Below are 72,089 nucleotides of genomic sequence, written 5' to 3'. Positions count from 1 at the left end.
TTTGCATAGATTTTGATTATTTTATGATATCTATGAAAAGATCTTATTTTATTTTAGTATTTTAGTGATTAAGGAAAGGAATATATTATAATCCTATGAAAGACGACAAAAACAAAAATTAAGCATTCTTTATACATTAATTTAGAAGATTAGGGAGAGAGGTTGTACTGGGGAAGAATTCATGCGAATATGAAATTCTTATTCAAGTAACCAAAACCACGCCATTCAATTATTGTGATTTCTGTGTGCGTCAACCCCCTTCGTTTTGCCCTCCGTTTTTACCAAAGAGATCAAGATTCTCAAAACCCCCCAATTTCCCCAAAATTGGCATGCCAAAAATCCCTTCATTTTTCCCAATCTTTCTCTTTGAATGTTTACTTTTTGGAAATTGAAGACCTGTCATGTTGTGATCCCGTTTTCAGCTAATTATGATCATGCTTTAATGTTTGAAGATCTCGAAGGCGGTTCCTACGCGGTTAATTCGTTCTAGGGTTTCTTTCTCTTTGCTTCATCTCCTTTCTTAATCTGAATTTTTAGGGAAGATGAGTGTTTCCAGATCTCAGGTTTGGCAACCTTGTAAGAAGAAGAGACTTTGATTTGATTGAAAAAGTTCTTCGGGGGGAAATGGATGGTATATGCATATCTTAACTTGATATTTCTTTCGATTTCGAATAAAGAAGATGGAATAATACAATTTTTGGAAAGATCGTCAAAGATTCATAGGAATATACTTGTATATTTCTGTATAGATAGATAACAGACGGGGGTTTCATTTGGTATACTTTACATAGAGGGTTAGAAGGAGGGGGTAAACAGATGTCGTCGTCGCGACCTTCGAGGACAAGAGTCGGTAGGTATGAGCTCGGAAGGACGCTTGGGGAAGGGACGTTTGCGAAGGTGAAGTTCGCTAGAAATACTGAAACAAACGAGAATGTTGCCATCAAGATTCTCGATAAGGAGAAAGTTCTCAAGCATAAGATGATCACTCAGGTATGGAGTCTCTGTTCATAAACGTTGATTTCGTAAATCCTTCATTCAAGTGCCTGATCTCAATCAGCTTTCGCGATTCGTTCTTTCATGATTCAAGTGCAGAGGGATCATATTGAAAATCTGTAATATGATCTAATAATCATCGAGTTATCTAGTTTTCTTTCTTCACTCTATAGCTTGATTCCTTATAATTGCATTGGGATTGTTTTTTGAACACAAAAGTCCATCTGTTGCCATGTTCGATAATCAGTGATTTAGTTCCTCTGTGTTTTCTTTTGTTTGCAGTTGTTTTTGTAACATTTCTTTTGGGAAATTGCAGATCAAACGAGAGATATCAACAATGAAACTTATCAGACACCCAAATGTCATTCGAATGCATGAGGTTAGTATGTCAATCAGTACATTTCCACTATTAAGTCACATATAGAAATTAGAATCTTAGCATTAATTACACACGTGTATCTTCTATAAAAACTTAGTTTACCCTTTCAAGTTTCAATTCATATTAATGAAAAACATTCCTTTTTACATTTATTTTTAAGCTTTTTGCAGTAACATAATCAAGGGATTGTTGTTTTGTATTAGGTTATGGCAAGCAAGACAAAAATATACATTGTTTTGGAATTTGTCACAGGTGGTGAACTATTCGACAAAATTGTAAGTTTTCATTGTAGCTTTAAATTTTCCATATATATCATGTGATAATTCACAATTTGCATAATAATAATAAAAATTGTCCTTATATTTTTCAGGCAACTAGAGGTAGACTTAAAGAAGATGAAGCAAGAAAGTACTTTCAGCAGCTCATTAATGCTGTAGATTATTGCCATAGTCGTGGTGTTTTTCATAGAGATCTCAAGGTCATTTTTCTTACTTAAAAGATTTTTATACATCTTCTTTTCTCTTATATAAACACCACTATTTCTTTCTTTATTTTTTTCAGCCTGAAAATTTACTATTGGATGCAACTGGTTGTCTCAAAGTTTCTGATTTTGGATTAAGTGCACTTCCACAACAAGTTCGTGTAAGTGTCATATTTTCCTTATTATTTTCCCATTAAGTTTTGTGTGAATAAATGATGTTTAAAAGATATTCTAGAAAATCACATCACACATACGGAAACGAAAGGAGAAAGTAAACGAGGGCAAATTAGTAAAAAGTTAGGGCTTAATCGGGAAAGCCTCCTTTTTTCCTAACTTTCTCTATTAAGTCGTTCATTCTGCATTAAGTCAAAAAGAAACACCCGTTGGGTGTTTCCTTTTGACTTTCTTTGACTTAATGCAGAAAGAACAACTTAAAAGAGAAAAGTTAGGAAAAAGGAGACTTTCCCGATTAAGTCCTAACTTTTTACTAATTTGCCCTCGTTTACTTTCTCCTTCCATTTCCCTAAGTGTGATGTGATTTTCTAAAATATTTTGTAAGCATCATTACCATAAAAATATAAAATAGGGGAGATTGAACTAAGTTTGTTTACAGGAAGATGGATTATTACACACAACATGTGGGACCCCAAACTATGTTGCCCCTGAGGTAAGTTGTATTTTGGTCCTAAATATTTTTTTTACAGATCTTGATTAAGCTAATTTTGTCAGGGTTTGGTTTTATGTATTTGATTAGGTGATCAACAACAAGGGTTATGATGGAGCTAAGGCTGATTTATGGTCATGTGGTGTAATTCTTTTTGTTCTTATGGCTGGATACCTTCCTTTTGAAGAATCAAATCTTATGGCTTTATACAAGAAGGTATTTGAATTTCTATTTCTAGCATCCTTTACATTTACATTAGGGTTAATATCGGAATATTTTGTAAGATAATTGAAGTGATTGCAGATATTCAAGGCTGACTTTTCTTGTCCTCCATGGTTCTCTTCAAGTGCAAAGAAGCTAATCAAAAGGATTCTGGATCCTAATCCTTTAACAGTATGTTAATAAGTCATTTTTTTTTCTGTATCAAGTCAAAATAAAAAGTCAAAATCCAATATTGTAATTTTTTTTTTGTTTTATGACAGAGAATTACAACAGCTGAAGTGGTGGAGAATGAATGGTTTAAGAAAGGATATGTGCCACCTAGATTTGAACAAGAGGATGTTAGTCTTGCTGATGTGGATGCTATTTTCAATGAAGCTGGGGTGATGATGCTCTCTCTAAGATATGATGATGTGTCATTTTACGGTTATACCCTTGTGTTGATGGTGTTTTGTTTTATGAAATATAGGATTCTCCTATCCTTGTAGTGGAAAGGCGGGATGAACGCCCTGCTCAACCTGTCACCATGAATGCTTTTGAGCTAATTTCTAAATCTCAAGGCCTCAATCTCAGTTCTCTTTTTGAAAAACAAATGGTAATTTTTTTATTCCCCAATAATTTATGTTAAAAAAAAAAAAATAAAGTACGAATTTTAAAAAAGTTAGGACTAGATGGGAAAAAAAAAACTCATTTTCCTGACTTTCTTTATTAAGTTGTTCTTTATTATGTCAAAAAGAGATTAAATGACTATTTTACCCTTACTTTTTAAAATATGTGAAAAGGAGATTAAATGACTATTGTACCCTTACATTCGGGAAAAAAAAACAATTTGATAGGGGCTTGTGAAGCGTGAAACAAGATTTACATCCAAATGTCCAGCCAATGAGATTATATCAAAAATAGAAGAAGCTGCTACTCCACTTGGATTTGATGTCAAGAAAAATAACTACAAGGTGATAAGATAATAAAGCATGTTCCTTTTTTATATTTTTGAATTAGAAAAAAAAATGGTCCATTATATAATCTTTTTTTTTTTCACAACAGTTGAAACTTCAAGGCGAAAAGACTGGACGCAAGGGTCATTTATCTGTTGCAACAGAGGTATATTTAAAAAAAAAATTAACTGGGAACTATTTGTTATTTTTTTGGTTATAAAAATCTTTATTAAAATATTACTTTTTTTTCAGATTTTTGAAGTGGCACCTTCATTGCACATGGTTGAGGTTCGAAAAGCAGGAGGAGATACATTAGAATTTCACAAGGTATACAAAATCAAAATAAAAATGTCATGAATTCTTTGCATTCAGATCTTTTTCAGGAGAAAATGTTGTTAATGTATACATTTTATTTGTTGTTGAGTATGCAGTTTTACAAGAACCTTTCTACTGGATTGAAGGATATTGTGTGGAGAAATGGAGATGAAGCAAATGGAGATCTGAATGGTATCTTTTTTGTCTATTTCGATTAAGTGCTTCAATGAAAATTTTAATAAATATTTCTTTCTTTTTTCATTTTTTTTTTCAGGTACTACCACTACACTACCTCCTTGATAATGGATTTTTGGATGTTTTGGTTATTATTTTTAATTTCTTGTTTTCGTTTGATCTATATATAATTATATATTTATATATTGTCATGACTAAAACACTAAACTATGTAATGTAATGGTTTTCATACGATTTTATGATGAATGATGTTTAATAGAAGACTTGCATTGTCAGCCTTGTCTTTGATATGTCTATTAGAAGTCCTTAAAAATAAAAAATGATGTTAAAAAACATAAATGATCCACAAATAAGACTTGTAGTTTTTTTCCATAGAGGATTAAATGTGACAAAATAGCTACCTATTTCCATTGATTTGTTTACTTTCACTTTTTTTGTTATAAAGTCATCTAAAAAAAGAAAAATTCACTATAAAATAATATAAATAGATAAATAAATAAAAGTAGGTAGCTATTTATTCTCAATACTTACAAAGAGAAGAACGAATGAATTTACAAATATCTTGATTTGTTGTTATCCCCCTGCTTTAACAAATCTGCAAACTCTTCATCAGTGGTTTTAAGTAAAAGTGGTAATGGAATCTTAATCCCACATTCCAAAGCCTCCAAATGCCTAGGCTTAATCCTCTTCTCCAAACTAAAAGCAAAATACTGTGGGAAATCCTTCAATTCACTCAAATCCCTCATCATTTCCTTCTCAAAATACTCGAATTTCGGCTTAAAATTATTCTCAAGACTGAAAGTAAACAACCCAGGACACCTCAAAACCATCTCAATCGCTTCCCTTTTCGAAAACCCAAGTCCAATCAAGTAATCCAGCTTCGGAATCAACGTGTTCTCCACATTCGACACCAACAATACACAATCCTGATAAGCCAACGCCCCCAAATCCCGAAACCCAAGTCTTTGAAGGTAAAACAGAGCAGGTTTCAGTTGGTTTTCAACGCTCGAAACTAGCAATCGAGGGCATTTATTGATGACTCTTCGGAAATTGTGATCTGGGATTTTGAGATCGTGTGAAAGGAAATTGAAAATCGGAATGAGATCGTTGGTGATGGTGGATGTGAGGATTTGAGGGCACATACCGATGATTCTTGGAAGGTCTTTCTGTTGGATGCCTTTGGATCGGAGGAATGTGATGATGGAGTGAATGGAATCGAGGGAGGTGGAATGGATTGAAGGGTTTAAGGAAAGGGCTTTCCCTGAATCGATTCCCATGACTTCGAGACAGAGGATTTTTTCTTTGAATTGGAGGGAGAGTTTTGAGTGGGTTGGAGTGTAGAGAGGGTGTTTATGGAGGAGGGTTTTGGGTTTTTTTGAAAGTTGAGGGGTGTCTGTTGATTCTTGTGCTTGTTCTTGAGGTGAGTATGAGTTGAATGTTGTCATTGCTGTTGTTGCAGCCATGGTGTTTTTGTGTGTGAAGGAAGAGAGGGAGGTGGGGTGCATATATCTATATATATCTTATATATCCGGTGCAAAAAGAGAGGGGTGGGGTGGGGTGGGGTGGGGTAGGTTAGGTGAGGTGAGGTGAGGTGGGCAATTTTGCTAGAAACCCATTGGCTGTTGGATGATTTTATGGATGAGGTAAGAGGTTACTCTCAATCTTTTGTACAAAGAACCACTCATGAAATTATCTTTTAGGCCCTTTGACTTTTCAAAATTTACATTGATAGTCCTCGTATAGAGTTTTTATAACATAGTAGATATTAGAATAGTAGAGTGTAGACCTAGTTGCTTAGTTGGTTTTGATGTGATATGTTGCGGTTTTCGAGAATAACACCTTGATTCGAGTTCAGCAATGGGAGTGTTGAGTATTTGATTTATTAGTTATATTTTATTCATTGCAGATGAGTCAATATGATTGTTTAAAGTTGTTGGAAATCAAAATTTAGGGTTTGGGATTCAAACATGAAACTTACTTTATTTTAGAGCTTTTAAATCTCAAAGTTGAAGCTTATGTGATTCAAAATTGAAACTAATTTTATTGTGTATCCAAAATGAATGTGTTATGATGCCATTTTCAAAAACTTCATACATTTAGACTATTTGACTTCTTAATTTTACATCGATAGTGACTTTAGAAATTTTAAATTAGGCATTTGAATTATAATTTTGAGGGTTATTGTTACTGTAGCCCAACAATGTTTAGTATATTGGTTTAAATGGTTCATCGTGATTTCTTTGCCTTTAAAGGGTACGAACTTGTGTTTTATCGATTAATTTGGTACATTTACTCATATTTACTCATTTTTTAAGGTTACATTCTCTTGTCAACTGTCAACCAGGTAGGTAAGTCAAAAATAACTAAGTGGTGAGTTGAATCATCGTCGCCACGTAAGCCAAAATCTTTTCCTCTGGCAACTATACATTTTATGGATCTGATACGATACGATCTTCTTAAATCGTTACATTCAAACGCAAAAATCAATAAATGAAACTCATAACAGGTGAATCTAATTCCTTTTTTTTGTCGCTAAAGTTGTTACATATGTGTTTAGTTGTTGAATGAAGCTTTAGAATTGTTGTGTTTGAAATATTTCCGAAGTAGGTCTCTAGCAAATTCAGATGGGAAAGACCAAGAAGCAGTGATCAGTGATGGTGGTTGATTTTGATTTTGTTTAATTTGTGACTTTATAGATCTGTAATGGTTTTGATTTTTCCTTTCTTGATTAGTGGTGGTTTCAATATTTATTTCTCCATATATGGTCATTTTAATTCTTTTCATCCTGGTGCTTATTTTGCGATTGACCAGAACGATTGTGTGACTTTTTGTGTGTTCAAATGCAAGGGATCAAGAATGGATATGAGCTTGATTCATCACACATCTAGTTCATTTTATGAAGTTTAAGATAATAGATTCAACCAAACAAACAAAGCCTTATTTTTTCAGCATCTTTTGGATCCAAATTCCCTTTCTTGAGAGAGGAAGCAATGAATGAATGAAGCCTTTTGATACTTGAATCTAGAGCGAGGGCTCGTTGCCTTAGTGAAGCTTCCTGCCACCATCACACCGGAAAATCCAGTCACCACCGCCACCCCCTTCTCTTTGTTTACACCCACCACCACATCAGAAAATACCTACACTTTCCAAGATTCTGGTTTTGGAATTACAATGTAGGAGAAGTATACTCTGGTCGGCGAACACCCCCATTCCTCTACATTATTCCCACCTCCACCGACTCCCTCATTTCGTCTGTATATTGCTCAGGTTGGCGAACACCATGCCTAATTTCCAAATCGAGACTCTTCTAAATCTCATCAATAGAATCTTCTCAACGTTTCTCACTTGCATCTTCACTTTAGGTTTGTTTTTTCATTCTTCATTCTTCCCTAATCCAATTTCACGATCCGATTCAGAAATTTCCCTAATGAAATTGAGTCTAATCGGGATAATCACTGGCGCAATCAAAGGGCAAACGACGAAAACGAAGCTAGTTCGTGGAGCTAGTGTGGTGGCAGTCATTGGTGCAATCACAAGTATTGGTCATAGCTCTCACACCAACATGACAAATAAAGTGGATTAGTTGGCAACTAGGTGACATATGCAAACTGGTGATTAGGATGGTGATGATCGGGTAACCATATGAAAGGCATAAGTTCATATAAACTAATCATAAGCTCATAAGTTCATATGAAAAAAAAAAAAAAAAAAAAAAAAAAAAAAAAAAAAAAAAAAAAAAAAAAAAAAAAACATGAGAGACCATTTAAACCAATATACTAAACATTGTTGGGCTACAGTAACAATAACCATAATTTTAAAACACGTTTGTTGAATGGACCATGTATATGAGGCATCTAGAAGAACAATTTATTTTAGGCCAATTCTCATTCTTGATATTGTATTATTGTACAATAATAACATATTTTAAATTTTATTTATTTCCGGATAGAAATAGCTTACATAATTTATGTTTTACAACATTTTTGCATATTATAAATGAAATAATATTGATTAAAAAAAGCACTTTGTCTAAAGCAAAAATCGGCCTAGACTAGATTTCTGATTTTAAACCAACCATATATATTCCTAGTACAAGTTTATTTCAGACTCCAATTAGATAATTGTTGACCAACATTGTGCAATATTGGTTGTTTTTTAAGAGGAGTTTGGGATTGGTTATTTAAAGTGCTTTTGTTTATATTGGTAAGTTAATTTTTAGTATTTCGACTAATTATTACGGTTTTGTAGCGCTAATAAACAGTTTTGAATGCGTTATATAAATAATCCATATTTTTTTTCTTAAACTACATTTTGATGTTGTACAAGTTTAAACACTTTTAAAAGATAACATAAGACACCATTAACTTTGAAAGAATAAAATTGTGTTGACAATAGTGTTTGGCATGCAATTTAACTAGAGTTGTAATAAAAAGCACTGTTATGGCACAACTAAAAAAAATAAAAAATATATATTTGTTTGTTGTCTAGAAATGAGCAGAGTATTAACCTTTGTGACTCAAATAACAGTGTTATATAACAACAATCAAAAAGCACCAACTATGTTTGTTTTTATACAACAAACACGTAACAATTTCACACACTCATTAATTCAGATTACTAATCTCAAGTTTAAATTAAAAAAGAAAAACCACAAAATTTATAACCAACATGTCAGAATATCGTTACTTGATGACACAAACAAACACTATCTTAATATCTTCTATATCTCTTCAAAACACACCACTCCTGCAAATTCTTCTGCAGTCATCTTCTCAAATCATGCTTTTCCATTTTTATCATTACACAACCCATCACAACTTCCCTTTACATATATATATATATATACATACATACATATGTGTTTGTGTGTGTGTTTTTTATGTGTATGTATGTGTGTGTGTGTGTGTGTCTAAACATGTTCACACAGATTCTTGCATCCACTTTCATGTTACAGATGAACGAACATCTTCTGATATAAAAGTAGCCCATGCATCCTAACCAAAAACATCATCAACAAACTCATCACTAACCATATTTCAAAACCCATCCTCATTGTGTGTGTGTGTGTGTGTGTGTGAGAGAGAGAGAGAGAGAGAGAGAGAGAGAGAGAGAGAGATTTACCTGTAGGATTGGAAATGCTTTCTCTGCAACATATTTTTGTGGGATGGTGGCACCTCGTTGCTGGAGTTTATCAGGGTGCAGACATAATCGTGCTTTCTGATAAGCTTTCTTCACATTTGAGCTTTCTTTGAGGTTTGATAAAGGTATCATGATCCAGCCACTACTAGGCCATAGAATCTGAATTCATCCAAGATTAACAATGAATCGATGAGGGCAAATTTGTAAAAAGATAAGGACTTAATGGATTAAGTCATTAAGTAAAAAAGAAACAACATCCACATCCACTTACATGATGTAATGTTGATAAAAGTAATCGGATGTTTGGTTCTTTTCCATCAGACCACAATTTTATATCCTCATCCAACAATTCTAGTTCCATCTTGTATAAATAATCCAAGAACACAAGTGTTAAAAGAAAATTCATGGATTCATGCATGTATATCTACCAAGGTTTTCATTATAACATGGCAAAATTTTACCTGTTTACATGGGCTCGCATCTTTTTCCAGTGATTCTTCTGTAGTCCATTCCTTTTGTTTATCCAACTGCATGTGAAGATTAAGAGACACAGTCAGTATAAGAAGTTAAGAACATATGAACTGAAAACTAGTGCTAAAATGTTCACCAATGGTGATTCTCTTGATGAATGTCCGGTGATCTGCACTTCAGGAACCTGTTTTACACCAGCTGGGTTTGTGTTTGTGTCTGAAAAGAAACATAACATACAAATCGAAAATTAGTAATGTAAATGCTACTTCAAAGTTGAAATAATTTGGAATTGTTAGTTGCATCACCTTCTACGCCACCACATTCGTCTTCCTCAGCTTCTTCTTTACTCCATACTTTCTCCAAATTACGCGTTTCACACTTTTGTTTAGCCCAAGCAATCGCTTCATCTATACCGATCCCTTCGCCTATTCTTTCCCGATTCCTAGGGTTTATTTCAATTACGTAAGAGCTCATAACTTCGTCTTCGTCTTCTTCTTCGTCTTCTGGATCGATGTCTTTTCCTTCATCTTGCTCCTGATAAAACGAAGACACTGCGGATGATGCCGGGGAGTTGACTTGCAGATCCTCTATGGACTCCTTGAGAGTACTGGTGTATGAATCGAGTCCAAAACTGATAATTTCTGGAGATGAAACCCTTTGTGAGAATCCGGAATAGCAACCTTTGAATTTCTGGATATAATCACTCTCGACGCTTTGGGTTTTAGCGAAAGAATTACAACTCCAAGGAGGATCCGGTTGTTCCTCCGCCGTTTGCATCTTCTCCGATGTGTTCCATTTCGATGAGACATTTATTGGCCTTCACAAAATCATAAACTTCTATGAGCTTTCCATTTTTATACGAAATTTTTTTTTTTTTTGAAGGAATGTAGCTTGTCAAACTAATTGGAATTGGAATCGGAATACGATGGAATTATAATATCAAAGAATAGTAAGTGTTATATAATTCTAGCAGTTTATCATTTATATAGTTCTAAAATTTTCAGTTATGCTTAATAAAATCATATTTAGTTATTTATTTCAATTTCAATATATTGAAGGTGTTTTAATCTTTTAATATAAAGGAAAGGAATGGAATTGGATTCCATTCAATCCTAAGACGGAATCTGAAGTAATTTTGGAATTTTAGGGACTCAAGTACACTGACCTGAGCTTGGAAGCAAAGGAAGAGAAAGAGACGTCGTCGTCGTCCACCACCGCCGGCCGAAACGGACTCACTTCCTCCGAACTCAAGATTGAAGACGAATTCGACTTTGATTTCGAATTTGAGTTGGTATGCGACTTAGATCTCGACCTCGATCTTCTGGAGTTACCAAATATATCACTGTAAAACTCTTCTTCAGTCCTCCGCCTTTCTCCTCCTCCTGTTCGACTCTCCGGAATTCTAAACTCCGGCAACGTCCGATCACTCCTCCCTCCCAAATCCATATACCCTTTCGGTTTCCTAAAAATATCTTCAAATACCAAATTCCTTGACCTCGCGAAGTCGGCATCAACGGAGTATTGACGAGAAAGCACACTGCGAGGTGGACCACCGAACACATCATCAAAGTCCTCAGGATCTAGGGATTCGTAGCCACAGTCACCATTCGGGCGATCTGCTTCATCCGCCGAGCGTCGCGGAGGGAGGTTACTGGGTTGGTGTTTGGTTGCCGTTGCCGTTGATCCCATTCTCATCCTCCATGATTCGTCCATTTTTGGTTGGGCGGCGCCCGGTGGTGGTGGTGATTGTTGTTGTATGGGTGTAATGGGGTTTTGCAGAGTGGGTAAAACTCCATGGTTTAGGTATATGGTTATCTGGAAAGTTTGATGTGAGGGGCCATGAGAAATGATTGATGTTTTTCATGCCTGGGGACAGTGGAAGACGATAAAGATTGCTTTCTGATAATTGTGACACTTTCCTCAGGGATTAGGACATGGGTAATCGACATTTTCGCTATTCCTTTTTGATGAAAGTGGGTTCTTTTAGCTTCAACCTCCATGTGGTAGAAAATAATCAAAATATAAAGTAGAAAGATAGAAGGATACTAAACAAATGGAAATAACAGGTCATGGGTGACAACTGACAAGAGAATGTTTGATATGGAACATAGTTGATAATAATAGAAAAAATAAAGAAAAACAAAACAAAAACGACACTTCTTTTTAAGTATTTTAAGAAAAATAACAAAAAAAATGAATTTTTTAATAATCATTAATTTTGTAGGGTCCATTGAAAAATAAGATAAGACCCTTTTAAATAGTTATAAGGTTATTCGTAGAAAATGGGCGTCATAGACGTGTTGTGTGCATGATAGGCACGAACACCACTCCTGGGTGTCGTCATTGGTGTGGTGGTGATGGGTATGTAGTCTGGTTTAGGCTTTTTGACGTCTTCTCTCTCTATCTATATCTTCTTTGGTTCTCCCCTCTATATCTCTATATCTTTATTCTCCTCTCTTCTTCCTTATGTCAAGAGTAGCCTATTGGTAGTGGTGGAGGGACATGGTTGACCTAGCGGTGAGGTGGAAGGTGACAACGTCCAATGATGCCCTTCCCACTTCGAACAACCTAACGACATCGTTTTTTTTCGTTTTCACAGTGGTTTTGCAAAATAGTTTTTTATGTTTAAAGTATTTGTCTAGAGAAAAAAAAAAGTATTATTTGATGGTAAGTATGTTGTGCCCTATAGACAAGGGCTACTTAAATGAAATTCAACATAAATCTCAAAAGCGAATATTAACTCTAACAATGATTATCTTAAAAAGCGAACAAGAAAACCCTAATACACATACAACTATCACCACTCATACAACTCACAATATGATGACCCTTTTACTCACATATTAATGTAATAACAAGCTAACCAAGATGATTAAGTAGAATTGTTGTAAGACTACGGGATGACCCATAGCATTCACTAGTTAGCCGGTAGTATAGAAGTGTTGTAAGACTGAGGTGTCGCTCGTAGCATTCACTAGTTGACAGATAGAGTAGAAATGTTGTAAGACTGCGGGAGTGACCCGTAGCATTCGTTCGTTAGTCGCTAGTATAGTGGTATAATAACTGTGGGGGTGGCCCGTAGCATTCACCAGTGGTCAGTTAGTATGGGAGTGTTGTATGACTGTGGGGTAGACCGTAGCATTCACAGGTCCCCATTCGATAGTGAGAATGTGACAGATTTGTGATTCACTAACGGATTCCTTCAGATTATTTAGGCCAAGGCGGGTCAGCCACATGAATGTGAGTAGGTCACGGTATGATCGGATTCAAGAAAGGGTAGGTCAAAAGAGACCAGGCATGATGTAATACTATATTTATTCTGGTAGCATTCACCTTTTTGCGTTAGATTCAGTGGCGACATGTTGTCGGCCTATCATGATCAGATGGATCAAGAGGATTGAAGTAGCCATGAGTGGTGGTATAGATAGGGCAGTTACTGTTAGACGAGGTATCCTCCGGAGGCCGCGTGGGGTGAATGCAAGGTTGCTTCTTGGCTCAGCAACCGGGCAGGAATCCGATATTTTGGATAGTGTCAGGCAAGATTGGGATCCAAGGAAGTCATGGTTGATATGGAAAGCAGCTAGATGGCGATATGGTATTCCGAGTAGCGACAGTGATTTGGGATCCTTATGTTGAGTAGTCGTTGACTGAGAGATTGTAAGCTACTTGCAGTAAGATTAAATAATCTCAGAGTAATCGATTTGACTCTGTTGCGTAGCTCTCGTCTGAGTCTAACCATTGCTGAGCTGGATCCTCTACTCGAAGGATTATTTGGACTATCTGTTAAGACGGATGTTCGGCATCCGAATATGGTAAGTGAATTCATTCGGTTGGTAGCACCGAGATAATCAGGACCGGAAGTGGTTGTTCGATCAGTTATTCGATAAGGAATTGGCACGGTAATGGTTCAGCGGGGGCGGTCTGTCGAGGAGTCAGACCAATGCATATTTCAGGTCTTGGAAGGGTAGATGTGGTCCTCTGTAAGGGATTAAGGATTCATTCTCTTTGGGTTTGGAGAATTCTATTAGGGTTGGTTACGGTTGCCTTGGGAAGGATATGATATTCACGGGATTATGGTTCTGTTGCTCATGTTACATGGTATGCCGGGGATGGTAGTGAATGATTTCGAGGACGAAATCTAATATAAGCGGGGGAGAGTTGTAACGCCCTGTTCCGAACCAATTCCTAATTCGAGGTTGTGGTCCGAAGAGCGGCCATCATAAGGATTAGGGCCTTTGAAAAGGTAAGATTTAGGCCCATTTGGATGTAGGTAATGTAAATATGTGACCCAATAGTTCGGTTTTCACTTTGGAGTCAAAGGGTAAATGTAACACTCATAAATTTTAAGCCAATTTAAAACATTTTAATCCATTCAAAAATCATTAAGTTATTACAACTTGTATTCAAAATAGTTTAAACATCAGAGTATCCCCAAAAACAAATCACAAAAATCATGAAATATGAGGAGCGGTACAATCACGCCTTTGCCTTGCCACGATCTCCTGATGTACCTGAAACAATAAACTGAAACTGTAAGCCCGAAAGCTTAGTGAGTTCCCCCAAAATACCAACCTCATAATACCATAACCATATCATATATCAAATATAGAACAACCATGCATATCGAGTTTACAGGGTGACTGGACCGCCCTTACTGGGCCTTCAGTCTATCTTGACCACTCTCCGAGCCTCGACACGTCTGGACCGCCCTCTCGGGCCTTCAGCCTATCCGGACCGCTCGTTGGCCTTCGGCCTGACTATGTACCCTTCTGGGTCTACAGTCTATATGTTGGCCTAAAACACGAAGCAGGACCCGCCTCAACCCAACCCCCATACCAACAATCATGTGCACATAAACAGATAATCACATAACAGTCCATATATAAACAAACTGATCTAGCAGATCATATAGCATAACGACATCCTAACCAGGATACTGACCTAACCAGGTCACTAAACATAGCATCATCCTATATACCAAGATATCGACCTAAACCATATCACTAAACATAACATCATCTTATATACCAGGATACCGACCTAAACCAGGTCACTAAACATATCAAGCCAATACCAGCATACGATATGAGAAACGGCCGGCCTTGGTGCCTTAGACCCTGTTGATATAGTGAGGATAACTCACCTAGCAACTGTCGAATTGTACCACGAAATTACGCTCCCGAAGCACTGCACGAGACTCCAACACCTATAACCTATTGGGTTTTGAGCATTCTAACACTCTTAAGTGTACATGCAACCCTAAATACCTTGGATCTATGTTTTCTCTATTATACATGCAAATATGAATTTTCCAAGGTATTCATCCTAACTAGCATAATAACATTGATTCAAATGAATATATCAAGTTAGAATTACATACCTCTTTGATGTAGATTGTCTTCATGAAGTTTGAGTGCCTAGTGCCCCAAGTGTGACACCTCAAATGGTTCACACAACACCAAATACACTTGGAATAGATTGAGAGAACATACACACCTCATGAAATCGGCTAGCCCTTCATTCTCTCGCATAGTGCCCATTTCTTGAGCCATGGGATTCTTTTATATGGTGGCTATTAGGGTTACACCATGTAACTCATAACTTTACCCATTCCTTATGCTCCATGAATTTTAACCTCCATGGAGTATCCATGGGTCACCCCATGGACTTAGTCCAACATAAGGAATCTTGGATCACAAGCCCACATATATAAGAATGAATGATTTACACAATCAACCCATATATTTAATTAGTCTCCTTTTGATCACTTAATTAATTCCAAATTAATTCTTGATCAATACTAATTAAATAAACTTATTAATATATTAGAACTTATAATATATTAACCAACCTTAAGTGTTATTTCTCTCATTATAGTCTATCCAAATGCATGATGCCATGCAACCCAAATGGACCATGTCGGGTCGGGTCAAGTCTTATCAATTATAGTTAAGGACTTAGACATTAATCCAACAGTCTCCCATTTGGATAAGTCTAAAACTATTATTGCGTATGACTTCAAGAACCGACTGGCAATCGTAGCTCTCAAAAGCTTCTGTGGAACTCTGACCTTGTAGATGAACTCTGACCTTTGTCAATGACTTGTCTATTACATAAGGGATCATATATTCCTCCATTCTAGATATCATATGGACTGAGACATGGATTATAATCATTCTCTCTGTCCATTTTTTGTTTCCCGATTTCCGATTTATGATGACTAACTAATTGAACAAATCAAATCAGTCCTGGCCTACAGATATCGCTTTTATCTCGAAGGTAAAAGGAATGGATAAACTTCGACTCATATGGCTTGTTCTACTGCTTGTTGAATCATACACAATGGCACATTTTATAACACCGAGTTACCGAATGCGTTTTCGTGAAATCAATGTACAACCAACTCATAGTAACAAATCATATCTCTAGGTTTGAAGAATATAAGATATTATCATCTCATGATCACTCATGATAAAATCCATGAACTGATTCCAATGAGCGCGGGTTGAATCCAATACTCAGAACTTATGAGCACTCATGAGTGTTGTAGCCCTTTGTCCAACATCTTAGACCTCTACAAGCCAACCCATGACAGTATTAATTCATATCTACTTCCAACATATGACCGACTGTGGATGGTTTGAATAACTTAGTCATCCAGAACAATGACCTAGTTATTCAGGAAGTTAAAACATGCAAAGTGAAACACAATAATAATTGAATCTAATATGGTATCAAAACCTATGAACATAAATAAAACACCTTTTATTCATCACCATATGATTACACATTATTCATTGTATATTATTTCAGCTATCAACTTTATTCTTGAATTTAAAACAATAGTTATCCCATGCTCCAAGCATATACACTATGTTTTCTAAACACTAGTCATGCCATACACCAAGTATGCATACTATGTTTGTCTATGATCTTTACTTTGTGACATAGATCAATTGAAAATAACTCCAATGATCCTCGATCTTTTCACAGTCCTAAATCCTTAAGGCAAATGAAAGAATTCCAAATTCATGCCATTTACTAAAATCTGTTAGATTCTAAACTTATATGCATTGATCCTCTTATAATGATTATGCACAAAGTCAGACAGACTTGACAACAACCATTACAGAGGATTCCAAAGGAGATCAACTCCTTGGAAACATCCTTCTTGCATTAAGTTTCCTAATCTTACACAGATTGAATAATTTCTAACTTTGAAACATTTTCATATTCCATTTTGACTATCACTTCTGAAAAAGAGTTGCCTCCTTACAGATTATGTCAATATGGTCCTTCCATAGTTAACACTACACTTCCAACTGTCCTTGAGCAACCAATCTTTGGTAAACCTTAGATTGTCCTCAACAATTGTTTAATCCTTTTAGTCATATCCAGTTCTAGACCTTTTCCCTTCTTAATTCCCCAAGCATTTGGAAAATTTTAGAAAGGATGAATATAGCACATGTAATCGATCCTATATCCGAAGCATATGGGACACGATTCATGATGCTCACATAAAGACTAAACTAGTCTTTTGCTATAATATTTCCATTTCAATTTGCCAAGTTCTCATAATTCAGATTATGAAAAGGGGTGTCGTAATCATAATCGAATTTTAGAACGCAAATAATGGACCCATATATAGAATTTTCATTATGTTGAGCCATTCCAACATAAAATTCATATATATATCCTTGACTAAATGCGATTAAAACCTCAATCTAAGCTTTTAGATTTGAGATGAAGTATAATTTCCTCTCCCTTAATTATAACAAAACAACTCTTTCCCAATTGAAACTTTTTGTTTTCTATAATTAACATTGCTAACTTGCAATACTTATCATAATTATCATGCTCCCACTAACATGATGATTATTAGCATAACACTTATGCTCCCACTAGCTTTGACATGTACTCAGAAATCAGCTGGACTTCTAGAAATCAATACTTTATTGACTTTCTTACCAAAGTTCAGATTTATGATACTAGATTGCTTTGATAAAACTTTATCATAATCATACACCTTATCTTAGATAGCTCACATGTGTGTCTAAATAATTTTAAGAACTATGAAAAAGGATGTCGTAATTATAGTCTTGATTGTTTAGACCTTTTCCACTTCTCACAACTCCATGTTAGTGTGCCGGTAAACCACACATGCTCCACTAATGACTTTGAGAATGCAAATATCACAATTGCTATCTAGCTAAAATCTACTCAGTGAAAGTGTTTCCTCACCATCATTTTCATGAATCGGAGAGAAACCTTATGACACTTAGATTTAATAGTGTATGTGTTCTTATCCATGTGAATTGTCAAAACCATAGTCACAAAACAAGGATAATGACAAATTCAAACTTATATGGACTGAACTCAATCTTAATTTCTTGCCATCTAGCAGCTCAAGGGCCTGTCATTGCTTCCAAGTTGTTGTGCAACCAATTGAGAACTCTAAGAACTCATATGCAAAGCCAACTTTAATTGGAATGGGCACAGAATATGTCAACACGATAGGTTATGAACCTCAAGTCGTGTGCTTGTGAAGAACTTCAGGTTTTATTCTTGATTAGTTTTTGAGACTTTCAAGACCTTTAAGACTCCCACTGTCCTCTTGACATATAAGACTTTCTTGTCAGATATTCAAGAGATAGTGTGGATTCTAATCAAGACAAACACTTCACACAATTGGCCTTAGTTGGTCTTTTTTTTATCCAAAACATCACAATTTACCAATTTCAAATGTACAAGAGTAGAAAAATTTTACTCATACATTTGAATAGTGTTAATAAACCTTCTTTAAGATTTGTCACTCAAGTTACATTCTTAGAGTATAACTCTAGGAATTGTTTTTGGAACGAAGTATGAGTCATCTTCTTGATTTAACCACTTCAACAATTCATAGCTCCTCTTCATAGTCATAAGAATGCACTAAGATTTCCTTAGAGAACTAATTGTGTTATGGTTTATTAATCATTAAGATGATCACAAAATTGATACTAAAGTACTCTCCAATCTTTTCAGATTTGAGAAACTTTTATCTTTCTGCCTAAGTTGATTCTTCTTATTCGCTCTGTCATACATTGGAACCTTTTCCAATGTCTCAGAATTACACTTAAGCTTGTAAGTATAACCATATTTACTAAGCTTTGACGAATAATCTTATCGATCTTTTGTGGTGGACTTGACCAGTGCACAAGAATGTGTAATCGATCCCTTAGTCCTTCAGTTGACTCACACATCCATGTGAACAAGTAGTTAGTCTTAATTTTTCCAATGCTTGAAAGTTTTCATTCATCATGCTATACAACTTGCATGATTCCAAGTTCCGTTCCGATTGAAACTTGGGTGATGAGAATCTTTCCTTCTTTGGTAAGTTTATACATTACCACAAATGAGAGAATCAAATTCATATTTCCACTCTTGCTCTTAATGGAATCTTTATAAGCAACAAAAATTTTCACAAATGTCATTGTAAGGATATTTTAAAATAAATAAAATCAAAAATTTTCCTTTTATTTTAAAAACTTTGCGGAAAAACTATCCTTACAGTGCAAAAGCACATGAAAACTTTATTGTTATCTATTCCTAAGCAATATATCATAACTCCTAAGAAGTAGCTCAAGAATCCGATCTTCAAATTATGCGATAGAAATCCATCTACGCGATCAGATTCAACATATTCTTTCTTTAAGTTTATTTACTTTTCTTTGATTCTTAAAACAGCAACATGTGACCCAGTTACATCATGTATCAAGAATCTCAGAATAGAAACTTAGCAGAGTTAAATAGTGGATTTTACCTGAAGTAGAGTCAATCTTATTGACTTTAACATCCTTAGGTAAAATTTGGCAGCTTCGCAACTAATGCCCCTTCCTTTGGCAATTTAACATATGGGCGCTTTGGTAATGGAACATGGGACTATCATAGACTTAGCCTTGCTCTTTACCATTTGATCAACCGAGTTGACTATGGCCGATCCTTTTCCATTGGGAAGAGAATGCTTTTTCTGGATTTCCAGTGTCTTCATTGTCAATGTCCATAAAGTTTTAGGAAGTTGATCTTAGCAAATAGATAAGATCATTAAGGGTCTTGTCATAGTCTGTTTCATAGGAGTCCCAAAGGAACTCACTATGTGACTCAGAAAGTAGTAGAGCCACCAACTTTCTCAAGACTTTGACACCCAACTCTCCCGGCTTGTCAATATGTGACTTCATCTCCAAGATGTGATCACACCTAGACCTTTCATTGCCAATAGGGCTTGAGTGACCTTGAACTTGTGGGTTAGGGAGAATAATTGGAGGAGGTGAAAGAAGTATGATTTCCATGGGACATTATCTTCATTTAGGAAAGCTTGTTTCAAGAGATTTGGGAAGATCATAAATGTCTAAACCAGACATCTTTTTGGGAGATATTCAAGATAGTTGATTTAAAGTCCTTAATATAACACCCAAAATGAAAATTAAGGCTAAGACCCAACACAATACTTTTACAACTTGGAAGAGGGATGCCGTAATCCAAGCTATAAAATATTTGAAGGTAGGTGAATGACGATTCACCAATTTCCACCAAGATAAACGAAATGTATTATTAGGTTTTAATTGGTTTTTGAAACTCCTAGATTCTTTTGAGATTCATTGAACTGTTCAATGGCATGTTTCAATCTCAAGTGTGCCCTTTAGGTTTTGTGATTGGGATGCCGAGGATCACAAAACAAGGTGTGAAGTAACCATGCAAATATACTTGGTACCCTTAATTATTTACCCCTTAATCGATGTGACGGTTAACCACACACGTTCCACCAATACTATGATAAATATTAAGTTACCCTTTGCCTATCTTGTTAAGTCCAGGTTAGTGTGCCGGTTAACCACACACGCTCCACTAACCGACTTAAACAAAGTGCGAAGTGTAATTTCATGGATTAGCACCTTATTCACTTTTTCCTAAGCAACTAAGATTGGGTATTTATAAAAGGTTTAGTTACTTAGTATTTATCATTAATACTTTTAATGAAGGGAGAATTGTAGTCCTTGTCTTACCTGTTCGGCTAACGACCCTCCACTGGTCAACGAAGCGGTGGGTGAGAGTGGACACCCATTAAACTGCCATTTTATATGCAGTAACCTTATACCCCCCTTATAGACCAGCTTCGTGAATGAGGCCTACTAACGGTAAGACTGACTTTACTCTTATACATATATATATATATATATATATATATATATATATATTATTAACTTATAATATTATAAAGTATTAGGGTTAGATTTTAACTTTTAAAATTCTAAGGGATAACTTGGAATTAAAGTATTCATAAATGAAAACTTTTCAAATTCCAAAACTTGAGGGCAAGTTTTGAAAACTATTCAAAACTAATTAATTCCATAACTTATGTGTTTAAAGTAGTTTTAATTAAAAGACTCTTCAAGTTCCATAACTTGAGAACAAGTTGTGGAAGACTTTAAACTAGTAAAAGAATGTACCTTTTCTTTATTTTGTAACTTATGGAATTAATTAAGGTTACACATTTTATTACTTAATGAAGTGACTCTTGAACCTCCATAACTTATGGACAAGACTCTTCATTTTTTGTAACCATTGCTAACTTTTATGAGTTTTTTGAAACTTAAATGTGACTTTTCATATAACTTGAGGACAAGTAACAAAAACACATTTTAGAATCAACTCTTAGATTAAAATGGATTGAAAACACATAATCAATTAACTTTTCTATTAATCTAAGCAGCTCATAAGAACAAGATAATTCAAATCAAACTTTTTCATGTAATTAGTCTAAACTTTAAACTAATACAAAACATGAATCTATTGACAATTATCTTTGAAATTGGATTAGCATGAACATTACCACATCAATACTTAGAAAACGATTTTAATTAAAACACTGTCTGATCCAACCATTTCATAACAGACATCATGTCTGAAAACCGAAACATGAAAACAATCAACTATCAGAGTACAAAATCCCAGAATGAGTCATGGTGCGGAAAACGAGATGCGTGTATGATGTGCTGCTACCGCGCCAACTCCTTCCCCCTTGAAGAAGAGGTACCTGAAAACAAAACTGCAAACCGTAAGCACGAAGCTTAGTGAGTTCCCCCATAATACCTCTTACCATACAAACATAAAATGAACATCTAGGAGATACGGGCCTCGCCCACACTCCGCTATCTGGGAGATACGGGCTCCACACTCCCTTATCTGAGAGATACGGGCCTCTCCCACACTCTTCTATTTGAGAGATACGGGCCTCGCCCACACTCCACTATCAGAGAGATACGGGCCTCGCCCACACTCAGCTGCTAAACCATAACGTACAAATATCACACAGACAACGAGTATAAACAATTCTATCATACTGGCATATATCATAATCAAACTCAACCATGAGATACGGGCTCTGCTTACACTCCGACACTAACATATCGTCTATACGGGCCGGCCTTGGTGCCTTAGAACCGTTACTACTGGAAGGAAACTCACCTCGAAAAGTAGCTACCGAAAGTCTGACTGCTAGACGTCTGGCTGCTGCACCGGTAATCCTCCGGCTACAAATCCATAAACATAGATTAGCCACTCATAAATACCCTTAGGTCAATTGACTGACCCATCCCTGGTCCAAGGTTAACTCCTTGGTCAAATTCAACTTCCAGTTGACTGGACTCGCCGAGTCGTGGCATAGACTCGCCGAGTCCTTCTCCTACCAACCTGGTCCTACTCGCCAAGTCCCTCTTCCCACTCACTGAGTCGCCCTTAACTCACTACTCGGGAATATAGAACCGACTCGTGATCCGACTCGCCGAGTCCCACGAGCAGATCTCCTACTCGCTTCCAAATCCTCACCAGAGCATCCCTTAAGAGGATTTGGGGTTCTGGGACTATTGCTACACGTTAAATTGCTAATTCTGCGTGCAGATACGAAGGGTTGGACCTTCAACACTTAAACCCCTCTTACTCGGTGAAAGTTCATATGACTCGCCGAGTTTGAAGAACAACTCGTCGAGTTCCAGGCAATCTTCATAGGACTCGCCGAGTTGTTCATCCAACTCGCCGAGTCTAGGACCATCTTCATAGAACTCGCCGAGTCCCTTCGACCCATTTCCCATACAGACCAAATCTGAGGCATGCAACACTTTTAAACCATATATCTATGTTTCTAGGGCATGCTTATCACGTAAAGTTGCAAACTTTACGTGCATGCATGGCCCTATAAGCTCAAGAAGGCAAATCCAATCTCTTTAAGAGGTCATACACTCAATAGGGACCTCAATAACTCCAACCAAAGAGACTTTATACTTCTAAGATGTCCATAAGATCCCAATCTGAAGTCCTTTCAGAACTTAGAGCATAAATACATGGAGTTTGAGGTTTTAGGGCTTGAAAACCACTAATTTGGGACAAAAAGGGGGATCGAATGAACTAGTGATCAAGGTAAGAACTTTTCTACCTGAATGGAAGCTTCTCACAGTGTAGATTCCGGATCTACCTCCCCTCCTTGCACACTTCAACCTCCTTTTCCTTCCTCTAAGCTCCAAACCTTCTCCACAAAGCCAAAATCACTCTCAAGAACAATATGGGGGCTAGGGTTTCTTTCTACAGCTCTCTAGAAGTGTTAGGGACAAAGGAGGCCAAGTTAGAGCGTTTAAATAGGGTGCAAACACCCGGATTAGGGTTTTTGTCCAAACAGGGTCTACTCGCCGAGTCCGGGGACCGACTCGCCGAGTCCAAAGTTTAAACCCCGCGCCTTATCCCGCTCCTACTTGGCGAGTTGGTCCTTCAACTCGCCGAGTCCAAGGCAAAACTGCACTAAATTAAAATATTAATCACAAGGAGTACGTACCAGGAACCAGGTGCTACAAATCTCCCCCACTTATTTTAGACTTCGTCCTCGAAGTCTGCTGCTCGATCCTGAAACAGCTCGGGGTAGTGCTCCATCATCTCTTCCACCGGCTCCCAACTCCACTCTGATCCCTTTCGGTGCTACCATTGCACCTTCACGAGTTCCACCCTCTTGTTCCTTAGATCCTTCGACTTCCTGTCGAGGATTGCCACAGGCCGCTTGACGTAATTCAGGCTGTCATCGACCTGAATATCCTCCAAGGGCACCACTGCCGAGTCGTCTACCAAACACTTCCGGAATTGAGAGACGTGGAAAGTGATGTGGATCTGGTTGAGTTCGGATGGCAGATCCAACCTATACGTCACCTTGCCCGCCCTGGCTACAACCCTGAATGGCCCGATGAACCTTGCGCCCAACTTGCCTCGCTTCCTGAATCGGATGACGCCTTTCCATGGCGACACCTTCAGGAGAACCATATCTCCGACCTGGAATTCCAAGTCTGAACTGCGCTTGTCGGCATAACTTTTCTGCCGACTCTGGGCAGTCTGAAACCTACTCCAGACCTGCTGGATCTTCTCTGTCGTCTGGAGCACCACTTCGGTGCTTCCCATGACTCTCTGGCCAACCTCTCCCCAACATATAGGGGTCCTGCACCTCCTTCCATACAACATCTCGAAGGGAGGATGGTCGATGCTCGCATGATAGCTATTATTATATGAGAACTCCGCCAACGGGAGGTAGGTATCCTAACTACCTCCGAAATCCAGAACACATGCCCGCAACATATCCTCTAACGTTTGGATGGTCCGCTCGCTCTGACCATCCGTCTGCGGGTGAAAAGCGATGCTGAAATGCAGACGAGTACCCAACTCGTCATGGAACTTCTTCCAAAACCTGGAAGTAAAACGCACATCTCTATCTGAAATCACTGATACTGGCATCCCGTGTCGCGCCACTATCTCCCTGATATAGATGTCGGCCAACTTCTTGGCCACGATGCTCTCCTGAATCGGGATAAAATGGGCGCTCTTGGTCAATCGGTCCACGATGACCCATATAGAATCCACTCCCCGCGCGGTCCTGGGTAGCTTCGTGATAAAATCCATCGTAATATCTTCCCATTTCCACAACGGGATATCCAATGGCTGCATCTTGTCGTGCGGTCTCTGATGCTTGGCCTTGACCTTCCTGCAGGTCAAGCACTGCTAGACGTACCAAGCCACATCCCGCTTCATGCAGGGCCACCAATAGTCCAGACGAAGATCCTTATACATCTTCGTTGCCCCGGGATGAATGGAGAATCGAGATTTGTGCGCCTCCTCCATCAAGACCCGGCGCACGCCTCCGAGGTATGGCACCCACACCCTGCGGTGTAATGTCAATAATCCCCTGCTAGCATAGTCGAAGGAGGAAACCTGACCCACTATGCTCTCACTCTTCCGATGTTCCTCCTTCATGGCCTCCTGGTGGGCCTCCCGAATCCGCTCCAAAAGCGGAGTCACCACTGTCATCCGCATGCAAATATCCCTGATCGGCGCCACCTTGCGGCTAAGCGCATTGGCCACCACATTGGCCTTCCCTGGGTGGTAAAGGATCTCACAATCATAATCCTTCACCACATCGAGCCACCGACGTTGCCTCATGTTCAAATTCGGCTGATCCATGAGGTACCTCAAACTCTTGTGGTCCGTGTAAATGGTACACCGAACCCCATAGAGGTAATGTCGCCAAATCTTGAGGGCAAAGACCACCGCCCCCAACTCTAAATCGTGCGTCGGGTAGTTCGCCTCGTGAGGCTTCAGCTACCTTGAAGCGTAGGCAATGACATGACCTCTCTGCATCAATACCGCGCCCAACCCTGAAATGGACGCGTCATAATATACCACAAAATCCTCTACGCCCTTTGGAAAGGCTAAGATTGGCGCCTCGCACAATCTCTGTCTCAGTACCTCGAATGCTTCCTGCTGCTCAGGCCCCCATCGAAAGACCACAGCTTTCTTGGTTAGCCGTGTCAGGGGTACGACTATCTTGGAGAAGTCCTGAATGAATCTCCGATAGTAGCCCGCTAATCCTAGGAAACTCCGAATTTCAGATGGAGACTTCGGAACCTCCCACCTCATCACGGCCTCCACCTTGGCCGGATCCACCGAAATCCCGTCCTGGTTGACAGGGTGCCCAAGAAACTGCACCTCGCGCAACCAGAACTCACACTTGGAGAACTTAGCATATAATCTCTCCCTCCTCAGGGTCTCCAACACCTCTCGTAGATTCCCCTCGTGTTCCTCTTGCGTCTTGGAATAAACCAATATGTCATCAATGAAAACTATTACAGACCGATCCAGCATTGGTCTGCACACGCGGTTCATGAGGTCCATGAACGCGGCAGGGGCATTGGTGAGCCCAAACGGCATCACCACAAACTCATAATGGCCATAGCGCGTCCGAAACGCGGTCTTCTGCACATCCTCCTCTCTGACCCTCATCTGATGATAGCCCGAACGCAAATCGATCTTGGAGAACCAAGATGTTCCCTGTAACTGGTCAAAGAGGTCATCAATCCTCGGGAGTGGGTAACGGTTCTTCACCGTTACCTTATTCAGTTCCCGATAGTCTATACACATCCGATGCGACCCGTCCTTCTTCTTCACAAACAGAATCGGGGCTCCCCAAGGTGAACTGCTCGGTCTAATGAATCCTTTGTCTAACAGCTCTTGCAGCTGTGTAGACAAATCCTGCATCTCGGGAGGAGCCAGTCGGTACAGTGCCTTAGCTATCGGAGCCGCACCGGGGACTAGGTCGATCCTGAACTCTACCTGTTGCCCCAGAGGTATTCCCGGAAGCTCCTCAGGGAATACATCAGCGTAGTCTCGTACCACTGGAACCTCGCTCACCGTCGCCTTACCTGCCTCCCGGGTGTCCATAACATATGCGACATATCCCGCGCAACCTTGCTGAAGGTAGCGCCTAGCTCTCGCTGCCGAACACACTGCGGGTCCACGTTCTGGCCTCTCACTGTGGATCACCAACTCTCCCCCACTTGGGGTCCTGATCCTCACCAGTTGTTGTGCGCAATCTATCACCTCCCCATTAGGGCTCAACCAATCCATGCCTATAATCACCTTGTTCCCACGCAACGGAATGGGAACCAAATCCACCAAGTAGCACTCCTTAAACAACCTTAGAACACAATCCCTGAACACTGCTGATGCTCGCACTGATCGATCATTGGCAATCTCCACCTCTAAAGGGCAATCCAACGTGCCCGAAGACTCAGGAAACTTCTTGCTAAGCGCAAGAGAAATAAATGATCGGGTAGCCCCCAAATCAAACAACACCTGAACTGGAATACCGTTCACATGGAACGATCCTAAACATAGCACATACATATAGCATATAAAAATTACAGCAGCATAACATAGAGCATAAATAAAAAAATCATACCCGTCACCACATCGGGCGTGGCGCGTGCCTCCTCTGTAGTCAGCTGAAAGGCCCGGCTCCTCACCATTGGAGTCTCTGACTTGCCCTACCGGCCATCGGTGATCCTCAGAGTCGCTGGAGCTGGCACCTTCACTGGCGTTGATGCTGCTATCAACTGGGGGCAATTGGCCCTCTTGTGGCCCCTCTGGTTGCAGTGGAAACACAGCAACTCAGATGTCTGAACAACCGAGACAGGGGCAGTACAATACCTGCTAAAGTGCCCTGCCTTGCCGCACATGTAGCAACCTGATGATCCCAATCTACATGCTCCCTCATGTGACCTGCCGCATTTCCTGCAACGGCCCGACCCTCCTTGGCCTTTCGGCCTACCATTTGATCCCTTGGGCTTCTTCCCTGAAGCCCCAACCACCTGCCCCGTCTCTGCCTTTCTCTTTCGAATGTGCACCAAATCAATCTCCCTTTTCCTCGCCCTGGCAATCATGGACTCCAGGGTAGGGCAAGCTGAAAAGCTAACATGCTCCCGGATGTCAGACCGTAGCATGTCATGATAACGAGTCCTCCTCATATCCTCATCTCCCGCATACTGGGGCACCAGCAATGCCCTCTCCCGGAACTTGGCGGTGATCTCCGCCACAGTCTCCGTACTCTGCCTCACGGCTAAAAACTCTTTAGCCAACTGTTGAAGCTCGACAGCCGGTGCAAACTCTGCCCTGAACCTAGTCACAAAGTCCGACCAGGTCATAGCCTCAACAACCGAGGCTCCCAATGAGTCACCGACGGACTCCCACCAATCTCTAGCTCGGTCTCGTAAACATCCTGATGCATATCTCACCTTCGACCCCTCGGGGCAGAAGCTGGTCAGCTGTGCGGACTCAATGTCCGCAATCCATCATCTGGCAGCAATGGGGTCCTTCGCCCCATGGAAATCCGGCGCACCACTGCCCCTGAAGTCCTTAAAGGACAGTGTGCGAGATCTTGACTGGCCAGATGCCATATCACTCCTGAACGCCCTGAGGCGGTCCTCCATCAGCTCAACTATCCCTTCCTTGATTGACCCGAAAATGATGGTGGTCGACTCAAGGATGCCTCTGGTGATCTCTGACGCGATGAACTCGCGTAGCCTCTCATCTACTGGCTCGGAACCTGATCCCGAACCCGATCCCTCTCCAGAACTGCCACCAGCTGGCCTCTGGCGTAGTACCACCATTCTGCAATACACATAGACAACCATTAGTGATACTGATACCTCTAAAAGGATCACATCTATTTCAAGTTCCCTGGTCTTGTCTCAGCCTTCCTTAGTTCGGGTACGGATCCTCTGCTTTCAGTAGTACGGGCCCATACTACCTTCTACATCTATCCGTACCTTGTTCAAGGACTGCCTCGACTCCACCAGATCCCTTTCTCTACTGCTAATCACTGCTATACTCATCCTAGGTTTTCCCTAGGGAATCTCTGACTCCACCCTACCCGGTCCTCAGCTGCTGAAGGCCTCCTTGTAATGTCAACTAGCCATTACCTGAATACCATCACGTGCGATGAGGCTCAGATAATCCTTCGAGTAACAGACTCATCCCTATAACGGTTAGACTCAAACGAGAGTTGCGCAATAGGGCCAATTCCAGCACTCTAAGTTTATCCAACCTTGATCACGTGTAATGTGACGTATTCACCTAATGACTAACTCTCCTCACTCAGAGTCCCACAAAGCACATAGCAAGCAGCATTCGAACGCAGGAGAACTACTCAAGCAAGTCTGTCCTCATAATGAGAAGCTGAACTAGCATACAATGCTAAGCTCATACTACCAGGCATAACCTAAACAGGCTATCCTACTACTATCTACTCAATACTAGCATGCAACTCTCATAAGCTGAAACACATAAAGCAGACACTTAAGGCATCACTCCTAGATCCTTAGTCCTATTCTAGCATGTTGTTCTACTGAAACTGATAAACGAAACATAAACTTTTATGGGTACTTTGGGGAATACTTACTTGAGCTCGGCCAGTCGCACACATCACACACTTTGTTCTTTAAAAAAAAACTCATTCTTAACTTTTAGAAAACATTTCCTTTTTCAAAATCTTCTAATCCCTCGAGTTGAGTTCAGACACCCCCAAGGGTGTGTCCGGATCCCTCAAACCAAGGCTCAGATACCAACTTGTAACGACCCAAATTTTACGTCCAAAAATTTTTCTTTTTAAATCAATACTTAGAAAACGATTTTAATTAAAACATTGTCTGATATAACCATTTCATAACATACATCGTGTCTAAAAACCGAAACATGAAAACAATCAACTATCAGAGTACAAAATCCCAGAATGACTCATGGTGCGGAAAACGAAATGCGTGTATGATGTGCTGCTACCGCGCCAGCTCCTTCCCCCTTGAAGAAGAGGTACCTGAAAACAAAACTACAAACCGTAAGCACGAAGCTTAGTGAGTTCCCCCATAATACCTCATACCATACAAACATATAATGAACAACTAGGAGATACGGGCCTCACCCACACTCCGCTAGCTGGGAGATACGGGCCTCGCCCACACTCCGCTATCTGGAAGATACGGGCCTCGCCCACACTCCCTTATCTGAGAGATACGGGCCTCTCCCACGCTCTTCTATCTGAGAGATATGGGCCTTGCCCACACTCCACTATCAGAGAGATACGGGCCTCACCCACACTCAACTGCTAAACCATAACGTACAAGTATCACACAGACAACGAGTATAAACAATTCTATCATACTGGCATATATCATAATCAAACTCAACCATGAGATATGGGCTCTGCTTACACTCCGACACTAACATATCGTCTATATGGAGCGGCCTTGGTGCCTTAGACCCGTTACTACTGGAGGGAAACTCACCTCGAAAAGTAGCTACCGAAAGTCTGACTGCTAGACGTCTGGTTGCTGCACCGGTAATCCTCCGGCTACAAATCCATAAACATAGATTAGCCGCTCATAAATACCCTTAGGTCAATTGACTGACCCATCCCTGGTCCAAGGTTAACTCCTTGGTCAAATTCAACTTCCAGTTGACTGGACTCGTCGAGTCGTGGCACAGACTCGCCGAGTCCTTCTCCTACCAACTTGGTCCTACTCGCCAAGTCCCTCTTCCCACTCACTGACTCACCCTTAACTCACTACTCGGGAATATAGAACCGACTCGTGATCCGACTCGCCGAGTCCAAGAACAACTCGCCGAGTCCCACAAGCAGATCTCCTACTCGCTTCCAAATCCTCACCAGAGCATCCCTTAAGAGGATTTGGGGTTCTAGGACTATTTCTACACGTTAAATTGCTAATTCTACGTGCAGATACGAAGGGTTGGACCTTCAACACTTAAACCCCTCTTACTCAGTGAAAGTTCATATGACTCGCCGAGTTTGAAGAACAACTCGTCGAGTTCCAGGCAATCTTCATAGGACTCGCCGAGTTGTTCATCCAACTCGCCGAGTTGTTCATCCAACTCGCCGAGTCTAGGACCATCTTCATAGAACTCGCCGAGTCCCTTCGACCCATTTCCCATACAGACCAAATCTGAGACATGCAACGCTTCTAAACCATATATCTATGTTCCTAGGGCATGCTTATCACGTAAAGTTGCAAACTTTACGTGCATGCATGGCCCTATAAGCTCAAGAAGGCAAATCCAATCTCTTTAAGAGGTCATACACTCAATAGGGACCTCAATAACTCCAACCACAGAGACTTTATACTTCTAAGATGTCCATAAGATCCCAATCTGAAGTCCTTTCAGAACTTAGAGCATAAATATATGGAGTTTGAGGTTTTAGGGCTTGAAAACCACTAATTTGGGACAAAAAGGGGATCGAATGAACTAGTGATCAAGGTAAGAACTTTTCTACCTGAATGGAAGCTTCTCATAGTGTAGATTCCAGATCTACCTCCCCTCCTTGCACACTTCAACCTCCTCTTCCTTCCTCTAAGCTCCAAACCTTCTCCACAAAGCCAAAATCACTCTCAAGAACAATATGGGGGCTAGGGTTTCTTTCTACAGCTCTCTGGAAGTGTTAGGGACAAAGGAGGCCAAGTTAGAGCGTTTAAATAGGGTGCAAACACCCGTATTAGGGTTTTTGTCCAAACAGGGTCTACTCGCCGAGTCCGGGGACCGACTCGCCGAGTCTAAAGTTCAAACCCTACGCCTTATCCCGCTCCTACTCGGCAAGTTGGTCCTTCAACTCACCGAGTCAAAGGCAAAAATGCACTAAATTAAAATATTAATCACAAGGAGTACGTACCAAGAATCAGGTGCTACAAATAGATTCTAGGTGCTCACCGATCTGAACTTCATCCAACGACACTATTGCCTTCTGTTTCATGATGCACTTTGGCAACTACGAAACGTGAAAGATGATGTAAATCCCTATCGAACCTTTCCTTGAGATCTACCCCTCCTGCCACTTTGCTATCTTGACAATGAACTGATGATCCATCGTATCAAAAATCCGTCTTTTCCTCCTCCTGAGGCGAACCCCTTGCAGACAAGACACTGGTCCCACAATATCATAAAATCAATCTACTAGAACACAATTACTCATGCCTGTCCCGTTCAGCCTCGGGCTGGAATACCAAACATGCCTATGACACATTTAAACATCCTTAGGATGGAATACCATCGCATCCTTCACACAAATCCCAAACCATACCCAAATTCATCCTTTCATACTATAAAATGATGTTTCCTTGACGAAGCCGAAATCCCTCTAGTCTAAACTTGTCCGTCCACCACCCGAAACGCTGCACGCCTCACCGATTACTAAACCCAAAGGTCCACACATCAGCAGAACCTGCGCTACCTGCTGCTAACATCATGAGTGCTACCTGCCCCAAGGCAGCCTCACTTGCTATTGCGCCCTTGAGCTTTCGTTCCTACGACTTACAGTCGGCCCGCACCGCGTATCTTGGCCTGCTGCATAGAGCAGGACCGCCTCAACCGTACCCACATGAAATGTGTTGCCATGAATAACCAGGAGAAAATCTTATCTGAATGCGCTCCCATGGAGTACGTATCCAAAAAAATCTCTATGCCCACAACCTATGACTGGAATGCTCCCGATAACCTGTCGACATGGCTGTTGTCCCAATGCTCCATCCTGAAGATCCCCACTTCCTCCATTTTCCCAAATGGCCTAATAATTTGAACAAATTATTGAATGCTACGGGCCTCCCGCAGTCTCACAACAGTTCCCTCACTAACTGACCGTTAGATCTAACAGATCACATACAGAGTCTTCAGCATGGCTGGACCATTTCACCGTACCTTCAGCCTATCTGGACCACTCTCAGAACCTTCAGCATGTCTGGACCGCCTCTCCGGGCCTTCGGCCTATCTGGACCGTTCTCCGAGCCTTCGGCCTGACTGATACGCCCTGCTGGCCTTCAGTCTATCCAAACCGCTCTGAGTTTGTTATGCATAAACCTGGACCCATTTGGGTGCTTTCTCCCATATAGTCGATTCTCACTGACTTGGGGTTCCGAACTCATGATCCCTGCTGTAGACTATAACGCCGGTCTAAACCTAGGCCTCATTCCGATTGTTCACCCTCTCGAAAACCCGTGGTCTGATCCCTGACCCGCGTATCTACCACGTACGCTAAATTCCCGCATACGTATGTTGGGGTACTGCCTGATTGTGGCAGTTAATCGAATCCCTCAATGATTGATGCTCCATCTGAGAATTTTCAATTCTCCCCCACTTGGGACACTAGCTACTACCTGTTGATAGCGAGAACAACACAACTTATCCGTCCGCACTGGATATTATCATCCTTATCTATGGATCGATTAACCCTGGAATGCACAACCTCCGCAAAACAACCTTTCCATCGTGATGCAAACGAACTTCAGAAGAACCCACATCTTATCTGATCACTTCCGTATCTTCGATTCACGACTACTAGCCTTGGAACAGAGTTCCTAACCTACGATTACCAACACCCTTGGATACTAACTGCCTACATCCCCTCAAAACTAATTTCCTCGTCTCTCCTATGTTGCTATGACATATGCATAAAGGGATGGAAGGGAATTCACAATATGATCATAATCGATAAGATAAAAGATAGAAACATACAAGCAGCCGCATATGGTGTTGTCCTGGTCTCACTTGCTGTAAGCTGGAAGGCACGTCCTTGAGCCCTCGGAGGCTCTGCTCCACCCTGACCCCGCCAATAATCCTCAGCGTAGTCGGCGCTGGAGCCTGCACCGGTCTTGCAACCAACTGAGGACAGTTGGTCCTCACATGACCAACCTTATGGCAATGATAACAAATCCTCATGTCCTACACCAGGGCCAACTGGCGACAATCCCTCGCATAGTGCCCCTCCTTCCCGCACTTGCGGCACGCACCGTCAGACTTACAAACTCCGGTATGACCCTTCCCACACTTCTCACAAGTGTGGCCGCTCTACCCTCCAACCCTAGAATCCACGGTCTTGGACCGCTTTGGCGCCGACTGCGACTGCACCGGTGCCTGCCTCTGCTCTCGCAACTGCAAGTCAATCTCAAGCTCACGCCGCCTAGCGGCCTCCTTCAACTCCAGCAAGGTATTACATCTCTTCGTGGACACGAACTGCCTGATATTTGTCTTGAGCATACTCGAGTATTGGGTCATCTGAGCCTGCTCTGAAGCAAACTCGGGGCAAAACATCTCCCTCTCAGTAAACATGTGACTGATCTCTGTGACCGACTCTGAATCCTGGCGCAGATCCAAGAACTCCTGCGCTAGCCTCTCCCGCTCAACTCGCAGGACATAACGAGTACGGAACATATCCTGAAATCGATCCCAAGTAACCGCAACATGCTGCTCATCCGAATATGATCCAGCAATCAACCTCCACCAATCCTTTGCTCCGGACCTCAGCAGGTTCAGAGCACATATGACCTTCTGGTCAGTAGGACAAGAACATGTGAAGAAACATCCTTCCACGTCAGATATCCACCTCATGGCCACGATCGGATCCTGGATACCATCAAATGTCGGGGGCTTCGTATTATCGATGTCCCGATACTGAAAAGCTCGACCAGCTCCCACCCCTACTACTGATACATCTGTTATGGCTGCCGCGGCAGCTACCTCAGTAAGGGATGCATAATGATCATCGAAATACTCCACCATAGCGGTCTTGATATACCCAAACATCTCTGGCAACTAAGCCTGGAACATAGTTGCAACCTCATCATGCAGGATCTCCCGGATCCTGTCATCCATCTCATCTGGCAGATAGTCTCGGGCGCTGTTGGTGCCTCCTGTCCGCCCTCTCCTGATCCTAACCCGGACCCAGTCACGAATCGTCACGTAACCACCATGCTGAAAACATATCGAAAGACATCAGATACTCCTCATAACAATCCGGGAACCAACTCCCAACCCAAAACCCCAGGGGTTGTGATTTCCTTGCTACGCGTATGGTTCATGTGCTTTCAGTAGTACGGGCCCATACTACCTTCCACACTTACCCATATTTGTCTCAAGTATCACCACAACACCCTAACCATATACAATACATTGTGAGCTCTCCTTCCTCACTCCTAGAGGAATACTATATATCACATATCTGGCCTCCCAGCCTCTCACTACCCACCCATCCAAGAAACTTCCACCAACCCTACAACACTAGTGTATGCTAGCCATACATAACTCTGGACCCTATAGACTTTCGAATATCCAATCCTACCCTAAGCCATAATCAATAAGAACAGAACATAAGGCCGGATTAAACACTCTCAGGCTATACGATCTTAATTGTATACAACTGTGATGCATACACAAGTAACTACAGTAATGACGTCAATTTCATATGAAGGAGACCTTAGGCTAGCAGGCATCATGTAATCAGGTAGTTCTATCATGCAATTCCTGAAGATCCCTAGCCTAGTACTAGCATGCTGATCTAACATATCACATAATCAAATAACTTGTATGGTATTTTGGGGTCTACTTACTGGCTCCGGCTGATCGTACACTTTGCATCCTCCTTTACTTACTTTGAAAACCATTTTGAAATCATTTTAAAAATCTTTTTCCTTGATTTGAGACTAGATTCACACGAGTGTTCCTCCAATTTACTCAAACCAAGACTCTGATACCAACTTGTAACACTCATAAAATTTACGCCAATTTAAAACATTTTAATCCATTCAAAAAGCATTAAGTTATTACAACTTGTTTTCAAAATAGTTTAAACATCAAAGTATCCCCAAAACCAAATCACAAAAATCATGAAATATGAGGAGCGGTACGATCATGCCTTTTCCTTGGCACGATCTCCTGATGTACCTAAAACAATAAACTGAAATTGTAAGCCCGAAAGCTTAGTGATTTCCCCCAAAATACCAACCTCATAATACCATAACCATATCATATATCAAATACAGAACAACCATGCATATCGAGTCTACAGTGTGACTGGACCGCCCTCACCTTGCCTTCAGTCTATCTGGCCCACTCTCCGAGCCTCGGCACGTCTGGACCGCCCTCTCGGGCCTTCAGCCTATCTGGACCGCTCGTTGGCCTTCGTCCTGACTATGTACCCTTCCGGGTCTGTAGTCTATCCGATCCGCCTTGGGTATGTTGGCCTACATCACGAAGCAGGACCCGCCTCAACCCAACCCCCATACCAACAATCATGTGCACATAAACAGATAATTACATAACAATCCATATATAAACAAACCGATTTAGCAGATCATATAGCATAACGACATCATAACCAGGATACTGACCTAACCAGGTCACCAAACATAGCATCATCTTATATACCAGGATACCGACCTAAACCAGGTCACTAAACAAAACATCATCCTATATACCAGGATACCGACCTAAACCAGACCACTAAACATATCAAGCCAATACCAGCATACGATATGAGAAAGGGTCAGCCTTGGTGCCTTAGACCCTGTTGATATAGTGAGGATAACTCACCTAGCAACTGTCGAATTGTACCACAAAATTACACTCCCAAAGCACTGCACGAGACTCCAACACTTATAACCATCAAAGGTCCATTGACATAAATATCCGAATTACCAAAATGCCCCTCAGAAGTCAAACTCAGTAAACCTCGGTTAAGGTCACAGTCAATGGTCAAGGTTAACAGTCCATGTTGACCTCAACTCGTCGAGTACCCTCAGCTACTCGCTGAGTTTCTTGCATAACTCATCAACTTGCCGAGTCACTAGAGTGACTCGTTGAGTTCTTAATAGCAGTGGCTGCCACTCCTTGGCTAACCCGCCGAGTTTTCCCCTTTACTACTCGTTGTGTTCTTACGTGACCATAGGTTGGGAAACCCCAACCAATTCACCGAGCCACTCACCCGACTTGCCGAGCTCGCCGAGTTGTTCATCCAACTCATCGAGTTCATGTCCATCTTCATATGACTCGCCGAGTCGACCATGCGACTCGCCGATTCCCTTCAGTCCTTTATCCATACAGAGGCTTTTTAAGCCATGTTAAGGCTCCAAATTGTAGATCCAGCTTCCCAATACATGTTTATCACGTAAAGTTTCAATCTTTACGTGCATGCGAGGTTCTAGAGGCTCTAAATGACAAATCCAAGCTTGTTATGGGGTTTAACTCCTTAAGAAGGGTTCGTTCTATGCAAAGGCTTAGACTTTATGAACTTGCAACCCAAGAAGGGTCCAGATCTGAAGTTGCAACCTCAAATCTAGATTATACACCAAGAAATAGCTCCATAATCATGGTAAAAACCCTAACTTCACTTAAGAGAGATCTAGAAGGAAAATAGAGCTAGGATCACGAATTGATACCTCAAAATGAAGCTAGAGGAGGCAAGTTTATAGATCCACATGAGTTTCTTGCTGCTAGCTTCTTGATCTTCAAGCCAACTTCACCTTCCAAAGCTCAAACACACTCAAATGAAGTTCTCACACGAAACTAGGGTTTTCTGGCTCTCAAGGGGATACAAGGGAGGTTAAAGGGGTCTTATTATCCTTTAATAAGGATGCAAAACCCCGAAAATTAGGGTTTCATCCTCCAGCTCCTACTCGTCGAGTCCCCTCTTGGACTCGGCGAGTAGGTCACTTAAACTCGTGGACCAACCCGCTACTACTCGGCGAGTCAGGCAACCAACTCGTCAAGTAGCCCTGAACTCATGGTAATTTATACCCATCAATTGATCCTTGGGAAATCGGGGCGTTACAGTAAAATGGGAATGTAGTGTTTCAGACTTCTTTTATGAATTATGGATTATAGTTCGATGTGTTTTAAGCTAAAAATAATTAGATAGGGTTGTAGAGCTCCTCAATATCTTTCTGTAGATATAAAGAACGTCGAAAACGAAGTTAGAATGAAGAAGTTATGACCTTTTGAAGTTTAGGTGGTTTTGGGCCAAGTTGAGTACGTTGGGCGTACAAAAAGGTGTGCATTAGGCGTACACAATCAGTGCCCAAACCCTATTTTCATGGTTTAAGCCCTATTTAAGCTCCTTAACTCCCCCAAACCCACTCCATTCTTAGCCTCCACCCCTCCAACACCCCTTTCAAGAGACCCTAACCTTAGATGAGCCTTGTGAGCTAAAAGAAGGTGATTTTGAGTGCTTTGGAGTATACATGGTGCACCTTAGAGAAGAAGGAACTTCTTGTAGAAGGGTTGGTTGCATTGGAGCTTCTAGATCTGGACTTTGTTCACCTTGATATATCTTCTAGAGGTATAAAGTTTGAATCTTGATGATGCATTTGTTAGATCTAGCTAGTTTTGGATGTTATGAGCTTTTGGTCATTTTAGCGCGTAAAGTTTAGATCTTGAAAGTTTGTGACCTTGTTACGGATAAAGTTGGAAACTTTATCCATCTAAACATCATTGTGATTCAGATCTGAAGGTTGGAGACTTGGACTTAATGGATTAAGTTGAAAAAGATGCACATTTGGTCCCATTTGATGTTTAAAGGCTAGATCTTTGTGGTTTGGACCATTCTAATGGATAAAGTTGGAAACTTTTTCCATTATGGAGCTTTGAGGATCCATAAAAATGTAATCTTGATCCTTCTATACCTTCCATGAGAGTATCATGATGTCTTAATAGATTAATAAGTTAAGATTTTAGCTTTTGGACCTTTTCTAGACATGGAAAGTCACGAAGATGGAAACTTTATGGCTTAGAATGATGTTGTGGGACTAGATCTGAGTGTTGGATGAAAGGACATAAGAGATAAGCATTTAATGGAAAAGTGCCACTTGGTCGGGTGCACCGGGCGTACCTTCAAGTACGTTGCGCGTACTCGTATGGGGTCCCGATTATGGTTGGTAATTACGCCATGCGTATGAGCTGAGTACGCTGGGCGTAATCAGCCTGAAGTTTAATTTCTTGACTTTGACTTTCGTTGACCGTTGACTTTTGACTAAGTTTGACCTTGGGCCAAACTTGAGGGTTTGGCCTATTAACTAAGATTTTATCTGGTTCTGGTATTGATAGCTCGTAAAGTCGGCGATACAGCAACTAAGGATTTCTTTCGGGGAGCTTTTGCATTCGAGGTGAGTCTCCTCACTGTTTGTATGGGTCGAAGGCACCAATACCTACCCATTTGGTTTATGCATGGTAAGAAGACCCAGGGGTTAGCCCTTGGTATTATGTATGAAAGACCAGGAAGTATGCTATTATGTATGGTAGGGAAGACCCGAGTGTTAGCCCTAGGCATTATGTATGAAAGACCAGGAGGTGGCTCCTGGCACACTATATGCTAATTAGCTAAGTAAAGTAGTATGTATGTATGCTAATTGTCTTTGTGATGCTTGCATGGAAGAGCAGGAGGTGGCTCCTGGCACTTGTCTGTAAGACCCAGGGGGTGGCCCCCAGCTTGACAAGAAAGACCACATGGCGGCTCGTGGCATAATAGCAAGACTATGTATCGGCACATAACATCTTTATTGATTATGATATATGAATGATATGTATAGCTCATTGTTATGTATGACAATATGTGATTTATGTGCTTATATGCTAGACAATATTCGGTTGAAAGAGACCGAAGGGGTAGGCCAGCACCCGTATATGCTAGGCGGTATGTTGATATGTATGGTATGTGGTACTTTGGGAACTCACTAAGCTTCGTGCTTACGGTTTTCAGTTTTGGTTTTAACTACTCCGGTTTTCAAATAGAGGAGCTCGGGATGATCGCAGCGCATACACCTATGTTTTCCGCAATATGTGATTTTTGGAAATGAACCTTGATAAATGTTTTATTTGAAATGCTTTTCAATGTGTGAACCAAGTTACAAATGTGTTTTAGTTATATTAAAAATGAAATTGTTGGTCATGATTTTTGGGATGTTACACCTAAATTTTTCTTATTCTTTGTATTCAGATTCTTTTGCTTTTTGCCATATATATCATATGTTAGAACCGGAGTCCTACAGACTGCTTCTAATCCCCTTTGACAAGATGTTATGGCTGAGGGGATTATAAATCTTTATCAGAATCGCACGTGGGATATGGTTCCACTCCTACTCGAAAATCATGCAATTGGTTGTTGTTAGGTATATAAGATCAAAATAAAACATGATAGGACAGTTAAACGATATAAGGTCAGACTTATTGCAAAATGATACTTGTAAATGTATGGTATGGATTATGAAGATACTTTTACTACGATTGCAAATATGACAATCGTTCATACTTTGATAGCAATTGCATATGTCCGAAAGTAGAAGATATTCTACATGACTCCTCCCCCGATGTATATTGATCACCAGTTGGGTGAATTTGGTAGGCTTTAAAAAAGCTTGATACGGTCTCAAACAAACCCCTCATGCTTGGTTTGCAAAATTCTCTATTGGTGATTACTTATCTTAGTTTTCTTCTTAGTAATCACGATTCAACAGTTTTTATAGATGAATGAGTGCAGATCGAATTATCCTTTCCTTATATGTAGTTAACATGATCATTAACAATGATGATTATGATTCTATTAAGTCTTTAAAGCTTGATTTGGCTCACTGTCTTGCCATGAAAGACTTGCACTTAATGTGTTATTTTTTGGGTATTAAGGTTGTTCAATCTAAAAAAAGGTTATATTCTATCTCACGGCAAAGTATAAATTTGATCGGTTTGAACGTATACGACTCTCTGATAATAAAACTATTGATACGACTCTTCAAACCAATGCTCGATGTTCTTCGACTAATGGTGCTCCTTTATCAGATCCAAGCATACATCATGTTATTGTGTTTGGTTTGGTTTATATAGTGATATTGACTGGGATAGTGATCCTAATGATCGCAAGTCCATCATTTGTTTTTGTATTTTTAATGGCGTTACACTAATCTCATGGAAAAGTAAGAAACATGATGTTTGTTTCTTGATCTTCTACATAGATTGAGTATCTAGTTATGTATATGATTACTTGTGAGATTGTTTAGTTACGTTGGCTTCTTGTATATATGGGTGTTGATGTTCCTCGACCTACCCTTACATTGTTTCAATAACAATGTGATGCATATTACAAAGAATTCATTTTTTCATGAACGGGCAACACATATTGAGAGTAGTAAGTGTTATTTTACTTGTTATCATCTGCAACTCGGTACCATCTCGCTATCATATGTTCCATCAGCCTCGCAAATTACTAATATTTTCAATGTTTATTGATATCACATTGTGAGTGTAAGAGGAGATGTTAGCATAATAAGCTATAAAACTATTTTTGTAAGGGGGTGATTTGTATATAATATTTTTTACCCATATAAAACAATTTATGTTTCAGACGATTGTATTGTACAACTGTATAAAACACAAATTGTTGTGTATTGATAATAACCCTTTTTGTAACGAGTTTTTATTTAACTTTTATCTAGGTTAACCCGTAATAAACATTTCTTATTCATAGTTATTTTTTTGTAAGTAAATTTTCTCTTAATAATGAATTATTAACCTTTTTCTTTCCGGATCGTTATTGGTTTACAATAATGCAACCACCGTTTTTATTTAATGAATTAGACCTTATATATTAGGAAGTAGGAATAAATCCAAATGCCGCTTAAATGATTATCAATGTGATCTAATGATATTTGTCGTAATGTGTTGACAAGAGATTAATTATTGATGCAAAAAGCTTGGCATCATAAATATTAAGAATACGCGTGATAGTACGATTATTGTAGGTGCATTTAACCCTATCTAGCGCAAAACTTGCATTCAGGGCCCTAAGTTATTATGATATCAATAAATCATGAACGAGTCAAATGAAAATTGTCCACTAGTTCGATAATGATTCGATGGGTCAAAGCATGTACGTATATAACCATTATCCGCCTATAGAAAAGAAGGAGATCAATTCATTCAGTCTATTTAGACTAGGCAATACCGATGTCATAAGGGAGATGATACTTCCACTGCCCAAAAAATAATTAACCTGTTTGACATATAGTACACCGAATGATAAATATTTAATACTTAATACTCATTAACTATATTGATTTTTGTTTTGATCGGCTAACTATGTTGAGTTATAGTAGAGTGCTAGTGTTTATGATAGATGAGGACAATAAAACATATATAATCTTGACATAAGATCGTTAAATTATAACATCAATACTTTTCGACCCACGACTTGGTATAGGGTTGGCTTTTGACACATATTTGAAGATAAGTTCTCAATTATTGAGGATAAAAAGTATATATAATAGATGAAAATAACTGAGTTTATATTTGTTTGGCGATGTGAGATAGAATAACTGGAAAAATAAAAGAATAGAATAGCAAGAAAAATAGTAAAGGAAATGTAAACAAAGGATTTGTAAGGAACAAGAATCAAGATAATCTTGAGACCTTTGTTTCAATAAGTCAATACCTTAACTGTCTAAAGAATAGACCAACTGTTTGTTTATATTTATAACTTATAAGTGAAATGATGCGTATATATACACTACATAAAACAAATTTTTTTCTAAAAAAATTAAACTACCGAAATTTTTTGAGCAGTATACTGGGTTACCCCTTGGATCCGCGCCTAGAAGTGACTTACTCTAGCAAAAAACACGCGAATTTTAGACGTAAATTCGTGAGTATACTCAGTCTCAAGATTTTTTTTGAGAAATTTAGTGAGTTTAATGTAGTTTTTGTGAGGTTGAAAAAATCTCAAAATTAGCAATGATAATTTTTTTAAAAATATGAAAAAAAATAAGATGTGGCAAAATAATTAAGATGAATGGTTTCTAAAGTGAGTATGGGATCAAATCTCATCAAATACATTTTTACACATGTAAAAAAAAAAGTCTTTTAATGTTTTTATAGGGTTAGTCAATTATGAGTTTTTTTAACTTGTGAAAAATGCATCAAACTACACAAAGATTTTTAGAAAGGTTACGATTTGGTATATTACCGAACTCATAGCTAAATTAGCAAAACTTTTTGTTTTAGGTCTTTTCCTATCAGATAAAGTAATCTTACATTGGACCTTTTTCACAATTTACATGGTGATTTATGTTTAAAAAATGAAATTATAGCCATTTAAATATATTTGACATCCAAATATTATCATTTTAGTAAATCTACTTAATAAACATTTTATGAACTTACAAACACTTTAATTTGCCACATTTCTTATCTGTATTTTTATTCTGCCCATTATAATTGAGGAAGTAATTTATCCTTATTATTTAAGGTAATAAGTGTTTATGTAATATTCCTCGTAAAACACTTAACACTATTTATTATTGATTTCAAACTGCAATAACTGAATACAACAACAACAAAATCTAAAATCTCATTATGCTAGAAGATATACAACGGGAAAGATGGGCAGGAACCTTTCCCTCACCTTGGAACACCATATCTAAGGTGAGGGAAGATGGGTGTGGGAACCGAGTGAGGGGACGCTATCTCTCACTCTGTCTCCTCGGTCAGCATTTTTTTTATTTTTTATTTTTGTTTTTCTAATATTTATTAAATTATATATATAATAAAAATTTATAAAAAATATATTAAAATTCATGGTTTTTAATTCTCTACAAAACGACTATAATATTTGTATAAAATATATTAAAAAATTAAAGATAATGAAAGGTAGTGAAAGATGACAATTTCTTGTTTTTCGGTGAGTGAAAGAAGAATGAGAAAAAAAACTGACGTGACACTCAACTAAGTCAAATAAGATGTGATATATTATTGCTTTTGATTTCTCATTTGTGTAATGATGTGAATGTTCTCATTTTTACCATCACAAATAAATGAATAACATACTAGAAAACTTGTGTAGTCTAGTCGGTCATATCTTAATGTAACAGATTAAGCAAAATATATCATGTTTAATTTGGTCCACATAAGACAAATAACATAAAGAGATGAACAAAAACTATAATTAAGAGTGACAACTAAATACCAAGGTAAAAGTAGTCGTACAGCTTCAAAAGAAATATTCATGAAAGACATTGAACTATTGAAGTACAAAAATGATAAAGATGAGTTGAACGAATAGTCAAAAGCACCAACAATATTTTATACAACAATTGTGAAATCATTTGCCACTTACTAGGTTAAATTATTAATCTCATTGAACACCAGAGAACAATTATAAATTAAAGAAAAAGTTAAACCATAAAATTTATAATTAAGATGTCAAAGTCCTTGCTTCATATAAGCAAACATTAGTTTTCTTCTATATATTATGTATTTACCACCATCACCCACCTAAAAAGATATTTTGACCGAATTTTTTCTAGGATCACTTTTGGAAATTTAATGTTTGTTTATACAATACCGTTCCAACTTTTCTTAATTTATGCACCAAAAATCGCCTTTTAAAACGAAATATGTGACCAAAAGTTACAACATTGTAAGTCATGGCATGTTACTGGTTTTTCTACTTATTTATATAATAACATTTAAAATTCTTTTCCAACTTATGCATCTAACAGGAATTATACAACCATGTTTCAACCGATTAAATAAGTTAGAGCATCACTACATGGTTTTAGAAGAACTATTTTGCAACATATATGGTTGTTTGTTGCATATTATGAGGTCCATGGTTTGAATTCTGTCATGCCTAAAGTATCACGTCTAGATACTTGAAAAGAAAAATGATAATAAAAAACACACATGTATGCATATTATGCATCTATATTTTATACACACATGCATGTGTGACATAGTTTTCACTTGATTCCAATGTGAAAATTGAAATAGTTGTAGTATATTTGTGTGTACGTTGATTTTTCTCCAAGATGTCTTCGATTGTAACATGTTTGGGCTATGGATATTGAGTATTTATGTTTTTTATTGCAACGATTTTTAAGGATATGAAATCAGATATGGACCAAAATCAACCTATTTTCATGTAAACTAGGACAAAAGTTTGTGCTTTTTCGCGGGTTTGTGTGTGTTTGTTAAGGTCGCACTTGTAAATAAAAACAAATAAATACAGGAATAGCAACTTACTTTTATTTTTTTGTTTGTTAGAGCATTGTACTTTCACTTGTCTCTATTACAACATTGCACTTTCATAGTATAAAACAACAATAAACAATAAAGGAAAGTACATTGTTGTTTCTTGTAATTAAGACATTCATTGATGTTATCTTTAAAAAACAATAAACAGCAAAAATAAAAAATATGGTGAAAGTTATAAAAGTTTATAAAAACTTGCGAATACCAAAGATTCTATTCTTACATATAATACGTAACCACAAATTTCTTTTTATTTAATTGCAATACTGAGTTACTTCCATCATACCGAACACTATCTATGAATGATAAAAATATTTTACTTACTATTGTAGAAACTTCCTTAGGAGTTGAAAAGACAACAAAACCTGACCCTTTGCTTGTTCCATTAGAATCTTGCATAACATGATATAGAAAAAAAAAAAAGATTTTGGAATAAGTAAACATACCCGACAAATTAGCAATTTGTGCATTTGGTCCCTAACTTATTTTTTTAACTCAAATGGTCCCTACTGTTTGATTTTGTTACGCGTTTGGTCCTTGTCTTACCTAAAAAAAATATTTTTCCCTTGATTTTTAATCAATTTTTTCCTATTTAAATAATAGTCTTTTTAGGTAAAACAGAGACCAATCACGTAACAATAACAAACAATAGGGACCAGGCGCGTAACAAAAACAAATAGTAGGGACTTTCCGAGTTAAAGAAAAAAAATAAGTTAGGGACCAAGCGCGCAAATTACCCCAGACCATAAGGACCATTCGTGTAATTTACTCTTAAATCTTTTTTTCATTAAGACAGTGTACTTAAAAAAGCTTTCAATGTTGTAATGAGAAATGGAAGTATGATGCTATAATAAACAAATAAAGTCAAATTACATTGCTATTTAGTGTGTTTACGATCTAAATATGGAAAAATACACCAAATAGCAATGTACTTTGGTTTTTGGTAAATGAATTAAAATAAATTGTAAAAAACAAAAACAAAGTGTGTAAATTCAAAGCACATTGATACTTAGTGCATTTACCACCTAAAAATGGAAAAAATGCAACAAATAGAAATGTACTTTTTTTTGGTAAAAAATTCAAAACAAATTGCAAAAAAACAAAAACAAAAATGTGTAAATTCAAAGAACATTGCTATTTACTGCATTTACTGGCTAAATATGGAAAAGGTAACAAATAGCAATGTACTTTGGTTTTTGGTAGAAAAACCAAAATCAATTGCAAAAAAAACAAAAACAAAGCGTGTAAATTCAAAAAAACATTGCTATTTAGTATATTTACCACCTAAAGAAACTATTTAAAAGTACATTGATAAAATCCAACCTAGCCATCATGATATGCTAATATGACCTGGGTGGACCTTTCATATATGTATGCCAAATCTTTTTTTTTTTATAAAATCTTTACAAACTATATAATTAAACAAATAGAACCAAATAAATAATTCATATATAATACTATAATGTGAGAATTTGTGAGAGTAATCATCAATAACTAAGCAAACATAAACAAACAAATTGTATAATTAAACAAATGTTACCAAATTAGAAATCATATAATTAAACAAATATAACCAAACATTTTTTTTTTGCATCTTTCTCTTGAACACTTCAATACCACCATCACCGTCAAAGAGATCTTATAAGACATGCATCCTTGATTGACCAACAATTTTGTAAGGCCCAAAAGGCTGAAACATTTGTATTTGAAATAGGGTTATGCATATTTTTTATTTTCGCAATGGTAAATTGGATACATGTTTGGGCTATGGATACCGAGGATTTGTGTTATAAATTGCAATGGATACATGTTTGGGCTATGGATATTGAGGATTTGGGTTATAAATTGCAAGGATTTTTATGGATATGAAATCGGATAGTATGGACCAAAATTAACCAATTTTCATGTAAATTGGTGGAAATTATCACTTACACAAGTTCTTCAAGTATAGTATCAAAGTATCAACTCACAACGGATAAAATTATAGAAAGAAAGCTAAAGTGTAAACCTAAAAGAAAACCACTAATTCTAGAGAATATACAAACTACTTCTTTCACTATAACTAAATGGTCTTTACTTGAGCCTACTTCCTTAAAAACACAATAGGTCAATCCAATACAATTTCAAAGTAGCATCTTACAAAACCATAATACATAACTTGTAGCAAAAATGATGTCTCCAACAACCTCGGAGCTGGCCAACACTATTATGCTTCGAAAAATATCATGTGAGATGTAAATCAGGTACACAGTAGCCCACTAGTTGGTGGCTCGCTCATAAGGACCCTAAATCCACATTAAAATTGAAACTTTAACCACACTCACAGTCAATATGAGAAAGGTAAATCACAGTGTCCCCACAACAAGATGATGCCCAAACTTGAACCTAAGACCACACTTACAGATTCTCACCTCTTTATAGCAAGACCAACTCACACAGAGATCTTTCCACATTCTACAAATCTTAGCATAATTTCATCCGCCTCACGCGACATCCCATAAACACACAAAATTTTCCTCAATTTCTCAGATAACTTCAAATCCAGAACCAAATTTCGTTCAAACATCCAACATGCCACTTTATACGCGGACCCCGGATCGCCCTTTTTCAAATAACTTTCAATAAGCATATGACAGCTGTCAACATCGGTTCTCGAACCCGTCCTCAAAACTTTACCTAAAAGTTTATACGCCTCATCAACCTTCCCAAACAAACAAAGTTTTTCAATAACTAGATTGTAAACATTCTTGTAGGGTTGCCTCAAGACCATCTTATCGAGTAAAGATAAAAGTTCATCTACTCTTCCGTGTTGACAAAATCGATTTATAATAACCCTATATGTAACTAAAGTCGGGATTAAACTTTTTGCGAGCATTTTATTAATCATTTCTATCGCCTTTTCTATCAAACCCATTTTTCCTAATGTATCGATTATCGTCGTGTATGTAACCACATCCGGTTTTATGTCTTTCAAGTACATATCATCAAGAACCGAAAACGCGGATTCCAAGTCTTGATTTTTACAAAATCCATTGATCAAAGTTGTGAAATTTACCTGGTTAACCTCGCATTTTTCAAGACATTCTTGGATCAACTTCTTGGCATCATTGGGTCGCCCGTTTTGACAAAAAGATTGGATCAAAAGATTGATTTCGGCTGGAGTTGGGGAGAACCCTTTTCGGATCATTTCACGGGTTATTTCATGGGCCTCGGGTAACTTTCCTTCGCGTATAAAACCATGCATTAGAACACTATATGTGATTGAATTCGGGACCCACAATTCGTCTTCACTTGTGTTCAAAATCTCTCGAGCTTCTGATGATTTCCCATTACGACATAATCCGTTCAAGAACGAGGTATATGAAACTGTGTTTGGTTTGCAACCGAGTTTTGAGATTTCTTGAAGTAAAGTTTTGGCTTCTAGAACTTTCCCAACTCTACAAAGACCATTTATGAGATCGGTGTATGTCACAATATCAGGGGGACAACCTTTCATCTTCATCTCTTTCATAAGTTCTTTTGCTTTCTCTATGTCTCCAGATTCACAGAATGAATGGATGATTGCACTGTATTCCACTTTATCGATTGAAAAGCCGTGTTGTTCAGCTTCTTTTAGAAAAGAAATTGCAGAAACTCCATAGCCGGATTTAGAGAGCATATGAATGAGGGTATTGTAAGTAACTTGATCTGGGATTACATTACCTTCTTTCATTTTCTTCATCAAGCTCCTAATTTCTTCGATTTTATTATCTTTACAGTAGAAACCCATGATCGTATGATAACATACCTTATCAGGATAACAATTTGTCAAAGACATGGCTTGAATCAGATTCATGGCGTCTTGAATACGACCTGCATCACAATACCCTTTAATCAAGCAATTGTATGTCACTTCATTAGGAGCGATCTCCACTAGTTTCATCCTATCCAATATCTTCATCGCCATTTCCAGTTTGTTAGATTTCACAAGAACGTAAATGGCGATGTTATATACAAGCAAATTAGGGGAGATTTTAGCTTTTTCCATTACCGAGAAAACCTGCAACGCTTTTCGCCAATGGCCAGCACGGCTGTAGGATATCATCAAGTAACCAAACGCTTCAGGATGAAGACGGATTCTTCTTCGTGACATAAGACGAATAACCCTTTTAGCGCCTTGATACATACTAGTTTTGCTAAGGATCTCGAGCATGGAGTTGTAGACAATGGGGTGATGCTGGTATCGCCATTGTCGATCGGCCCAATAAAACAATTGAAGTGCAATTCGCGCATCCTTTTGATGCCTAAGCACGGCGGAAACTTGTTGAGGCTTCAAACTTCGAACCAATTGTTTCAATTCGCCTTCAAGGTTCGGAGTCCAATTTGAGCGTAAGTCGATCAATCTACAAACTTCCTTCACTAATGGATGTCTAATTTCATCTCCATCGTTTTCAACCCTTCTGAAACCCTCGATTTCTTGACCATTCGCATCGTAATTTCTCGAAAATTTGGAATCGACTTCCTCCCCTGATTCTTGACACGAATTATAATCCCTACCACTGCCAAAAAGATTTGAAACCCTAACGCTATTTGGCCCCGATCTTTCATCGCTAATATACCCATTTTCGTTAGGGTTTTTTGACGGCCATGAGTGGACGAGTGCTCTTCTACACACTCTTTTTGCAATGGAATCTTGATAATGAGTAGCATACTTGATTGATTTAAAGAGCATTTGAAAAATCAAGATTTGAACGCAAGAATAACAGTTTGTAAACGAAAATTCCTTGCTTGTAATTGCATTTGAGCTGCTTGTATTGACGATTAGTTGTTGCAGACCTATGGACTACAAATGGAGATGCAGTCGAAGTTGGTCGAGAGATGAGCATCGGTTAACGAATACCCAAGAACCGAAATGAACTTTCTATGAGACCAAGAGCCCGACCGATTAAAGGGTACCGGATCCGATATTCTGTTCCAGAACCGGTTTCCGGTTCCAAACCCGGGAACCGAAAACCTGAAAAGATGATATCTTACGAGCCGGTAATCATCCGATAATATGTAATTTCAGTCTGGTTCAGGTCCGGTTTGGTTAATTTTTCGGTGTAGCCCTATTACACCGGATCAAATGCTAATCCATAGTCGAGTCACGTTCTTTGTCCGAGTAGACATGTGCATAGATAGGCTTAAGATCAGTTTGATTACGGTATTCAAAACTGGTTTTTATGATTTTCTCAAATCAAATTTAACTCTAATCAAGTCACATATAGACCGTTATTCAAGTCATAAAGGGATCGTTGTCCCAATCTCGAAAGGATCGACATCAAAATCACAAATGGATTAACGTCTGAATCTCAAAACGATCGGAATCCAATATTAAGAAGACCAACATCATTCGTTCGTGAATGTGTTATAGAGTACTAATAACTTCCGTTGTTGTCGTAGGGTTGTGTAATATGTGTTTAATAGTTAAAATACGTTAACACTAAAAAATGATCACTCATTTGAATTTTCACCAATGATTTAAATTAAATATAATACAAGTGAATCCTAATCATATTAAACTCTTAATAACATTCTTAATTTCTAAATCTAGTGAATTCATAGATGTCATGTCAAAATCAAGCTTAAAACTCGATTAAAACATAAAAACAAAGTTTCAATTTCAATCCAATTGGAAGATTTAACATTATGGCTTAGATTTAAAACGAATGAAATTATATATAAAATCATAACATTTAACCTCGTTATCCTCTTTTAATTAATATCAATCAAATTTAATGGATATATAATCAAATTTCATCTAAAAAATTAAGCTTCATAATCTAAATTTGAGATTTCAACACTTGATTTCGGCTTACTATAATCGGTGGTAATTCCCCTCTCCGTATCTTTCATTAATATGATGAATAATTGTTGGAAAACATGATGACCAGGTTGATCGAGACGTTGATGCCAAATGGACGGAAGAAATTGTGATGAAAGGTTGAGGAGTCGGGGATTTGACATGATAGAGATCATCAACATTGTCACATCGAAGGAGGATTTGATGGGTACGAAAATCTTTCACAGAAAAACCAAAAGCATCAAATTTAATGGTGCACATATTTTCACGAACAAATCAACGAATAGAGATAAGATTTTTAATGATTGAAGGAGTAATTAAGACATTCTTAAGATTTAGAGTGCGATAGGGATTTGAAAGCCAATGGGTAGTGTGTCTCATTTTAGTTACAGAAATAGAAGATCCGTCCCTTACAAAAAACGGATGAAGAAGAAATTACTATTATTATCAAAAACATACTTGAATATACATGCATTTAAGTGGAAATGAGAGGTGGCATCAGTGTTCATATACCACTCAACTTGACCCGAATCATTTAAAGCCATAGTATTACAGATTTAAGGGAGAGTAGTAGCCTCAATATTGTGTTGTTGGGTCTGATTCAATGCATGGAAGGCCTGCTGGGATGGTATATTGTTGAAAAAAACCGGTGTTGTTAATGTTGAGTAGATTGGGCTTGTGGCTATTTGGGCCCAACGTTGTCGAAAGGAAGAGATGCGAAAGGTGGGCTTGGCGACAAACCAGATTGATGAGTAAGTTTGGTAGCTTAAAATTTAAATACTTACTTTTTGACTTTGATCCCTAAAATGGCATCTAATGACATTGCTAACCTAAACTTCCAATCTAACAACATCTCAAATGGAGATTTTTTATGAACTATTACTATTTTTTTAAATACTATAGTGTATAATTCATTTGTTTTTTTATTTGAGCATTCAATATATATTAAGTGGTCAGTATATTTATTATCTTGGTTTGAACATCTAATCCATTTTTATTTAGTAATATCTCATACTACCCGTTTAATTATATTAAAGTTAAGAATATATTTAATTCTTTTAATATTTAATTATTTTATTAAATATCATAGTTGACAATTATTATATATTATAAATGTTTATATATTACAAATCATAATAAAGTTTAATACAAGACATATCAAATGTATTAATACTTATAGTAACTTTTAATACATATACGTGGGTTTTATATATAAAAGAATAGATAGCTAGGGGACAAAGTTAGTTAAATTTACAATATATATATATATATATATATATATATATATATATATATATATATATATATATATATACTAGCCGTTTGCTCGCGCAAAGCGGCGGTGACGAATAGTTTCTTTCAAGCAATTAGTTCCATTCGGAGACATGTTATATTTCTAAGAACACTTCGACCATTATCGATCGGTTTCACAAAAATAAAAAGTACCATGCCAAAACCAAAAAATATTGTGGTGGTGGATTCCATGGAGGAAAAGGAAATGAAGATTTCAATTAGTCTCCAGCCAACTATATTTTATGCAAAAAAATTAGGAAACTCCAATTTGAATGAGCTTTTAAATTTCAAACGATTTGTCGAAAAGAAGTGTTTCAAATTTTGAATGCACCAGATACCAGAGAAGAGATATTTTAGGAGTACAAGTTGGGTCAAAATTGATGAAAATACTAATTCAATCCCTAAAAATAAGGAAATACTAATTTAAATGTTTTTTTTAATACTTGTATCCCTAGCATTATCATTTGTAAGATATATATTATAATATTATTGTATTAATAGTTGGTTGTACTTTAAGCTTAAAGACTTGAACGTCTTAAAAGATATTATTATTATATTGATTCTATTTATAAAAATAGTAGAATTTCTTTTATAAGGTAGTATATATATATATATATATATATATATATATATATATATATATATATATATATATAAGAAATTAACCATTGAAGATGCTATTTAATTTGAGGTTAAAGTTAAAGGGATGATTATGTGGCATTTATGTTGAGTTATAGTATATGTTAACAATTGGAGATGCTCTAACTTACAAAATGTTAAAGTCTTATCATTTTAGGCCAAAAACCTAGTTTACTAAGTAATAGAGTATAGGAACAACCCATCTACATCTCTCGGGCCAGCACAAGAGGCCTTGTCAAACCCACAAGAATTAACAAACACATCAGGTGAAAATGTACCAACAATATTATCCTTTCCTACAAACTAACCGACATTGTACACTAGAATAAATTACTCTCTTGGTACAAAAGCAATATCCCAAGAATCCAAAAAAAAGACCCAAGAAATATGATTCTATGGAAACAACAACTGTCAGAGGGAATGTCATTAATCGAAAATACAAAACAAAAAAAGTCCTCCCTTAAAGTATAAATACTCCCCTATTTAACAAGGAGGTATGCAACAAACAAACATCACAATACATTTTTAAGTATATCAACATCATGATTCCAAGCTTTTGATTTTGGCATCGGAGATTATATGCTCCTGACCAAGATCCTCCTTATTTTGCAGATGTGACGACTTATGAAGATTGTAGAAGAAGTCCACCCTTCGTCCATCCATTAACCTCATAGAAGTCACGTAGCATCAATAAGTTAAGTCCAAGACAAGCTTACGTTTCAATAATTGGCGAGATTAACATTTCTACTCTCTAATATTTTATCTAAACCTTAAATAATAAAATTCCTTATAAATCGTAACGACCCAAAAATGATACAAAATTTTTTCTTTTAAAAACTACTAATTTCATTCATTGATTGTACTAAAAACCATCATCCATTACAGTATTTCAAAACATCAGAGTACAAATATATCAAGTGCAGAAATCATATGGGGAGGATGTTGCGCCATCACGCGGGGCCTTTCCCTTTTGAACTGGAAATACCTGAAACCATAAACATAAACTGTAAGAATAAAGTTGAGTGAACTTCCCAAAATACCACATACAACATACATATAATATAACAACTTGTGGCTGTGTCAGGTCCGTATTAACCCCCGGGTCCATATCAACCCAAAATAACAAGTTGTGTCGTGTCCGAAGCAACTGTCGAGTACATATCAACCCCGAGTCCATAATGACTCTGAGCCTAAACTAGCTCAATACATAAATCATACATTCACATCATACAAAATCATACGATAGTGTTAACACGTTGTCCCGCATGTATTAAGCAAATAAAATTTTCACTGCTGGTTGCACAAAAAATATAGCACATGGAAGCAGGGTCGAATCTTCAGGGACACAGCCTTTTTGCGTCAGGTACAATCTAGTCAAAGAAACAGAAAATATAAAACAGGGTTTTTAAATTAAACTAAAAACTAAAAATTGTTGTGAAAATAAACTAAACAAAAATCAATAAAAAAAACATGTTTAGCTCTGTTGTGACTTTCCTAATCATGCAATCACTTCAGATCTGGTTTTTTAGAATGCGTTCTATCTAAGCTGGTACTGAAGAAAACTAACAAGCTCTAGTATAATCTCTTTTACCTAATTTAGTTAACCGAAATAAGCTCTTTGAATTAACCCTAACTTTTTATTGTTCAATTAAACAAGCTCTTAATTAAATAAGAAAAGAAGCTTTATGATTTGTGTAAAATTCCTAGAAATGCCTAGTACTTCTCACAAACTTAGAAGCGTAAATATATGATTTTTGTAGTTTATATCAGAGTTAAATCCCAACACGGAACCAATCTGATACTTGTTACTTTTTACCAGTTGACAAGAACAATTACAAATTCTATTAACTGATTAACTGGAATGATAAAAACCCTAGCTAGGTGATCAGACTAACAAGAATTAAAAATCAAACATTCATTAAGCTAAAAACTGAAAAATCCAGATAAAAACACAAAAAGAAAACCAGATATGAAACTAATCACATGAAAAGTACTAGTTTATGCACAACTGAAAACCTCACACTAGTACGCTAAGCGTACACACATGGTACGCCCTGCGTACTAGCTTCTTAGCTAGTACGCTAATTGTACCTTATGGTATGCCCCATGTAATAACCATAAGTACCAAAAGTGAAGTGCTCATAAATAGAAGGGTTGAAGGGAACATACCAAATTCAAGTGTTACAATTCTCCCCCACTTGAATCAGACTTCGTCCTCGAAGTATGTTGCTCCGAATAATTTCGGGTAGTGCTCCCTCATCTCCTCCTCCAGCTTCCAAGTCCACTTCGAACCTTTTGCGGTGCTGCCATTGCATGTTCACCAACTCTACAACCTTGTTCCTCAAGGTTTCGATCTTCCAGTCAAGAATTGTCACCGGTGTCTCGATATAGTTCAGGCGGTCATCAACTTGAATATCCTCCAACGGTACAACTATGGAATCATCCACTAAGCACTTCCGCAACTGAGAGATGTGGAACGTGCTACGAATATTACTGAGCTAATCTGGAAGATCCAAGTAATATGTAGCCAGGCCCATCCGAGCCAAAACCCTGAAGGGACCAATATACAGCTTGCCCCGCTTCTTGAATCGGATGATACCTTTCCAAGGTTACACCTATCCCACACCTTGAACTCTAAGTCTGACCGACGTTTGTCAACCTAACTCTTCTTCCGACTCTGAGCTGTCTGGAGCCTACTCCAAACCTACTGAATTAGATCAGTGGTTTTAAGGTCCACCTCGGTACTGCCTATAACCCGTTGACTGACCTCACCCTAGCAAATTTGGGTCTTGCATTTCCTCCCATATGCATCTCAAAAGGAGGTTGATAAATGCTGACATGATAACAGTTGTTATACGAAAATTCTATGTAACATTCTGTTTCGAGTGACTCCTGGTATGAGGTAATAGCTCGAAGGTCGGTCATTATAAGATTATGGATTTTGGTAAGGTAAGATCTAGGCCCATTTGGGTGCGGGTGATGTATTAGAAGTGATCCGGGTGTTCGGTTCGTGTTTTGGATCCTACGGGTATTTCGGTAAAGTGGCAGTTCAGGCTTTTGTGGAAAATGGATTTTTGTTCTGAAAGTCTCAAGAAAGGTTTGATTTGTTAGAAGTTTAGGGCTTCTCTTCACCTTTCTTTGGATATAAGGATTGTCAGAATCAGGATTATAACAAAGAAGTTATGGCCTTCGGAAGTTTCGTAGTTTTCAGGCTTAGCTGAGTACACGGGGTGTACACAAAGAGTACACGGGACGTACTAGTGAAGAAGTTAGTGTGTTGGGCGTATGTTGGAGTACGTTGGGCGTACTGACCAGGATGATCGTGAATGTTCCCCGGAGTATGCTCATACGCTGGGCGTACCATATGTACGCTGAGCGTACTTCAGTCAAGTCATAACCCTATTTTAGAGTCTTGGACCCTATTTAAGCTCATTATCTCATAACCTAACCCTAATATCTTCAGCCTCTACCCCTCTAAACCCTATAAATCATCCTTAACCATTCGTGGTGGCATTTTGAGCTTATGGAGTCCATTTTTTGAGTGTTTGGCCCATTTTCAAGAAGGTGGAGTTTGATGCAAAGATGGAGATCAAGAAGAAGCTTATGGATCTGGATTTTGTGAATCATTGTCAGCTTGATGAATTTATAAAGCTCTGAAATTGACCATTGATATCTTGTATCTATCATTTGTGATTTTTAGTTCATTTTGGTCCCAAGGATTAAGCTTTATGGTTGAAATCTGATTATTAGGCTTAGGGTTGCCACCCTTGGTGTTATTTGAGCCCCTAGGACAGAAAGTTGCAATCTTGAAGGTCTTAATGGGTTCATGCAAGAGTTAAGACCATTTTTAGGGAAGTAGAATGCCCTTTGGTCTTTTTGGAGCATGCAAAGTCATAAAGTTGCCAACTTTAAGCCTTAGGACTCATCAAACGACCTAGATATGAGTTTAGGACGTAAAATCTTCAAGTATTAAGCACTTAATGGATGTGGTGCATAAGTTGGTTGTACGTTGGGCGTACTATGTAGTACGCTACGCGTACAACCTTTCGCTTAGTAATCTAAGTGTACATAGGAGATACGCTGCGCGTACGCTCTCAGGAGGACTTGGGCTTTAGTGGACTTTGGACCTTTGGGCCCTAATGGTTTTGGGTCTGGATTTGCTGATAGTTGGGCCTGAATGTATATTTGGGCCAGTAATAGAATAGTTGGGCCTATTGGGCCTTATGGCCTAATATAGAAATGAACTTTGCAATTATGGGCCTCGGTTTGGGCCAATTCTTGGACTAGGTTGCTGTGGGCCTTCATGGGCCAATTGGAAACATTATTATGGACTAGGGAAATTATTGGGCTTTAGGATAAGGCCCATTGGAAAGGTTTGGGCCGAATTTGGAAATCCGGGCCATTGATGGTTTTATAGACATTATAGTGTTGGGCTTTTGTTTTGGGTTTGGGCCTTAGTTTTGGATCATACTGGGCCAGGGGTAGAATGGTCATTTTACCCCATGCATGGATTAGGGATTATGGTATGGGACCCAATTGCTAATTGGGTATATTGATTGGTAGTGACAGCTCGGGAAGCTGGTAGAGTAGCAACTAAGGAATTCATGCGGGAAGCTTCTGCAGTGCGAGGTGACTCTTCTCACCATACCAATGGATCTAAGGCACCAAGGTCATCCCATTTTATGATATGTGGTACACTATCTGTAGCAGAGATATGTGGTATGATAGTTAGCTTTTGTGACAACCCGAAAATTTTCTTCTTATAAAGTCAACCCTAGTCAACCAAAGTCAAACTTGGGTCAACTAAAGTCCTCGTTATGTTTGGATTTTATTAAGGTTAGAATAATAACCTTTACATATTTAAAACTATAAGAATATTAAGTGTTAAGAAAAGATTAATTCAGAATTTTGCAACACTTTTTCTTCTTTATTCCCTTTGGACCATACACTTCGGGTTGCAAATGGTTCACGACCGTGAACTCTTTGGACCGTGAACCCTCGTATTCGTGATCAACTTTGGACTGCAATCTCGCAAACCGCCATAGGAATGCAAACGAGGTTCACGACCGTGAACCCTTTGTGAACCCTCACATATATATTTGAGTGTTAACCATTTTCATCACCTTTCTCATCTTCCAGCCGTAATCCTTTCAAATCTCTCTCAAGTATCATCTTCCAAACCTTCAAATCTTCTTAGATTATTGTTTGATCTTCAAGGTATTCTTTATTCATTCAAGAACACCAAGAAGACACACAAATCTCCAGCCTAAAACACTTGAATCTTCATCATCCTTCAAGAACAGTTGGCCGTAAACTCAAGAACACAAGCTGTTCTTGGGCCATGAACACCTTCAGGTGGCCGTAAATCCTTCTTGCAGCCTTCAAACTTGCTTCAACACTCTTTTGGTGAGTTATTCTAGCATCCAACATTGTTTCCTAAACACCTTTGTAGTTATATTCACTAACTATATACATATATATGTGATAATATGCTAATTAGGACTCATTTGTGTCTCGGGATTTCACTCGGGAAACTTACCAATATATACCAAATCTTCTATTGAATCCCTTAAATAATATGAGTTCATACCCCCATATTTTCCAAGCTTTTTAATGTTTTAAAGGGGGAAGGGGGGGGGGGGGGGGGGAGAATACAAGAAAACACAAGATTGCTTGTGTTTAAAAACATAATTTACTTATTATGTTTTCTTACCGTTTAAATGTATTTGAACTTGAAACTTGTTAAATTCATAGAATTCAACTTATAAGCTATAATAGGTATGGTTTATGGATCATTGGAACTATTTTACAAAAATCCATGTTATAACATGGAAATGAACTTATAAACATGGTTTAAGAAACGAAAGGAAATATTTTTACAAAATTAACTTGTTAATTATAAAAAGGTTTTACATTTTATGTAAATAATTAATACAAGATTGCGAACCACTCGATGTACCACTCAAGATACCCGTTCGAATCTTAATTATAACTAGAGTCTTCATAAGGGAGAGCGCGAGTTGGTGTATAGATCTATATGGGACTAACTTTGTATTAGTATGGTTATGATGAATATTCACAATAGTATTAAATAATTATTTACATAAAGATACACTTTTCCTAAACTTTCACAAGGAATACTAACTATATGATTTCTTAGTATATTCAATCGGGTTAGATAAAACTGAAGTCCGATAGACAGTGGAATGTGTGATATCCACCTCATTTCCTGTTCCTTGTTTGGTTGTGGGCTTAGGGCAAATTCACCCATTCAACTGTCTATTCGATCTCGGTATTATACAACTCGTGTGTACTAAGTGATCATAGGAGGGTAGTATTGTCACGTCGAGTTTTCCGGGTAATTACATGTTCAGATAGGGTTACTGATAAAAAAAATTGGTTATCATTAAGCTAAGTATGGTAATTATACTTGTGCTTCTCGATTTTGGAGTGTTTAAAGACTACAAATCAGTTTCATAGAAAATATAGAATTTTCTATGGTTTACATCGTTATTTTGGAAGATAAACTTATCTACAAAAGGTGTAATATTATATTATTAAACTAGTATGACATAAAGAACACTTATGGTTAATTCTATAATTCTTTAGTTTATACATTCAAATTATATATAAATAATATCTGATAGGCAGTGAAATGTGTGACTTCCGCCTCATTTCCTATTCCTTGTTTGGTTGTGGGCTTAGGGTAGATTCACACATTCGACTGTTCGTTCGATATTAGGTTATATATAGTTAGTATAAACTAAGTGATTATAGAAGGAACTATTGTGGTTACCTTTTTATCAGAGATTCGTTAATGTTAATTATGTAATTACTTGATGAATGCGTTAGGATTATATATAATAAAGATCCGGTAGACAGTGGAATGTGTGACTTCCGCCTCATTTCCTGTTCCTTATTTGGTTGTGGGCTTAGGACAGATTCACACATTTAGCTGTCTAATCGATTTGTATTATATATAATCAGTATTCACCGAATGATTATAGAAGGATTAACTTCAGTCATTTTACTTATTAAGAAAATATAGGATTTTCTTAAGGGACGTTTTCAAATTAAAGGATCATTAAACTTAATGTTGAATGTACTTAGTGAATACGTCAGGGTTAGATACATGAGGATCCAATATATAGTGGAATGCGTGGAATCTGCCTCATTTCTTGTTCCTTGTTTGGTTTTGGGCTTGGGGCTGAACCACACAGTCGACTATCTGTTCGATGTAAATGTATATGACTTGTATTCACTAACTACTCGAAGAAGGAAAAACCATGAATTGTTTTACTTATCATTTAACAGCAGAAGATATAGGATTTTCTGGAGGAACTGACGAACTTTTCAAAAGAATAAAGGATATACTTTCTATAACAAAAATACTTATGAACTCACCAACTTTAATGTTGACACTTTTCAAACCACTTGTATTCTCAGGTTCGTTAGTAGACAGGTACTCTCTCCCAAGTGTTGCGAAGACGGAGTTTTACGTATTATCTTTTGTTGTACTTTTTATGTAGTTCAAGTAATGTTTTTGAACATAATGTAAATATTATATTATTAATACGATGGTTGTTGTTATTTTGATTACTATGATGCATGTGTTGTGATACTTAACATGACGTCCTCCACCCTCAAACGTTTCCGCCATTCTGGTTTGGGGTGTGACAACTTTATGCTAAGTGGTATGCTAGTGATTATGTGACATTGGTAAGGAAGACCCTGGGGGGAGCCCATGGCAGTTGAATATAAGATAATGTGGGGGAGCCCATAACATTCCTAGGTAAAGACCATGTGGGGGAGCCTATGACATGATGGTATAAGACCCTGGGGGAGCCCACGACATCCTTATATGTTTATATGCATTGTTTATATGATATGTAGTATACTAGTTGTTTATGCGGTATGTGTTATACTAGTTGTTTATGTGATGTGTGATATGCTAGTTGTCTTTGTGATACTTGCATGGAAGACCCCGGGGGGAGCCCGTGGCAGTGGATATAAAACCATGTGGGGGATCCCATGGCATTCCTAGATAAAGACCATTGGGAAGCCCATGGCATGGAGGTATAAGACCTTGGGGGGAGCCCACGACATCCTTATATGTTAGTATGCATGGCTTATGTGGTAGAGATAGCTTTTATAGCTAATATGATATGTGGTATGCAGTAGAGATAACTTTTATAGCTAATATGATATATGGTACGTGGTAGAGAATAGTCCACTCGCTCTGACCATCGATCTGCGGATGGAATGTTGTGCTGAAATGGAGACGAGTGCCCAACTCGTCATGAAACCTCTTTCAAAACCTGGAAGTAGAGCAAACATCTCTGTCAGAAACCACTGAAATTGGCACCACATAACGTGCCACAATCTCCCTGATATAAATCTGAGCCTATTTCTCTACATAAATAATCTCCTTAATCGGGATGAAATGCGCGCTCTTGGTCAACCAATCCACGATGACCCAGATTGAATCCACTCCACGCGCAGTCCGGGGTAACTTCATGATGAAATCCATAGTAATATCCTCCCATTTCCATACGAGAATCTCCAACGATTGCATATTGTTGTGAGGTCGCTGGTGCTCGACCTTGACTTTCCTGCAAGTCAAGCACCGCTCCACGTACCAAGCCACGTCCCGCTTCATGCAAGGCCACCAATAATCAGGACGAAGATCCCTATACATCTTCGTCGCCCCAGGATGAATGGAGAACCTGTATTTGTGTGCCCCCTCCATCACAACCTGACACACACCGCCCCAATACGGAACACAAACCCTCCGATGAAGAGTCAACAACCCACGACTATCATAGTCGAAGGAAGCCACCTGACCCACAATACGCTCACTCTTCTGGTGCTCTTCCTTCATAGCCTTAATCTGAGCCTCACGAATTTGCTCCAAAAGTGGAGTAATCACGGTCATCCTTAAACATATTTCTACATCCGATGCTTGTGTTGTTTCGACCTCAACGATAATGTACCTGTTCAAGTTTCACCACCTTCCTAACCAATGGGAAAGGACAAAGCAAAAAGCAAATGAAAAGACAAAACGTCAGATTCGGATGACTTGAAAGAAATCGAAGAGGATATGAAGGGTATAAAAGAAAGAATACACAAAGTTTTGCAAATTGCTTCCGAAAGAGAGCTTTAGAAACAAATGGATAGTGACATGAAGATACTAAAGATGGACACCTCGAACATGACCGAGGAAGAGCTTAAACGTTATGCTAAGTAGGTTTGAAGTTGAAGTTGTTTGATGTTTTTATTATTTTTTATTTTTTTATTTTTTTTATATATTTTAAGTTTGTAGGTTTAAGATTTATATTGTCTTTCTAAGTGTTTAAGATTTTTTTTAATGTTATATTATGTTTTTTTTTCAATTAATGGAATGTAATGTTTTATTTATTTATTTATTTTCAAGTAATGAAATATTATGTTTTTTTATTAAAAACAAAGTTTTTATTTAAATTGAATTATTAAAAAAAAGTGTGGCAAGAATCACACTATTGTGGTAAAAAATACATAACGCCTATATGACACTGAATGGAGTGTGGTAAAAGTGTCATTACTCCCTCCGGCCTTACAAGACATGATTAACTCTCATCCAATGTTTTAAAAACCGGTTTGACCCGGCTGGTCGAACCGGTTGGACCGGGAACTGGGGAAGAGAGCAGTTCAACTATCACGGTTTTATGTCTATTTCTGAACTGGATCGAACCGACCGGTTTTTACAAAAATCCGGTTGAACCGGTTCAATTAAACCGGTTAAATTGAATAAAAACACATGGATATGAAACTGTTTGCATAACAAATTTTAGTATTTTTTCACATTTATTAAAAAAATTCTTAATAAAAACACATGATAAATGTTATGAAGTTTTTTGATACGTTTATATTCATCTAGGACTTTATTTTTCTTTTTAATGCATGTGGATTGATGTAAAACTTACGGTTATGAGTTATTCTAATTTATTTAGATTGATTTACAATTTGTTTTCATATGTATTTTAATGTTTGCACTCGTGGACATCAAATTATTTATTTGTGTATGTATTTATGTATAGGAAAATATGAAAAAAGATGAAAATTATAAAAACCGGTTTATTCAACGGTCGAACCGGCTAAACCGGTTGAACCGGAAAACGTTCACCATACCAGTTCAACTAAAAAACCGATTTTTAAAACATTGCTCTTATCTCTACCATTGACAAGTCATAGGCGACAAATTTGTAGAAAATCAATGCTCTAAGATCGTATGATAATGATCACAAAAAGACTAAGTACACTTTGACTATTTGATAGGGAGGATGTTAGTTATTTCACAAATGATTAATTTATGTATATAGTAAAATGATCGTATTATGTGTAAAAGGATGGCCTAAGGATGGACATGTCGGATCATCTCCAATATCCTATTATTATTTTCAATTATGTGTAGAAATTCAAACAAATGGAATGTATAAAATGTTGAATCTAAGCTCAAAATTGAAGACAATTTAGTGTTGACTTCGAGTTAGCAACAAGAACACGAGTCTACTAATAGGACAGTCAAAGGATTCTCCATTTTGGTTCTCGTTTTGTACTTTGTTTTTATTAGTGAAATTATTTTACTCTTATTTTCAAGATTTTAATAGTTTTAGTTGGTCTATATATATATATATATATATATATATATATATATATATATATATATATATATATATATATATATATATATATATATATATATATATATATATATATATATATATATATATATATATATATATATATAAAAGATTTTAGTAAATTAAATAATTATTTAATTAAATAAATATAGATATTAAATGATTTCCATAATTATAATTCTCTTTTTATGTAAACTAATTAAATCTATCATTAATGTTAGCAATAACGTTCTTTCAGAATGAATTCACATCTAGGCTTTTATATATGAGTTCGTATTTTGTTTCAGGACTCACATACTTAAAATACAATAAAGTTGCATGGAATATGAAGAACGAGAGTGTATTTTAGTAGAATACACTCTCATTCTTCTAGATATTAAATTATTCTGAAAGAATATTATTGTTGACATTAATGACGAATTTAATTGGTTTCCATAAAAATGAGTTATAAGTATGGATAACATTTAATATACATACAATTAATACTAAATTCCTATTGGTGCATTCTAGCACATAATAGATGTGAGAAACATTTAAACCCGTGGAAATCACAGTTGAAAAAGAAAAATATTATTGATAATTCCAAATTGTAATGACTAATCAAAGATTTGGAAAATAACAGAAATTATAAAAAAAAATCTAATTACTAATCATAGATTAGCATCCAATTATTTTTATATTATAAACCTTAGTTTATTATATAAACTACAATATTTCATTTATCATTAGTGTTATAGACAAAAAAAAGTGCTTATTATTCCACTTTCGAGTTGTTGATCACCTTATTATAGCTTCAAACCCCCATTTGGAACATAATAGTATTATTAGAGAAATATGGGGAATTTGGTATCTACTTAAAATAATAACAAAAAAGAATATAAAGTAAAACTTTAGAAAAATAATATACATAGAAACCATAATAGGATATTTTTGGTTCTTTTTCTTTCGTAAGGTAATCGCTAAATGCCTTAAACATTTATTTTCAAACAATATCAACGATCAATTAACGAATTAATTAATAAAGAGGCTCCCAGTCGATTCTAACCATCTTATTTGTATCACAATGACCCTTCAAGATAATGAATAAGGGCAAGAAAATCTTGTTTTTTAACTAATCTTTTGATGGTGTTTTAAAACATGTATGATATTATTTCATTGACAAATAATATCTTTATCGGCTAGTGGGACTCCTATAAACAATTTGATTGATCCAAATACCCAAGCCTTTGTATCAAAAATCAAATCCTCACAAACTACACCGCCTTTGTAACTTAATTTCTCAGTCATCCCCTCATTATTAAGGTAATTTTCCTGACCACACACACCTGAAGGATTTATGGTACCAGATCCTACACTCGATCTTGTCGAGAACTGTGATTAGCATATACAAGTAATTAAAAGTACCTTGCTATTTTTGATTTCTTATATATTTATTGTGCACCTAGTTATGATCAGGTTGCATAACCTATCAAAATATATCAACTTCTTTACTGGGTAATCTCTATTTAAAGATATACACAAAAGCACACAAAACAAAATCAAGTTGTCAAATGAAACCTTATTTGCATTTTTATTATTCTCCATTATATTTTCCGAGTTCATATCTTATCTAGTGACCATGACTATGATAAACTCATGATTGCAGACACCTTCATACCCAATTGCACTAATTAGATGTAGTTTCTTTTCCACTTAATCAAATGTGTGTTTGTCCCAACATTTTACAAACTTGTCACCAGTCATGCCAATATATTCTTCAAAATACCTCTCTTTAATGACATTGGGTTAGCATTTGAGGTTAATATAAAAGGACCAAGTTTAAATCAACATTGTTTACCACGTAGATGATGAACATGAATGATAAATTACAATAGAACTGTAGAATATAACAAGTTTCAAACGTCTCTAATAACATTATCCATGACATCAAGTGAATGCAATGAAGTTGTAGATCATCAATGGTACTTTGCTTGATACACGAGATATCCTTGTAATTTACAAATTCATATGCCAGCTGCAAATCAAATAACATTAATTTAGTTAATAGGGTCTAAATTATTGAAAATTGTGTGGGATGTATGCAAAATGGCTAATATAACTTGCTTATAGTAATGGAAGTTTCTAACAACATAAAGATGCATGATTATGAGAATTTTACAGAAGGAAAGTCATGCCTAATGACCACTTATTGAGTTAATTGATAATGAGTGTACATCAATTTCAAAGTTTTAGGAGAATAACATATGGTTTTACTACTTATATAGTTTCTTGAATGTTTGTATGTCAGAAGCCTTATAAGTTGCAACTAAACATCTTCATCAAAGATGGATGCATCAATATGACTTTCATAATCAATATTGCTCATAATCATTACTTTTTAAGAAAAAAAAAACAAAGATATTGATGATATTCGATCGAACCTCCAACAACAATATTGTAATAGGCAACAAAACATGTCTGAATCATGGTATTCTCATGTCTAGTAAAAAGAACAAATAAAATCCTAGGTTTCTGAAGAATCTTTGTCCAAGTCCTCATAAATAGAAAAGCAAGAAGTGTAGTGGAAACATTCATATTATGTGTCATTATAGTTGTCAGTTTCATTTCAATGTGTTAATATTGTAAATACTCCTTATAAAGAGTCGATTAATAAGCAATTTCAGTTTCACATACAATACTTACTTCAAGCTTGTTAAATTTTGATAAAGTCGCAATCAACACCCTAAAATCAAACAAAAAAGTGAGTAAAGAACACTCATACAGTACTAAGCTTGTTAATTTCGATAAAGTGACAATCAACGCCCTAAACTCAAACAAAAAGGTGATTAAAGAACACTCTTATACAAACTTAACAAAACCTATCAGTCGGTGGAGGATTTCGCCATTTACGATAAAACCTTCAAAATCACAGTTGCAAAGAATCAATGGTTTAGGTTGTTGGAAGCAAGAGAAAGAGACAAGAAGAAAATGATTGATATTGAAGATTAGAGGAAAACATAACCTGATGAATTCATTTGGAAAAACAATCATTTCCTTAAACAATCAGTTCCTAAATTGAAGGCATTTAAGATGAGCATTCCAGTTTAAATGAATGAAGAGGATTAGGGATTTAAGAGAGATAAATCGAATCATATGAAGAAACAAAACAATCGATTGATAAGATGGAGAGGATTAGGGTTTAAGAGGGATAAATGGAGAAGAACACAGCTGAAAAGGAATTTTCGATGCGTAAATTACGACCGAGAATTTGGGGGAGTTTGAACTTTGATTTTGATTTTATGGAGAAGAAGAAACACCGGCGAAAGATCAACGATAAGATGAATTAAGAAGAATGCGAAGATGAAGCGAACCATGGAGTCTATCTTAGCATAAGGGCAGTATTGGTATTTCACTTTAAAAATTTGAGCAGGAAAATCCGATCGTAGGGGGCTTAGAGAATGACATGTGGCAATTAAGGTACTTATTTATTAGGATAGGATATATAAAGTTCATTTGAAAAATAAAAAAAGGTTGATAATTGAGGAATTATTCTCAACCAATTATTTATTTTTGCCGCAAAACGTTCGTCGTACCGGCACAACGGAAGATGATTAATATTCATAGATAAATCCACCACCACCCCTCCACCACCACCGCCGCCACCGCCGCCACCGCCACCAACCACCACCGTTGGTGCCATCTCCGCAACTAACCACAACCAACCACCGTCGCCCGGGGCGGAGCTAGAATTCTATATTAAGAGGGCTTAACGATGAAAGTAGAAAATAAATTACACTATGCAATGTCTATACCAGTTATCGCTACTCACAAACATTGAAATTTATAACTTAATAAAAACATGGAGCTAAAAATAGATTTATCAATACCAAAATCTTCATTGCAAGTATACTCTGAATTGTCCACAAATGAAGAAAGTCTCCTATATAAATCAAATCTTAAATTTCTAGTTTAAAATATGAATGTAAAATGAAGCAAAAAAGTAACTACAATCAATTAATATGATATTAATTTAATAAAAAAACTTATTGGTTACCTAGGTAATCCATTGTGCAGTACTTGAATATAAGATATATCTTTATCACTTCACGCCTTTTTATTTAACTTTAACAAACCAAATATTAACTTGGAGTGAAGCACTCTAAGAACAAGATGTAATGGAGACTTTAAGAAAGGAGAAGGAAAATCCGATTAGGGCTACTGGCCACACTAGATAGGCGGGGACGTAGGCTGACGAGGGAGAAACCGCATGCGAAAGACATATGTCACAACTAGGAATTTTGAGGCCTTGTAACTACAACACTTATATCAATTAGGAATCAACAATATGAAAGCATGTATGATGCTGATTCAATAACAACAAAACTTCATCGAATACTTCATTCAAGCACTACAAATAGTCAACACAGAATTGGAAACCCTTGAAATCCCAGTTTAAATCCATTTTGGATTAGGATTTCCTTGTTGGACCTAATGGGCCAATGGGCTTCCAATTTAACCATCTTGAGCATAGAACTCTCAAATGGGCCCTAATTGGACCCATATACATGAAACTTAATATTTTGGGCCTTATAAACCCAAAATAAACTAGGTTAACTTTAATGGGCCTTATTGGGTCACAGCCAATCTAATTTAGCCCTAATGAGTCATAAAAGTTATACTTTGATTTATTTGGGCCAAACATCATCTAAAGTGAGTCATAATATGGGCTAAGCACTCAAGGCCCAAATCTTTCCTTCTCCTTTCTCCTCTCTCGGCCCCAACCACCAAAGCAAGGAAGGAAGAGTTGACTTTAGGAGGTGCCACCTCCTTATTGCACACCATGCACCCATGCATGGACTAGCATGTATCTAGACAAGTCACTTCACTTTCTCTCTTCCCCTCTCTCTTCTTCTCTCGGCCGAGAACCTCCCAAGACACACTCACACTCATAAAAAATTCATCTCCACTCTCTCCAAATCCTCTCAAGAACACTTACACTCATTCATCAATTTTTCGAGATTAAGGGAGCTTTCAAGAAGATCTTCCCACAAATACATCATCTAAGGTAAGATATTGCTTGGATCCATAATCTAGCTACTTCATTTCATCAAAAATCTCTTCTAAATCTATTCAAACTTGTGATCTTACATCCAAGAAGCCACTAAACTCGAGATCTACCAAGAGGACTTGCTAGGATCGAAATTTTCTTCCTTTCTCTCTTCAAAACCGAAACTACAACACAAGGTGAGCTTCATACCCCTCTTTTTTCAGTTTTCATGTGTTTTCTGGGGGAGAATACAAGAAAATGTGTAGATCTATGTGTATATATATGCTATGTGCGATTTTATGCATGTATGTGTATATTCATGTGTTTTTGTGATAAATATGTAACTAAAAAGGGGTGAATCTCGAGATCTATGGTATGAGAAGAGGAACAAATGAAATCTAAGTTATTCTACACTAATCAAGTCATGAATAATAATTTATAAGGTTATGATAAACATATTTCAACATAAAAACCCATTTTTGGGCTTAAATTGTCAAGTATACAAAACTAGGGTTAAAAATGGCCAAGTCATGGTTTCTTAAGGGCCAAAAGAGTCAAAACAGTTTTCATAATAGTTTTTCTGAATAATAAAATTTTCAAAGGACTTAAAATGTAATTTTTTTAGCTTAATGGGCTAATTTTGGGCTTTTTGGCCCAATAAGCCTCAAATTGCAAAAAAATGACAAATTTAAGGGGCTGAAATGAAACTTTACAGGGGATATTTAGTATAATAAAACTATTTTAAGGGTCAAAAATGCTTTTCACGATAAAAAAGGACAAAAAATGTAAAGTTTTTGGACTTTGGGCTAAAACTGTAAAAGTTGTGAAAAATGGGGTTCTAACCGAGAAACACCATTCTGGAAGGGCTGAAGCTGTTAACAAAATAAATTTTGGGTTAAAACTGTCCTTTCAACAAGTTTATGATGCAAAAGTGTCAAGAAAATGTCTTAAGGACTAAAATGAAATTCTTTTATATAAAGGACTAAAAGTGTTATTTTTATAAAAGAAATGTAGTGGAAAGGTCAAATTCTACTTTTAAGCAAATTAATTTATTAAGTCAAAATACAAGAACCACGACTACCGACAAAATGGAAAACGAATACACATTCAACACCAAATATCGTTATAAACGAATTGATTCGGTTTCGAATAAATACAAAACAACAATCGTTAAATCAAAACACTTCAATAGATACACTATAACTAAAATGATTAAATCTTCAAACTTTGGGCTGAAAGTTTCAAATCATGCTTGATGGATCTTGCAAGTCCATCAAAATGATCTTTGGGCCCAAAGGGATAACGTTTATGTGTTATTGGGTTTTCTATGACCCAATTACGTGTAAAAGGACTTTCAATAGCTCTTATGTGCTGTTGGGCTCTAGTGGCCCATTAGTAGGGCTAGTAAGGTTAAGATAATCAAATGCGAGCTGGACCATCGTGTCTTTCACATTCTCGACAGTCTTAGGTACTTACGATAGTAGTGGGACATAGTGCTCCTCTTATCTTCGTTCGCTAAGGCTTATGAGAAATCAAAGTAGACGAAATTAAGACGATATACAATGTGGAGTAATCAATATTCATTCGTTAAGACAACACAAAAATCAGTAATCATGGATACCTGCCAGCATCGGAAAACGTCGGGTTTTCCGGGGAATTCAATACTACTCACTCGAAATGTTTATAACTAGAACACAAAATACCCTTCATATATATATATATATATATATATATATATATATATATATATATATATATATATATATATATATATATGTTTTTGAAATCATTCATGCATCAACTTATGGATCTTCACACTTTGATAAACAAAAGTCTTTTCAGAAAATATCGGATTCTCTAGGTTTTACAAACTACACAAATCATTTTATCACAACATTGATTATGAACTCACTAACATTTCATATGTTGACGTTTTTCCAAAATAACTTGTATTCTCAGGTAACAGGTAAGCGGAAGGGTAATATGAAGTAATGTTAGGATGTTATGTTGTTAAAAGCACCCAAACAATTTATGTTATGAATATGTAACGTTCAAACAATGTACTTGATGTGAACAATTCCAGTTGTAATATATTGATGCATGGTGACGTTTATGTTATGATTCATGTATATTCATTGTGATGATATTCAATTAAGGTCACGCGAACCCTCGGACGTTTCCGCCGTCTGGTTCGAGGGTGTGACAATATAGAGGGGGAATTAACTGAGAAGGGGATGCCGGAGAGAAAATGTTAAACAGTGAGACTATGTCGGAGAGGGTAGTATCGGTGAAGGCCATTCAAGGTTGTATGTTCCGTTGGGTAGATATTGTTGTAGTTTTAAGTTTCAATTTATGAAAGATCTTAAATATTATTAGAATAAATCTTGAGGATAACTCGGGATAGTGTTTTGAAATTTTGAATCTTGATTTTTGATTTTTAAATTATTTCCCTCTTACATTTAAACGCTTTTAAATATTTTTAGTAAACGGATTTAAAGAAGCCTAGATTAAATGATTACACAATTTTGAATCCCTGTATACAAAGCACCATATTAAGATATGCATTGAAGGATCATATTAAGATATGCAAAGCATACATTTTATACACATATTATTTTTCTTTAGACAATTGGTGGGGGAGGGGGGGGGGGGGGGCTAAGCACATGCATGCCTCCTTACTCCCTCCGCGGCTGCCCGTCGTCTTATTCACATATGAATAATCACTTCATCTATAGTTATTTATATATGAATATACATATTCATATATGAATACACTTATATATATATATATATATATATATATATATATATATATATATATATATGTATTAATATATGAATATGATCTGTTCCATTGACCTGGTACGATGCAGCGTTTGAGTGGTAGATTCGAAATGTCTGGCCCAAATTCATTCCTTAATTCTCATTTTTTTTTCAATTGAACATTCCTCATGTATATATATATATATATATATATATATATATATATATGTGTGTGTGTGTGTGTGTGTGTGGCCGATATTCATTTCTTAATTCTTAATGTTTTTTTTTCAATTGAACCTTCCTCATATATATATATATATATATATATATATATATATATATGAAGTCGATACGGTAGGGACTTAAAAAATGATGAAGAATGCGAGGACAATTCTACAAAGAAATTCATATCTAAATGTAGCCTTTCATTTGTATTGTTTTTCCTACGATCTGAAAAAGAGATCGTCTCTACATGGAGGAAGTCCGAACCATCATGTTTCATGAATCTGGTGGTGGCAATAAACATATGGTGAATCATATAAACATCAGGAACATTCTTCATAAGTCTTAATGCATTAGTACATGGATTATAAAGTATATGAAGGTGATGAAAAAGGATTATAGCGACTATTTACATCTGATCGTAACATCGTAAGGTAACACATGAATCTATAAAGTGTTTTGAATCCAACATCATATTCTTATTTTCAATTAGATAACCATTAAGGAGAAAGTGTTTAAGCTTCAATGATGCAATGATATTTTATGATCCATTAATGATTAAACAAGGGTAATAAAACGTAAGAAAAGTTAGGGAAATGAGATTGATGATTATTTCAAAGGTAAACACTAAGTGAAACTATGGGTGAACTTGATGGGTGTGGTTGTGTGGGCTTAATCACAAGAGCTCGTAATGTATTAGAGGTTGATACATGTAATTCATATGTGTGTAGAATCAAACCAGCATGGTAGATAGGTCCGAACATGAAGCATAAATGGTAAAAGAGAGGCATGAGGTGTCAAGTTTAGGATGTACAAGATAAATGATTTTTTTTAATTCTTATCCGATAGTTTATGTTCTTATCTAGATTATCCATTTGTTTAGCTAGTTTGTTAGCTTTTCTCTCTATTTAATGAACGTATTGTAAAACCTGTGATTGTGATTTTTTCATCAAGTATAACCAAGTTGGCTCTTATCAGTTTCTTTATGGTATCATAGTGGGTTATCCACACCGGATAGCAAAATCGTTCGGCGACCATGACAGGAGAGAAAGGCGACGGAAGCAAGAAACCAGAAGGCGAAACCATTGATGTCAATTCGCCATTCTACATTC

The 72,089-nt window shown here is 37.3% G+C and overlaps 4 protein-coding genes across 4 annotated transcripts; 1 reads left to right on the top strand and 3 right to left on the bottom strand.

Annotated features, from left to right (window-relative positions):
- The first annotated feature begins 142 nt into the window (after nucleotides 1-142).
- LOC111880741 (CBL-interacting serine/threonine-protein kinase 23) lies at nucleotides 143-4,442 on the top strand. The gene is made up of 15 exons (XM_023877156.3): nucleotides 143-990; nucleotides 1,310-1,372; nucleotides 1,576-1,647; nucleotides 1,743-1,850; nucleotides 1,934-2,014; nucleotides 2,467-2,520; nucleotides 2,608-2,733; nucleotides 2,821-2,910; nucleotides 3,000-3,119; nucleotides 3,206-3,331; nucleotides 3,573-3,689; nucleotides 3,781-3,837; nucleotides 3,924-3,998; nucleotides 4,103-4,178; nucleotides 4,261-4,442. Exons 1-15 carry the CDS (start codon nucleotides 817-819, stop codon nucleotides 4,284-4,286), a joined length of 1,365 nt encoding a protein of 454 aa, XP_023732924.1. The 5' UTR covers nucleotides 143-816; the 3' UTR covers nucleotides 4,287-4,442.
- A 232-nt stretch (nucleotides 4,443-4,674) lies between these two features.
- Nucleotides 4,675-5,685, bottom strand: LOC111880742 (transcription termination factor MTEF1, chloroplastic). Its single transcript, XM_023877157.3, has one exon. The coding sequence runs from the start codon at nucleotides 5,642-5,644 to the stop codon at nucleotides 4,733-4,735; it is 912 nt and encodes a 303-aa protein (XP_023732925.2). The 5' UTR covers nucleotides 5,645-5,685; the 3' UTR covers nucleotides 4,675-4,732.
- A 3,044-nt stretch (nucleotides 5,686-8,729) lies between these two features.
- LOC111880684 (uncharacterized) lies at nucleotides 8,730-11,792 on the bottom strand. The gene is made up of 7 exons (XM_023877101.3): nucleotides 10,957-11,792; nucleotides 10,097-10,608; nucleotides 9,928-10,007; nucleotides 9,782-9,847; nucleotides 9,592-9,681; nucleotides 9,303-9,479; nucleotides 8,730-9,175 (listed from the first exon to the last, which is right to left on the bottom strand). Exons 1-7 carry the CDS (start codon nucleotides 11,502-11,504, stop codon nucleotides 9,125-9,127), a joined length of 1,524 nt encoding a protein of 507 aa, XP_023732869.1. The 5' UTR covers nucleotides 11,505-11,792; the 3' UTR covers nucleotides 8,730-9,124.
- A 34,670-nt stretch (nucleotides 11,793-46,462) lies between these two features.
- LOC111880688 (pentatricopeptide repeat-containing protein At1g62914, mitochondrial) lies at nucleotides 46,463-49,503 on the bottom strand. The gene has a single exon (XM_023877106.3). It carries the CDS (start codon nucleotides 49,243-49,245, stop codon nucleotides 46,966-46,968), a length of 2,280 nt encoding a protein of 759 aa, XP_023732874.1. The 5' UTR covers nucleotides 49,246-49,503; the 3' UTR covers nucleotides 46,463-46,965.
- Between the last annotated feature and the right edge of the window lie 22,586 nt (nucleotides 49,504-72,089).

The sequence above is a fragment of the Lactuca sativa genome, chromosome 7 (assembly GCF_002870075.4).
Source record: "Lactuca sativa cultivar Salinas chromosome 7, Lsat_Salinas_v11, whole genome shotgun sequence".
Taxonomy (NCBI): Eukaryota; Viridiplantae; Streptophyta; class Magnoliopsida; order Asterales; family Asteraceae; genus Lactuca; species Lactuca sativa.
Note: the sequence above shows the minus strand (reverse complement) of the source record. Positions and strands in the feature narration are given on the sequence as shown.

Bases quoted from the DNA above. Each gene is read 5' to 3' on its own strand.
- LOC111880684 (XM_023877101.3), bottom strand. From the start codon at position 11,504: ATGGACGAATCATGGAGGATGAGAATGGGATCAACGGCAACGGCAACC. The intron at 10,008-10,096 runs GTGATGCAACTA...GTTTCTTTTCAG, and splicing joins CGAATGTGGTGGCGTAGAAG to ACACAAACACAAACCCAGCT. The intron at 9,848-9,927 runs GTGAACATTTTA...CTTCACATGCAG, and splicing joins CATCAAGAGAATCACCATTG to TTGGATAAACAAAAGGAATG.
- LOC111880742 (XM_023877157.3), bottom strand. From the start codon at position 5,644: ATGGCTGCAACAACAGCAATGACAACATTCAACTCATACTCACCTCAA.
- LOC111880688 (XM_023877106.3), bottom strand. From the start codon at position 49,245: ATGCTCTTTAAATCAATCAAGTATGCTACTCATTATCAAGATTCCATT.
- LOC111880741 (XM_023877156.3), top strand. From the start codon at position 817: ATGTCGTCGTCGCGACCTTCGAGGACAAGAGTCGGTAGGTATGAGCTC. The intron at 991-1,309 runs GTATGGAGTCTC...GGGAAATTGCAG, and splicing joins AGCATAAGATGATCACTCAG to ATCAAACGAGAGATATCAAC. The intron at 4,179-4,260 runs GTATCTTTTTTG...TTTTTTTTTCAG, and splicing joins AGCAAATGGAGATCTGAATG to GTACTACCACTACACTACCT.